A 72,089-nucleotide genomic window follows, 5' to 3' on the forward strand; every position below is an offset into this window, starting at 1 on the left:
GGTGAACAATTACATGTTCTAGATTTTTCACCAAGGAATTAACAAATGTCCTCTTTCATGGTCTGTACCAATAAATCTCTTTTTCTTTTGTGAGATCTTAATGAGATGTTCTAGCCCTAAGACGTTTCTTCCCAATAGATCTAGTTTTATTTTTCTTGAGATTTCTATATTTATCCTAGTCACTTACAATAATTCCAAAGCATACTTGTATTATGGTTGCATTGGTTAAACAAGTACTTCATACGAACATTCAGACTTATGTTGAGTTTCAGATTTAGTTGAGGGAGAAGCCACCACATTCTCCTTATTAAAGAAGCATTTCACTATTTCTCCGCAAATAGATGATCGTAATTCAAAGGGACACCACACAAGCACTTCAAAGTCTCTCTTGACTACAAAAGAAGAGATCGTTGCCTGAGATCCATCAGTTTTATGTCTTATATGACATCACTAGAATCCCTATGAAAAATCGCTTTATTTCTTTGTGTTTGGCACACTCTTGCACAGAGATCTTCATGATTTTCAAAATTCTGGTTCGTTTTCCTGATGGTTACTTTCAAGTTCAGAGTACTATAAATGGTGATCAGTTGCGAATGTATGAGCATGCGAAAGTTAGAAATTGAAAGGACGATTCTCAAGGATAAGATTTGAAATTAGGTGCGTGCAATTTGAAACGACTCCTGAGATGACGCCAACTTTACCGCCGCCTGAAACACGTAATAGTTGTTAGTCATGCTTTTTTAGACACTTTTATAGACTGTTGAAGCGCCAAATGCTGGATTTTCTCTCCCTTACTACACTACTAAAAAGATTTCAATGATTCAATTATCATTACCGCTTTCAAAGAAATCAAATAATCTAGAAAATTCTCTCTATACTGTTCATCTTCCTCTCCAAGCTTCCATGGCTACTTTGTCAGAAACCCCTTCTGCAACCGAATAGATGGCGCAATCCTCGATCCTCAACCTCAAGAAAAATTAAAACATGTTTCTCGATCTTGACCCAACAAAATACGATAGATTTCTTTAACCAATCTTCGAATGTTTGAGGTATTGTCCTCTGGTTATTGCTCTTACCAAGTCTGAAATTGTTCAATTGGTGCATCTGTCAAAATCTTATTACATAACAAGTTATCAAAAAGTAGATGAGTTCATCACGTTCGACATCTTCAACTAGAAAACTCAAATCACCAAGTCGAGGTTCTATAACCTCCTAAGGCTTCCACATGGTCGTGAGTTAATTCATCCTTAGACTATCTCCAATTAAGCAATTCAAGAGATGTTCTACCAGATGTGCTACAAGGAAATGTTGACTGCTATTTCTAAATTCAAGAAGTCCAACTTCCTACCGATGTGGAATGTTATTTTCACACTTCTTTTCAAGAGCTTCTCGGAGAGGATTACAGGCTCTGACTGTGCAATCAAGTTCTTCATGACTCTGATGCACGGTATCTACTCCGACATTAATCTAGATTATGGTTCAGTTCTTTGGGCCCAATGCGTCCAAAGCACTCTTTCTACCACATAACAGAGTGAAATCTCATGTGCTCGTTTCTGGACCATCACCGTTCAAAGGGCGATTAAGAAGATGAATATCCTAATGTTGGAAGGTTCGTGTATGGATTTAAACCAGATCTTTCACACCACGAACATTATACTCACTGATAATTATAAGTTCAACTTCATCAGCTCCATTCCTGAAGTTATGCTTCGTGATGTTCCGGCTGCGAGCGAAGTACTGCGAGCCTATCATAGTCTACCAGTCTCAGGCTTTCGCTCAATGACTGATGAATTCTAATAGATTCTTGTAGAGGTTGACAAACCGAATAAAGGAAGCAATAAGAGGGCTGTGAAAGTTGGTTTATCCGAACCTCCTTAACCACCTAAAAATAAGAAGATTAAGAAAGTGGCTCGCAGGCCAAGATCTATAACTCCGAATGAACATAAAGCTTCCCAATTGAAAACGGTTTTGAAGACTCCTGTTCAGGAAGAGATTCACAAAGAGGATGATACTGAAGCTTCATCTCAACCAAAGGTTTCAGAGCCTGCAACTACGAACCCTCAGGTAACGTTTGAAATCCCAACCTCTGTTCCAATTATTGAAGATCTATTTCAAGATTTTTCCATCCCTTCACCTACATCTACCATCTCTACTCCTATCACAATCGCTCCTTGCATGCCGATATCTTTAGGTGTTTCGCAAACACAAACCCCACTCTTCATAGATTCAACCACCATAACAACTACCACCGGTGAACCTACAGTATCTGTCAACACATTTGATGTAGGATCAAATACTTTAGGTTTCGCTTTTGGCCATTCTACACCACCAGTTTATCCTCTTTGACAAGATGACCCGAATACCATTTTTGGTGGTGATGTTAATTTTGGAGATTTTACCTTCAGCCCCTTCTACGTTCTTGATGAAAGTGATGATGATGCACCAGTTACTCAAAGGCAATCCAATGTCATTAATGAGAAACTCGATTCGTTAATTCAATCTACAAATGCTTCATCAAGAAATGCCCATTCTCAAGAAGCAATTAAAGCTTTAATCGAAACAACTCTAAAGGAACATGCTGCGAATCTGGAGAAAGTGAGCAAATCCGTGGAGGATTCGGGACCACATGCAAAGAAGCTATCGAAAAGGTCGATAAACTAATTACTGATGCCCAAGCCTTCATGAGCACTTTTCAAAGCTCCTTTGAGTCTAACACCGCGCAAGCCAATGGAGCTATATCAAGCCTGAGTGTTTCCATTCGCATAGAGAAGGAGGCTATAAAGAAGGTTCGCACTGGAATCAAATCTGACAACTCCGAGATCAACACCTCCATCACATTCAAAATTGTAAAGCTTCAGGAGGACTTGGGTGTTGAGAGTAAAATAATGGATGCTCTTGCACGCAATACAAAAAAAGTGAAGGTGTTAACTGTGAAGCTTAAGACTACTGAGAAGAAAGTCGATGAGCTCTTATTTGAGAGAGCTGTTGAAAAAAGTTGTGCTTTGGATGTGAACTCACTGCTATCTAACATCATTGAGGCTTGTGATCCATTGATCCCTATCACTGTTAGGAAACAAATGTCAGTTAAGCTCCAGTCTGGGTTCGCAATGTTAAATCGACTTGAGGGTGTTTCAGAGGGATCTAAATATGAATTGAAGGGTAATGTATCTTCGGGTTCAAGAGGAAAGGAGAGCGTGTTAAAAGAAGAAGAGGAAGAAGAAGATGAAAATGAGAAACTAAAACGCAGGGCTTGTGATGCAATTCTTGATGAAAATATACGCATTGTGAAAGAAGCAGAGGAAAAAGAAATGGCTGAACGTGAATCACAAACTACTTTAATTGTAAAGAAACTGTTATTTCCTCCTTGGTCCTTGGAGCGAATTTTGAAGGAAGCAGTTGACAATCCGAGCCTTCACTTGTTGGAGCCTGTTACTTTATTCAAACTGGAGAACACTCTTGATTCGGAAATCAATTTCCCCGTCACTTTGAAAGCATTCATCTTTCATTGTATTGATGTGATTGCTAATGCTCCAGATTTTGATACGAACGTTGCTAAGTCTCTGATCACTTTTTATTTGAAGTTTGGCAAACCTCAGTACCAGACCTGGAGTTGGCAGAAGATAAATGTCATCTAAGTTATTGGACCTATTCAAACCGAGAGTTTTGTTAATGTTAAATTCAAAACCACTCGAGGTTCTAAAATTCAATGTTTAAATTCTTGCTTGCGGATCTTTCATTCTTGAATCCTTATGACTGGATAATCCTGTTGAATTTCCTGATGCAAGACAAGAAGAAATACGAACCTGTTGTTGCTCACATCAGAAGGATGTTGGTTTCATATATATATATATATATATATATATATATATATATATATATATATATATATATATACACACACATACACACACACACACACACACATATATATATATATATATATGAACTCGAGAAATTTGATGTTGAAATCGCTTCTGTACTACGAAGGAAGCCAACAGTCCTTCCCCAAGTCTCAACAAGTGATATTGAGAAGACGAAAATGGGGAAAATTGAAACTAATAACTGGACCGTTATGTTTCAGAGAGGTTCCAGAGAAAGAGGAGATATGCAGAAATGTCTGTTTGCACTACCAAATAAGCATCTTTTTCTATTGTTTGCTTAAATTACATCTAGGACATCACAAGCAGTTGCAATGCAAACAATGATGTTGTGAAGAAGTGTTATTCCATCATGATTCATTGGTATATTGCCTTTTGCAGCACTCTTCTCAGTGTTATGCCAAAGCTTTTCAAGACTCAGAAGCAAACATAACAATGAAGAGCCTCCAGCCTAAATCAACACAAAGGGGGAGATTGTTGGGTATTTTATGTTGCGTCTTTATGGGATTTTGTTTAGTCTATTTTGTATCTAGGTTTGGCCTGTCCACCCGTATCTTATTACTTAGGTTTTAGCTATTTAAGGTGCATGCATCCACCATATCTTGTAATCGGCTAATTTCATTGTAAACCCTACACAGCCTCTAGAGTAGAAGTTTTTAGTCAAGCTCTTTTGAGGTGGTTGTATGATCACATAGGATTGTAGATATGCTCATAATCCATCAGAAACATACTCCAATTTCATAGTAGCACGGAGGAAATGCATCTTGTTTTGCCATATACAAAACTCCTACCCTTCAAACTTGACCAACTTATAAAATTTTCTTGTCACATCCATCATAAAATCTCTAGTTGTCTTTATCACAAAACATTTTAATCTTTGTTAGAAAATTGGTGTTAAGAATGCTTGGATTACTTAGAGTTTCAAATGACACTTTCAGATTAAAGCATTTCAAAGGTACACTCGAAAATCTTTAATCGAATAAAATTAAGTATTCAATAATAGAGAATGAAGAAGATGTTATGTCTTGGTGTACCATAATTCAAAAATGACCAATAAGAAAAGATAACTCCCATTTCTGAAAAATGCCAAAATACTATATATGGCAGTTTCATAACCATCTTAAATTGTCACTAAACCATCATAAAAATCGAGTTCAAGATAAGGGATAAAACCGGGTCTATTTTTTCTATTTCAGATTTTTATGTATATTGTACAAAGCAATATTAAACTGAATTTTATGTTATTGGAAAATTAGAATGAAAGAATAGCTATTAGATAATTTTAAAAGGATAGTTTCTCTAATTTTCTCAAACATTGGTATAATACTTGTTAAATAAATGGTCAAAACGACATCACCTTTGTAACACTGTAAATTTTCAAACAAAATTTTCATTCTAAAATAACAAAATCCACAATTGTTTGATTAATAACCTAGGATCCTCAAAACATAAGTCTTTCTCCTGTGTGTACAAACAAACCAGTGCCTTCCCGTGATCCTGTGAAGAACCTGAAACACATAACACATAACAGGGTAAGCACAAAGCTTAGTGAGTTCTCCAAAACAACACATGCAAAATAATAAGCCTCCCATGGCTATAACTCGGCATGGAACCTCCGCTCTCATGCGTCTCAGTGAGGACCCTCTAGTCTCACGACTCGGTATGGACCCTCCGGTCCTATGTCTTAGTGGAGACCCTCCAGTCTCACAACTCGGGTGGACCCTCCAGTCCTAACTCAGTAAAAACTAAGATTAATATACAACAAAAATCACAAAGACATAATGCAGGATATCACAATACTCAATATAAGCATATAAGACCCTCCGGTCACACAATGATTACCGCTCTAGGTTCCCATTCTCCCTGCCTTGACCAAACCCTAAAGTTAACACTCGATTCAACCGCTCATGTTGACCTAACTCGCCGAGTGCATCTATGTGACTCGTTGAGTCCCACATGTTCCTTCAGAACATCACGAAAACACAACTCAACTCGTCGAGTTGTCCCGTTAACTCGCTAAGTTACCCATGTGAAAACTCATTAGGGAAATCCCTAACCGACTCGTCGAGTCAACTCATTGACTCGGTGACTCCCTTCAGTAGGAATTCTCATTCAGAGGTTTTAAGGCAGATCTACCACTCCAAACTCTAGATCTAGGCTCCCAAGGCTCGAATGTCAAGTAAAGCTTTGATCATTACGTTCATGCATGGCACATTTTGCTCCAACATGATGATACAACTCTAACAAAGGTGTTTAAGAACAATAACTCTTATATGGCTGAATAAAGTTGGGACCTTTGGACTCTATGGACCTCATAAGGTTCAGATCTGAAGTCTAAACCTCCTGATAGACTCAATGCATTCAATATCCTAATAAAAAGGTGGTAAAAGCCCTAACTTCCATAATCATAATATCTAACCAATAAGATGAAAAGGTGTAGGCTTTTTACATTCCATAGAAGCTCTGGACAATATAGCACTAGATCCAACTGTTTCTCCTCATTCCTTGCCGGAAAATCACCTTCTTCTCCTCAAAGATGCATTAGAATACTCAAAGGTTATCCTTATAACTCTCTTAGCTCACTACACACATTTAGGGTTTCACACAGGGAAGTTGGACAGGTGGTGAGCCATAAATGGGGTCATAAGTTCTCTTAAATAGGCCCCAGCCCTAGAGATTTAGGGTTTCATCTCACAGTACCAACTCGGTGATTCGCCTCTCGGACTCGTCGATTTGGTTATTTACCCTACGTGGTTAGCTCGTCTCTACTCGACGAGTTGAGGCACCAACTCATTGAGTCGCCCAGTCAACTCAATATATAGGATATTTACCTCGAAGTCAGGATGTTACAACCTTACAGTCTTGTCATTATACCCGAACGTACAAGTTGTAATGCAAGTGCTCTCATGCTACATTCTCGTACCTATGCCATGGGCTCTACCCCTTGGACCTTGCTACCGGGAGCGCTGCCCCTGGACCCCCATCAGGGGCTACAATTCTAAATAGCAATATACTTTCAAACTAGATAAACGTAAACAAATGTGCACTCTACAACACCCTAACTTGTTTAACATTTATCAAGGCAACAATGATCATAAAAATAATCTCATTACATTAAAATAAAATTTGTAATAAAATCATCAACATGAAATAATAACACCTTATATCGCTATAAATATGCATGAAAATAAGATTACCAGATAACAATTAAGAGACACCAAATTAGTAATTTATAACAAATAATGCACTCATCCATGGTATGCTTCATCTCCTTTCATTCAACCTACTTCCAAGTTCCAACCCATAATAGAAATTACTCCTCATCACACCCTCCACCAATGACAGAAACACCAAGATGTGCGACATTGCCATGGATCACAGTTAATTTCTTACATAAAAATATAAAATAACATAACTTAATATATAACATGATAGGAAATGCTAGCAACACAATAAAAACTATAATAATTTGATAGATAAACAGAGTTCTCATGATTGTTCCAAGTGTGTGTGACGTCCAACTTCTTAATTTCTTGAGAATACATGTGTTTTGAAACATACATCAACATAAAGTTGGTGAGTTTACAGGTTTTACTCGAAATACTTTTATACCAAAAAGTATATTTTTATTGTATATAAGTGGTTCTAACTTATGTACACATATAAATATAAATATATATATATATATATATATATATATATATATATATATATATATATATATATATATATATATATATATGGTTTTCCCCATCTTATATATAAATTCATATAGAATGTTCTCAATGCTAAAATGAGTCCCTATGATCGAGCTCTTTGACGAGTGGTTGCCCCTCACAGTGCTTTATCAGACATCGTAGTGGTGTAAATAATTATCACCCGTGACTTCGGCATCGAGGTTGTAGTTAGCAAGTAGCAACCATGTGTGGGGGTGTCAACATGTATAGATCGACAGATAAATCTCCTACTCACTTACAAATTAACATTTATAAGTTAGGGTTATTTGTTAAGTATTACACTTAGGTGATGAAATGTCTCATGTGAACCATCAAGTGAGTAGATCTAAATATGTATGTGCCTTAGGTTTAACGGTCAAGGATACTAGGCAAAAGTTTGACAAAGTATAACTACTATAAATAGTTTATAACCATATTTTGACTACACAGCAACTATAAATGTTTATAACCAGATTTTCATAGCATTACGATAGTAAATGTTTATACACACATTTTGACAGCATAAGCATTGTAAAATTTATAACAAGATTTTGATAGCATAGCCACTACAACTGTTTTATAACCAAATTATAAGCAACTATTCTCTCCCGAAACATAAAACAGTTTAAAAATGGGGCCATGAATACTCACTTTCTTAACATGCTTTATCGTCGGTTTTTCGTTGAATTTGTCGGATCTCATCGAGAAATAAATCGGGCAGTGTTTTTTTACGATGGGTTGAAAAACAGCTCGAGTGGGGTTGGATCAAATCCGGAAGTTGTTTTAAAAACAATCGCAAGAAAATTTTTCGGTCGCTTGAAAACCTTGTCGGAGCAGCACCGATGATGGCAGTTCTCGGCTGTTTCTCTGTCAGAAAGCAACAATGGAGCTAGATTAGAGGGTTTTTTTGGGGAAGTTTGGACATGGATCGTCGGCAAGAGGCATTAAAGGTGGTTGCTGGTGAGCGGAGGCTACGGCGCCGGTGGTGGCCAATGGTGTTTCACTACAAGAAATACGGATATTAGCGGCGACAGCTGTCGCCGCAAAAAAGTAGGTTTGTCGCCGCTAAAAGTATTAGCGGCGACTCGTCGCCGCAAATACGTCGTCGCTGATGCTTCGTCGCTAATGCCCTACTTGTCGCCGCTAATACTTACCTGTCGCTGCTAAAAATCCGTCGCTGCTAATACATACCTGTCGCTGCTAATACTTACCCGTCGCTGCTAAAAGCGTCGCTGCAAAAGACTCTTTTCATTTTTTTTTTGTTACAATTTTATGGAAAATAAATCTACAATTTTATAAAATCAGCTATATTTAACCCATACACAACCAAAAACAATATAACAATTATAAAATATTAATCCACAATAAAAAATATTAGTCCATACAACCTAATTAAAGTATTCTTCTAAACAAACATTTCATAAAATCCTAAAATTTCTACTCCTCGCCGTCACTCTCATCATTTTCGTCATTATTTGGTGATGACAATGAACGAAACCACTCTTTTAATGCCGCAGAACATGCCGGGTCCTTCAGTATCGTTTGCAACATTTCCACCTACAAAGAAATCAAAATATATTATAGCATTATAGCATTATACTTTTCAACTTAAACAAACAATTACCTGTGATTTTGGTGGTTCTTGTGTCATCGGTTGTTCTTGATCATACATGGACACAATGGTAGGGGGTTTACGCCCGATGCCTCTAATTTGTCCGCGTCGAACACCCAATATTTTTTCAAAACATTTTCTTGTATCACTTGGCGTTAGACCGCTTGCTGAAGAAGAAGCTTGGGTTTGTTGATTGATCTCCTGAAGTAAAGCATTCTGTATTTTCAAAAAATGATAAACATCATAAAAATATATTACTAAATACCCATGACGATATAAAAACGTATATGAAAATACAAATTAACCACTTACGTATTGATGCTCGACTGCAGGACTATAAAACACCCCTTGGCGATTGGAATTAGCCTTACGGAATGCTTCGATTCGAGTGATATCCTATTTAACAAAAAAAAATATTATACTTTAAATAAACATTTAAATATATCATAACTTACTTCTTTGAAGCATGCATTACTGTACGAGCTCGACCCCCCTCTGTTTACAACTAGTTGTTTTGCAAGGACTTCTTTGTTTGACGCTAAACGACTTAAAAATTCGGGCGATTGAAAATGTTCGATTGCCTTCGCCCAATTTTCTGGTGACATACCATTGGGGGGGGGGGGGGGGGTTCTTTAGTGCCATTGGGATATCTGCAGGCCCCCCGATATCCTTAAAATAAGAATGAACTTTACTTTTTCGGCCTCTGTAAACTTTTGCAAGACTCGAATTAATACTCCGCAACAATTGTGCACGCTCCGGATCCAAGTTAACCTTATCCAAATCAAACTTATTCTACAAATACAAAAAAGTTAGTTAATTAAATAACAATCACAAAGAAACTTAAAATATTATTCTAATAAAATATTATTCTAATAAAATATTATTCAAGTTACTTTTAGATGCATAACTGTCGCATTCCTTAACGCGGGGGAAACATTGTCCCAACCAGATACGTTTAAAGGGACGTTGTTCCACAAATACCTCCCAATTTCATGTGTGAACCAATTAGCAGGCTTCCCGACAGGGGAATATGTGATCTCCCTGTCAAAATTCAAATCCTCAGTCTTTCCCTTGTTTGCCCTTATCCACTTTCCTAGCTCTATATTCTTTGACAAGCCCCTTCTTTTCTTTGGAAGCTCGACTGAAAAAATACAATTAAAAATATTAGTCACGATAACTTATAATAAATTAATTAAAATAGCTATTAAATATATCATAACAAAACTTACCATCCTGTTCATGTTGCCTGCGACCAAAGCCTCCCGGAGATGGTGGATCCCCAGCTCCATCACCACCGTGACCAAGGCCCATAATATCGGCCATCACCTCCGTTACACATTACATACATAGATATAAAAATTTGATTTGAAAATTACTCTTTTGTAATATACACACTTTATTTTTCACACATTACATACATAGATACACACACTATACATAGAAATACATATAAACATTTTCTTACACATATTCATTATAGCATCGTACTTCTTTTTCTATTATAGCAACCTAATTCCAAATAATAATCATACAAAAAACACACAAAAACATAAAAATACCACATAAATATTGAATTTGATTTGAAAATTACTCTTTGTAATATACACACTTTGTTTTTCATACATTACATACATAGATACACAAAAACATAAATATACGTATTTTTCTATTATAGCAACCTAATTCCAAATAATAACTTTACAAAAAACACACAAAAACATACAAATAACACATAAAAAATTCCGCGACAATTCATTGCAAATTCCAAATAATAACAATATAAATAACATACAAAAACATACAAATCAAATATATAATCTCAAAATTCATGAAAAGGAACCTATGGTAATATCGGCCATCACCTCCGTTACACATTACATACATAGATATAAAAATTTGATTTGAAAATTACTCTTTTGTAATATACACACTTTATTTTTCATACATTACATACATAGATACACACACTATACATACAAATACATATAAACATTTTCTTACACATATTCATTATAGCATCGTACTTCTTTTTCTATTATAACAACCTAATTCCAAATAATAATCATACAAAAAACACACAAAAACATAAAAATACCACATAAATATTGAATTTGATTTGAAAATTACTCTTTGTAATATACACACTTTGTTTTTCATACATTACATACATAGATACACAAAAACATAAATATACGTATTTTTCTATTATAGCAACCTAATTCCAAATAATAACTTTACAAAAAACACACAAAAACATACAAATAACACATAAAAAATTTCGCGACAATTCATTGCAAATTCCAAATAATAACAATACAAATAACATACAAAAACATACAAATCAAATATATAATCTCAAAATTCATGAAAAGGAACCTGTGGTAGTGTAATTTAGCGATTTTCCGGTAAGAAATCCAGTTTTCCGGCAACAATTCCGGCAATAGATGCGGCAAAAAACATTAAATTAAACACTTAAACTAGTAAAGAAAACTTCAAAACAGAAGTTGAATAGAAAATACGGAAGAAATCAGACCTTAAATCGAACTTTTGTCGCCGGAAATGAGTGTGGTCGCCGGAAATGAGTGTGGTCGCCGGTAATAATGGAGCTCCACTAGTGGCCGGCGGTAATGGTTGCCGGAGACGAGTCCTATGGCGCAAACGAGGTGGTCGGAGGTGCAGTCGCCGGTTACTTTGGAGGAGTGAAAGGAAGCAGAATGAACACGAAAGTGACGCAGTTGGGGGGTTATCTGCGATGAGTATTAGCGGCGACGCTAGGGTTTTAGCGGCGACAATAGGGTATTAGCGGCGACACCCCTGGAGGGAAAACACAGCGCCATTTTTCCTCAATTTCCCACCGTTGGATTAAAAGAAGATCGAACGGACAGGGTTGATTTGACGCGGATTGACACTGTAGCATCATTAGCGGCGACGCCTTTAGCGGCGACACCGATTATTAGCGGCGACATGTAACGCGTCAATCACATGTCGCCGCTAATAATCGGTGTCGCCGCTAAAGGCGTCGCCGCTAATACTGATATTTCTTGTTGTAGTGTTTCATGACGGCAAGATGGAGAGAAAGTAGGAGAGATTGGGAAAGCGGGAGAGAGATTGATGATAAGTGAACCTCTCCCATATATATAGTAAAACATAAACATATGTACGACTTGGAATGCATTTAGTGGCACATTCTCAAAGCACATGTGACAGCTCGACAAATTTGAACATCCCGAAAATTTTTTGTAAGCACTAGTTCGATGTCTATGATATTACAGTTGATAATATGTATATATATTTTTCAAATAGGACCCATAACTAGGTGAACAAAACGTTGAAAATGTGTTAACGGAGGATTCCCAGTTGCTGCGACTTGGAGTTTTCATGAATGTATCAAGACTTTGTGATAATGGAAATTCCGTGAATTTTATCAAATACTAGACCTTCACCTAGTCCGTAAAATGTTATCATATTCGACGAACATATTTTATAGCTATATGAATGGACGTTTGAAGATTCATGAACAGGAAAGATGATATTGCACGGTCTGATCCTTAAGGATTTTCTGGGAAAATGAGTTAAGTCTAAAAATAAATACTAGATCGTAGTGTGATCGACGAAAAGTTTTTCAGGGATGACAATTCATCCTCTAAGGCACCTAACAAAGTGTTTTAAGTTTCACTAATTGCATCTATTAAGGTGCAAAGTTATCCATTTATGACTTTGTAATTGTTTGACTCATGTAGACCCACTTGCATGTCGTCTTGTAGCCTTGTGACATGATATATATATATATATATATATATATATATATATATAGAGAGAGAGAGAGAGAGAGAGAGAAAGAGATAGAGAAAGATTTAAACACCTCTATATAAGATGGTTTCCATACCATTTGTAGAGGTGTGTTTGAGAGATATAATATTGAGAGTGTTAGTTTGAGCTATTTATTTGTCTAGATCGAATACATATCTTAGATGGAATACTTTTTTTAACACCTTTCACGATCGAATACATATCTTAGACACCAGAATCACTATGTTCTTTGTGTATTCTTTAATTCCGCATGTCAGATCAATGCTCATAATTTACATCAATTGGTAACAGAGCGGGTCTTCGTAGGTTAAAGTGATTTCTTGAAGAAATGGTTCTCGGTTTGGCTACATTCAACACAATTGGAACGTTTATCGTGAATCTCTTGATGATCTCTCTAAATCTCTTTGATTCGTGCTTATATTCTAGAATTCTTTTTTTATCATTTTGACTCATTTGGTCTTTTTTTTAACAACCCACTTGTTATGATCCAATAATTTTTTCATTGATCAAGCCCCGATCTATTCCTATTCTTTTGTTCGATATGATTCTCAATTGAAATTGTTTGTTTAAATCAAGATTTTATCAAAAGAATCATTTTGATTCATTTTTAGAATTTGATATTCGTCATATTAGAATTCAACGAAAATCTTTTGATTCGACTGATCCATATCTTTAGCCCAAATATCATTCGATCTTACTATTCATGACCACTCATTGATCCCAAAACATTTTCGAATATTTTTATGTCCACGAATTATTTGAGTCGAATCATTTATAAAACTCATTCAATTGAAGTTACTATTACTAAATGTTTCTCATCTGCACACGCTTTATCAGATTCTACCTTTTGAAAAAGCATATCTCGAAAAAAAAATTTCAACAAGTTCATGAGTTTCGTTTGCGTTTCATTATCTCTAAAAATCGATTGATTATGATTGTTGTTGATTGTTAATCCAAAATTGGGAATTGATTTTATATCATTTGTTATAGGGTAAATAGCATAAAAAACACTCAGTTTACACCAAAATTCTAATTTCACACTGGGTTTTTTTATCTCAAATTTGACACTTTGTTTTCCAATTTGTTACAATTCTGACCATTTGACCGGTCAACTAGGTTACATGCTGATGTGGCATGATGACGTGTCAGTTTTGATGACGTGACATGCTGATATGATATGCTGACGTGCCAAAACTGAATTTTTTTCCAGAAAAAAACACTAAGTTTTTTTTTTCGATTTTAACACTAAGTTTTTTTTTTCTTTCAATTTTGAAACTATGTTTTTGTGTTCCAAATCGAACATCATTTTTTTCAATTTTGTTCAATGTTGACAATTTTCCATTTGAAACCATACAAATATTATTTTTAATACATTTAAACCGTATAAATACGTTTTTTTCAATTAGAAACCATAGTTTTGTATAAATAAAAGGTTTTTTACGTTCAAACCATAATTTTATGTATAAATATGTATTAGGTATATAAAAACCGTATTTTATATTAAATAAATTGTATCTTGTATTAAATAAACCGTATGTTATATTAAATACGCAATTTTAAAATAAGTTTGGAGGTTTAGAGGCGTGTACTCAATCAAAACCCAGATGTCAAGTTTGCAACCACTGAAATTTTTACATCTTATTAGAATTTTATGGTTAGTTTGATTCTCATGATATAACTAATGCATATTTATACATTATGCTTTGAATGTTAAAAAAATTAAAAAAAATAAGATATTGTATTTAAATAAAAATATGGTTTTTAAACGAAAATAATTATATTTATACGGTTTAAAATATAATAAAAAATATATTTATACGGTTTCAAATGAAAAATGTTCAAAATTTAAAAAAATTCTATAAATAATGTTCGTTTTGGAACAAAAAAACACAGTGTCAAAATTGAAAGAAAAAATTTAATTTTGTGTTTTTTGTGGAAAAAAATCAATTTTGACACGTCAGCATATCATGTCAGCATGCCACATCATCAAAACTAACACATCATCATGCCATGTCAGCATATAACCTGATTGACCAGTCAAGTGGTCAGAATTGTAACAAATTGGAAAACACAGAGTCAAATTTGAGAAAAAAAAAATTGTGTCAAATTAGAATTTTGGTGTAAACTAAGTGTCTTTTGTACTATTTACCCATTGTTATATAATGAAATCGATTTTGTGTATGTCATAGCTTAGAAATCGACAATTGAATCTTTGATTTTAAACACTTAGATAAAGAACACTTGAAGGAGATGAAGAACAATTGGTTGAACTTGTTTTGATCTGAAATTTGATGTTAGAATCATCAATTTCATGTTTGTTGACTTTTGATTTCGAGAAGTCAAACATTGTAAAAGTCAAAGGTGATTTTCAAGTGATGATTATATAAATTGAAGGCTGAAATCGATAGATACAAGTTGAAATTGGGTTGTGGATGTTGAAATCAAGTCTGATTTGGGGTGTAATTTCGAAATGGATTTGTTCTTGTTCTTGACATCAAAGGCTGAGAGGTGAATGATGTTCGATACTTAATGTTGATTTGGAAATTAAACATGGATTAGTGAATGCAACGTCGAACTAAAAAGGGTCGAGATTTCCATTTCGAATGGTTGAAGGTCAAGTTTTGAGATTTTGATTTCGAATGGTTAAAGGTCAAGTGTTGAGATTTCGATTTCGAATGGTTAAAAGTCTGTGATTTTTAAATCGACTTGGGAATGACGATATTGGTTTTTGGAAGTCAAAATCGAATAGCACATAAGGTCATTATTTGGTGCTTCGCTTTTGGACATCGACTGGAATGGGAAGTATTGATGTCGATTTTGGAATCAAAGAACGAAGGCTTGGTTGATTAATCAAATGGGAATTGAATGGGAATAAAATAGGTTTGAGTCAATGGTCGATAGGTTTGTTTTCGATGGGTAGCCTAGATTCATTGTCGAGGACCTGTACACACTTTGTTATCGATAACCTGTACACAGTTCGTTGTCTAGGGATACTACACGAGGAGTCGAGAGTCGATGTTGAGTAGCAAATACTTGACTTTGAAATCAGAAGATTAATGTGTTATCGACATGAGTAACTGGCGGTCCATGAACGAATTCTAAAATTAACGATTTTTTTGATTTTCTAAATTTAAGAAAAATGTTTATGTCATGTGTTAAGCGGGAGATTTGGATAGAAACATTATAATTTCGGGCGCTTTCCTAATACTTTTTTGTTATATAATCATTTTTTGTTATAAAAAAGAGGAGATATTTAAATATAAGAATTCGAAAATTGAATTTTTCATATTACGAGTACTTGAAGACCGAAGTGATCATGAGCAACAATGTTTATGAAGTGATTTGATTGGAGATTCGGAAGTGATTTGCATTTTCCCGATTCATGATGGGCTTGGATTTATTGAAGATTTTTGAAGTGTGCTTTGATGCTCAAAATTGGGTAAGTTGTTTTGGTGATTTGGATACTCCTAATTTCCTTTTGATGGTCATTTTGTATGGTCTCAAACTCTAGAACCCGGATTGGAAAGTCAATGTAGAATTCAAGATTTTAAGTTCATTTCTACATGTTTCACACTTGAGGCTCCGTTCGTGAAGTTGCTCAATTTTGGAAGATTTGAAACAGGCCATCCATTCCTAACTTTGATGGGGAGATTGTTGGGGTTCAAAGTTATCCATGTATAATTGTTTGACTCATGTAGAGCCACTTGCATGTGGTAGTATAGCCTTGTGACATGAGAGATAGAGAAAGAGAGACATGTAAACACCTCTATATAAGGTGGGTTCCATACCACTTGTAGAGGTGTGCTTGAGAGATGTAACATTGAGAGTGTTAGTGGGAGCGATTTATTTGTCTAGATACAGATTATACTTTTTTGTAACACCTTTCATCATTGAATACATCTCTTAAACACCCAAATCACCATGTTCTTTATCTGTTCTTTAATTATGCATGCCAAATCAGTGCCCATAATTCACATCAGTGTCGTTAAACGCTGATGTGTGCGTTTTCTTGAAAAGCTCGTAACTTTTGCATACAGACTCTATTTTTGACGTTTATTTATATCCACCGAATCATACTAACACTTACTCTATGATGGGTAGTATTTGTACAAAATAGTACTTAATATATATATATATATATATATATATATATATATATATATATATATTTCAAATATGTGTATTAATTCACTTTTTGTGTATTACGATGAGTGTTCTTTCATTTAAATTTTCACAATTTGATGACTTAATTGATATTTCTCATGTATTTCAAGCTATAATATTGTATTTACGTAAAAAATCATAGAATGTCATACATTCAGACTATTACATAATGTGGTTACTATGTTTTCGATTAACGACTGTTGACTTATTTTTATTGTTGTCACATTCTCTTCCTGTCGAAAGTATTTTATCTTGAAATTTTGCTTCTAGTCGGGGTATAACTGAATAGTTGGGGTTATTTGTGTTTTGATTTTATCCTTACGTTCCCAATTAAATTCTAGTCCATGTATAGAGTTTCATTGAACATTTACTATGGGAATGAGACTTTGTTTTAATCTTTTTACCTCTCGATCCATGATTTCCACTAGTTCTTCAAGAAAGTGGAGCTTGGTGTTGACTTAGATTTCATCGATATGGATGACAAGAGTTTCATCAGACAAACACTTCTTGAGGTTGGATACATGGAAGATATCTGTAACATCCGGACTCCCAGGTATATTCTTTATATATTTATGTTTTAGATCTATTGATCAACTCAACGAGTTGGTTCCTCAACTCGTCGAGTAGAAACGAGTTGACCACGTGGGTTTAATAACCAACTCGACAAGTCAAAGAGCCAACTTGCCGAGTCAGCACTATAAGATGAAACCCTAAATCCCCGGGGTTGGGTCCTATTTAAAGGAACTTATGTCCTCATTTTTTGCCTCACCAGCTACCCAACTCCATCTGTGTGAAACCCTAATAGTTTGTAGTGAGTTAAAAGAGATATAGAGTTAATCCTTGACTATTTTAGTGCATCATTTGAGGAGAAGAGAAGATTATCAAGAAAAGAATGAGAAGGGACTATTGGATCTAGTGCTATTTTGTCTAGAGCTTCCGTGGAAGGTAAAAAGCCTACACTTTTTCTCATTATGTTGGTTAGATCTCATGCTTATGGAGTTTAGGGCTTTTTCCACCTTTTGAATGGGACTTTGAGTGCGTTGAGCTTATCAAGAGGTCTAGACTTCAGATCTGGACCTTGTGAGGTCCCTAGAGTCCAAAAGTCCCAACTTTATCCAGCCATAGAAGAGATTTTGTGATTAATACCATTGCTTGAGCTTGTATTGGCATTTTGGAGCAAATATGCCATGTACCAATGTAAAGATCGAAGCTTTACATGACATTCATACCTTGGAAGGCTAGATTTCGAGTTTGGAGTGGTAGATTTTCCTTAAAACATCTGAATGAGAATTTAGACTGAAAGGATTCGTCGAGTCAACAAGCTGACTCGACGAGTCGGCTAGGGTTTTCCCCGATGAGTCTGGACATGGGTAACTCGGCGAGTCGATAAGACAACTCGATGAGATGAGTTAGATTTTCATGATATTTTAGAGAAAACGAGGAGACTCTACACGTCACATAGATACACTCACCGAGTCGGGTCACCATGGACTGTTGACTCGAATGTTGACTTCTGTTGACTTTAGGGTTTGGAAAAGACGGGGTTTAGGGGAACATGGAGGGGTAAAATGGTCTTTTACCCATTCCAAGAGTTAGAGAGAGAGAGAGAGAGAGAGAGAGAGAGTAACCTATGGTTTATTTATAGATGTGAATGGAGTATTAATTAGAGATAATTATCCTATGTGTTAGGCGGAGGCTAGTTCGAGATTCGTGTACGAGGTTATTACTTGCTTGCTTGCGAGGTAAGTCTTATCACTGTACTTTACCTAGAGTGCTAATCATTGTGTGATTGGAGGGTCTTATGTGTTATATTGTGTATTGTGCTATTGTTTGGTCTAAAACTGTTGGATTAGTGTTTAAGTCCATAACTATAGTTGGTATGTACTTGACCCGACTCGGTATGGTCCATTTGGGTTGCATGGCATCAGAACATTTGGATAGACCATTTGTGAGAAGAGGACATTTGTGACATATTAATATATTATAAGCTCTAAAATATTAGTACGAAATCATGTTATTTAATTAATATTGATCAAGAATTAATTTGGACTTAATTTGGTGATCAAAAGAGACTAATTAAATATATGGGGATTGATTGTGTAAATCATTAATTCTTTTATATGCGGGCTTATAATCCAAGATTCCTTATGTTGGGTTTAACCCATATGGTGACCCATGGATACTCCATGGAGGTTAAAACCCATGAATCATAAGGAATGGGTAAAGTCATGAATTACATGGTGTAACCCTAAAAGCCACACTATATAAATACCCCTTTAGCTCAAGAAATTTGCACTAGTGGATGTACATAAGAGGGCTAGCCGATTTGAGCATGAAGTGTCTTCTTCTCATGGTTATTCCAAGTGTTGATGATGTTGTGTGAACCATTTGAGCTGTCATACTTGGGGCACTAGGCTCTCGAGCATCATGGAGTCAACCTACATTAACAAGGTATGTATTCAAACTTTTTATATTACCCAAGTATGAAAAGATTGTATGCTAGATAGGTTAATACCTTGGGATATTCATATTTGCATGTATAATAGTGAAAACATAGATCCAAGGTATTTAGGGTTGCATGTACACTTAAGAGTGTTAGAATGCTCAAAAACCGAATAGTGGCAGAGCCATGGGTTGTTTTCTGTTATATTGATGCAAATGTTGTATTTTCAAAGTTGAAAAAAAAGGGAAAAAAACATGACGTTTGTCAAATTTTAGGATAATTACTTGTTTGTGTGAAAAACTAACTATTTGTAAAATTTGAATCATTTGCTATATGAGTTGAATTAGGTCAAATTTAGTAAAAAAATAAAATTATATGATTATTTTATTAGTTTTAAAATTTTGATCTAAAGAGTGATTTTTTTAACCTCCATAAGTTATGGATATGAAAACGTTTTAAAAAAACTGATTAAAAGTTTTTATGGAGTTACAAACTTTGGTGTTAATGTTTATAAGAATTCCATAACTTATTCTTAAGTTATGGAACATGAAAAGTTTCATCATAAAACAAGCATTTAACTCCATAAGTTATGGATTACCAAAAGTTTTATGTTTACTTGATTTATGAGTTAGTTTAGATTAATGAAAAAATTGTGTTTTAGTTGTTTTCAATCCTAATTAATCTAGAGGTAGTTCATAAAATGTGTCTTTGTAACTTGTCATCAAGTTACATAAAAGGTCACATTTATGAATCTTAAAACTCATAAAAGTGCCATAGGTTACATAAAAATGAAGAGTTTTTTTTCATTAAATAGTATTATGACTCCACAACTTGTCCTCAAGTTATGGATGTTTAAGAGTCACTTCTTTAAAAGTGTTATTAAAGAATAAGAGGTTACATAAAAAATGAAGAGTTTTCATTTTAATGAACCATTAAACTCATAAGTTATGAAATGAAAAGTTTTGAATAGTTTCAAAACTTGCCCTCAAGTTTTGGAATTTGTAAAGTTTTCCCATGAAAACTTTAATTCCAAGTTAATCCCTTAGAATTTTAAAAGTTAAAACTCAACCCTTATACTTTATAATATTATAAGTTAATAATATATATATATATATATATATATATATATATATATATATATATATATATATATATATATATATATATATAAGAGCAAGTCGTCTTACCATTAGTAGGCCTCATTCACGAAGTCGGTCTATAAGGGGGGTATAAGGTTACTGCCTATAAAATGGCAGTTTAATGGGTGTCCACTCTCACCCACCGCGTCCTTGATTGATGGAGGGTCGTTAGCCGAACGGGTCAAACAAGGCTTATAATTCTCCCTTCATTAAAAGTATTAATGATAAATATAAAGTAACTAAATGTTTTTTATAATTCCCAATCTTATTTACTTTAGGAAAATATGAATAAGGTGCTAATCCATGAAATTACACTTTGCACTTTGTTTAAGTCGGTTAGTGGAGCGTGTGTGGTTAACCAGCACACTAACTGATATTAAACAAGGTAGGCAAAGGGTAACTTAATGTTTATCGTAGTATCGATGGAGCGTGTGTGGTTAACTGGCACATCGTTTGAGGGGTAAACACTTAAGAGTACCAAGTAATTTGCATGGTTACTTCACAACTTGTTTTGTGATCCTCGACATCCCATTCACAAAACCTGAAGGGCACACTCGAGATTGAAACATGCCATTGAACAGTTCAATGAATCTCAATAGATCTAGGAGTTTCAAATAAAAACCTAATAAATTATTTCATTTTTCATGGTGGAAATTGGTGAATCGTCATTCACCTACCTTCAAATATTCTATAGCTTGGATTACGACATCCCTCTTCCAAGTTATAAAATATTGCGTTGGGTCCTAGCCTTAATATTTTATATTGGATGTTATATTAAAGACTTTAAATCAACTATCTTGAATATCTCCCAAAAGATGTCTAATTTAGACATCTATGATCTTCCCAAATCTATTGGAACTTCACTTCCTCCATCTCCTCCAAGTATTCTCCCTAACCCACAAGTGCAAGGTCACTCAAGACCTATTGGCAAGAAAAGTCTATGTGTGCTCACATCTTGGAGATAAAGTCACATATTGACAAGCCGGGAAAGTTGGGTGTCAAAGTTTTGAGAAAGTTGGATGTTCAATCACTTTCTATGTCACATAGTGAGCTCCTTTGGGACTACTATGGAAAAAACTATGACATGACCCTTAATGATCTTATCTAATTTGTTAGGTGCTTCTAAATCAGCAATGATTAGGAGGACTAGTAAAGCAAATTTTATTACAATATCAACTTCCCAAACTTCCATGGACATTGACAATGGTACATGGTAATGTTGGAATAGTGTCTAAGGCTATAACTATATTCGGTGGTGCATGGTCCTTTTGGGTTGCCTTCACCATAGCAACTTGAAGGATGATTTGTTAAGAGAGAGTAAATATTATAAGGAATAATATTTAGCTATTTGATTAATATAAGTCATAAATTAATTGGTATTAATTTGGTGACTTAAAGAGATTAATTAAATAAGAGGGTATAAACTGTCAATTGTTTGATAGTTAGACTTTGGACTGTAAATCCATTAGGATGGACCTTGGACGGATTCTAAGAGCTTTAGGATAGCTCAAAATCGTCCATAGGGTTATCTATGGAATGGATTTGGATAGCCTTAAGAGAAGATTATCCAATTAGGGTTTAGGGTGAAACCCTTAAGGAGTCTAAAGGTATAAATAGGCCCTTGGGATGTGGAATTCGTGGACAACCTTACAGAACCTAAAGCAAGGAACCTCTGGTCGAATTCCATCCCCTCTCCTCTCTCCTAAATCATCTTGCTTGCTATTGGTGTTTGTAAGCCATTAGAGGAGTGATAATTGTGACTCTAGAAGCTCCAAGACAACCAAGATCAACAAGGGATTCAAAGGTATGATTCTAGATCTGTTTTAATATTGTTGTTTAACCTAATTAGCCATTAGAAGTCTTGGATTCAAAAGCATGTTTATTAGAAAGCCTAGATCCAAGCAATAGGGTTTTGCATGCGCACATAGGAAAGTTCTTATGGCTAAAACCCAACAGTGGTATCAGAGCCTAGATTGGTTTTCTTTAAATTGTTGCTTGAATAACTGAAACAATCCTGCAAAATTCGAATTTTTGGGTTTTGAGTCACTGACTCGTCGAGTTCCAAGGTGGACTCGTCGAGTAGGCCTGACTCGTCGAGTCCCCTTGTGCACTCGGCGAGTCCAAGCGTCAGGAATGGCCAGATTCGGGATTTTTTCATAATTATCTTATGGAAACTTACCTTAATCATATTAGATCAATGTAAATCCGATTTTTTGATAAATATGACTGTTATCTTGATCTAATTAAAGATATTTATCATCTAATAAAATATCTAATTTCCTTATATGATAATAATTAATTATTTTGGTAATTATCTTCAAAGAAATCAAGATAAATCAAATAAAGATAATTAGAATATTAATTGTTAATTGGAATTATTTGTTATTTGATCCTCTATGTTTTTAAATGTTTAAAACCTACCCTAAAATTTTGAAATTTATATTTGTGATTAAAGTTTTAATTTAGACAACTAAAATTTCAAAACCCTAGATTTTGAAAAGTTTAAAATGCAACCCTATACTTATATAATATTATTAGAATAATATATATATGTACAACTAAATGCTAGTCTTACCGCTAGTAGGCCTCATTCACGAAGCCGATCTATAAGGTGGGTATAAGGTTGCGGCCTATAAAATGGCGCTTAATGGGTGTACACTCACACCCACCGCTTGCTTGATTGGTGGAGGGTCGTTAGCCGAACGGGTAGGATAGGGCAACCTCATCCTCTCATTAAAAGTATAATAAGAAATACGAAGTAACTAAACTTTCTTTTTAAAAATTTCCCAATCTTAGTTACTTTAGAAAAAAGTGAATTGATGCAATCCCATGAAATTACACTTTGCACCTTGCTAAGATGTTAGTGGAGCGTGTGTGGTTTACCGGCACACTAATTGGTTCTAAGCGAAGGTGGCAAAGGGTGATTCATTGTTTATCATAGTTCGATGGGGCGTGTGTGGTTTACCGGCACATCGAATAGGTGATCGTAACAATGAAGGCACCATGTGAATTTGCATTGTAATTCACACCCGCTTTGTGATCCTCGGCATCCCAGTCACAAACGAGAGGGGCATATCGAGATTTAAACATGCCATTGAATAGTTCAATGAATCTCATCCGAACCTAGGAATTCTCAAAAACACTTAGGACTAAAAGTTTAAGTTTTGTGATGGAGAATTAGTGAATCGTCATTCACTTACCTTCAATTTATTTGCATGTTGGATTACGACATCCCTTTTCTAGTATGTAAATGTTATTGTTGGATCCTAGCCCTAATTTTTCTTATTGGGTGATAATTAGGGATTCTTGTTCTAATCTATCTTTGTCCTTTCTATAGATGTCAAACGCAAACAACGCTGCTGCTAGTTCTTTCACGTTGATGAGCCTTTGCCAAAAGGTCACCTTCGATGGAACGAACTTTGGCGAATGGATAAGATACATTCGCACCATTGCTCGCTATGAGGATAAAGAGTATGTCCTCGACGAGAAGCTCGAGAAAATCAACCCCGAAGTTGCTACTCCCGCTGAAATCACCGCCTTTGAAACCCATGAGCGAGATGCAATGAAAGTACATTGCATCATGATCGCCACCATGAACTCCGAATTCCAAAAGTCCTACGGGGACATGTATCCATACGAGATGCATCAAGACTTGTTGGAGAGGTACCACCAAAACGCGAGACAAGAGCGTTACGAGATTTTCACTAACATGATTTCCGCTAAGATGGGTCATGGAGAATCTCTTACCGTGCACTTGCAAAAGATGCAAAGGTATGTCGACCGCCTTCGCAAGTTAAATGTTGACTTCGGCGAAGACTTGGCGATCGACATGGTGCTTCACTCTTTGCCTCCGATGTACAACCAATTTAGGATGACCTACCACATGAACAAAGAGGAGGTCACTCTAAGTAAACTCCAAGGTCTCTTGAGGGTTGCTGAGAGCAATTTCAAGGACAAGTCTGTTGCACCAACTCCCAATCCATCTGCTGCTCCTGTCTTGGCAATTGGTCAAGGGAAGGGAAAGAAGAGGAAAGCTTCTTCAAATAACTATCGAAAGGTGAAAGCCCGAGATGGTTCCTCTTCTAGTGGGACCAAAGTTGATCCCTCTAAGCCCTGTTCTAACCCGAAGGAGGCAGAGTGCCACCACTGCCACAAGATAGGACATTGGAAGAGAAGTTGCCCGGATTACCTGCAAGCCATCAAGGAAGGAAAGATCAAGCCATCTTTCGCAGGTATATATGCAATAAAATCTAACGATTCTAATCATGCTATTTCTTGGGTTCTTGACACCGGTTGTGGTTATCACATTTGTTCTAATGTGCAGGGACTAAGAAGAAGTAGGGATGTGGAGCAAGGAAGGATCAATCTAATCATGGGGAACAGAAGATCGTCGCCTGTGACCAAGATTGGAGTGTATTCTTTAGTGCTTAAGAATAGTCTAGTTTTATATTTGAACAATTGTTGCTATTCGCCAGAAATGGCTAGAAACATCATTTCATTTCATGGTTTATATAGACAAGGATTTAGATTTTCTTTTAATAATGAGAATGGTTCTATTTTGGCTTATCTAAATGGTGTCTTTTACTTTGAAGCTATACCATGTAATGGAATATATGAAATTGTTATGATTGTTGATAACTTAGGAAATGATGTTTTGAATATTGATTCTTCCACTAGTATGGATAAAGCATCCTTGTGGCATTGTCGTCTTGGACATGTCAACAAGTAACGCATAGCCCAACTCCAAAAGGATGGAGTGTTGGAGTCATTCGACCTTAGGGAAGATGACACATGCGAGTCTTGTTTACTTGGAAAGATGACTAAGTCACCCTTCACGAGTACTTGTGAAAGGGGTGAGGGACTATTAGACCTAATACACACCGATGTATGTGGACCTTTTAGATCAACCACGAAGGATGGGAACCGCTTCTATGTGACCTTTACCGATGATTATAGTAGATATGGGTATATCTATTTAATCAAGCAAAAGTCAGAAACCTTTGAAAAGTTCAAAGAGTTCAAGAATGAAGTGGAGAATCAATTGGGCAGGAAAATCAAGATGCTTCGATCCGATCGAGGAGGAGAGTACCTAAGTCTTGAATTCTACGATTATCTCAAGGAGTGTGGAATAGTTTCGCAATTAACGCCTCCTAGGACACCGCAGTTGAATGGTGTGGCAGAAAGGCGTAATCGAACCTTATTGGATATGGTTCGCTCAATGATGAGTCGTGCTTCACTACCTATCTTCTTTTGGGGGTATGCCTTAGAGACTGCCGCCCATATCCTTAACCGAGTCCCTACTAAGAAGGTTGCCAAAACACCTCACGAGATGTGGACGGGGAAAGCTCCCTCGTTGGCACATATCAAGGTTTGGGGTTGCGAGGCTTTCGTAAGACGAGATACTCACGACAAGCTTGAACCTCGAAGTGAGCGATGTATTTTCATCGGCTACCCGCAAACTTCCTTTGGATATCTCTTCTATAGACCGAAAGATAATGTTATCTTTGTTGCGAGGAGAGGAGTTTTCCGAGAGCGAGAACTCATAAGCCAAGGAGATAGTGGGAGGCAAATCGAACTTGAAGAGATTCAAGAGTCGATAGATGAAGGAACCTCTACCGCTGGCGTTCAACCCGAGGAGGAAACTCCGGTTGAACCAATTGACGAATCCTTACCTCTTAGACGTTCCGATAGAGTTAGAGTTCAACCCCAGTTTTATGGTTTTCATATTACTACCGAAGGGGACACGTATATTAGTGATGGTACACTAGTAAATCTTGATGAACCTAATAGCTATAAGGAAGCCATGGCAGGCCCGGAGTCTGCGAAATGGAAAGAGGCAATGGATAGCGAGATCCAATCCATGTACGATAACCAAGTTTGGAATTTGGTTGATTACGTGCCCGAACGTAAGACCGTAGGGTGCAAGTGGATCTTCAAGAAGAAGACCGACGTGGATGGGAACGTACCCACATACAAAGTGCGATTGGTTGCGAAGGGCTTTACTCAAACTCCCGGAGTTGACTATGATGAGACCTTCTCACCAGTTGCGAAGATTAAATCTATTAGAGTGATGCTAGCGATTGCTGCATTTCATGATTATGAGATTTGGCAAATGGATGTCAAGACCGCTTTCCTTAACGGAAAGTTGGCTGAGGATGTTTACATGGCTCAGCCAGAGGGGTTTGTGGATCCGAAGCATCCGAATAGAGTGTGTAAGCTTGAGAAGTCCATTTATGGACTTAAGCAAGCGTCTCGCAGATGGAATCTTTGCTTCGATGAGAAAGTCAAAGAGTTTGGATTTGTACGAAGCGAAGACGAATCTTGTGTATATGTCAAAGCCAGTGGGAGTATAGTAAGCTTCCTCGTTCTATATGTCGATGACATATTACTCATAGGAAACGACATCCCGACTCTGCAGGAGGCTAAGTCCTGGCTCGGGAAGTGCTTCGCTATGAAGGACCTCGGAGAGGCTTCTTACATTTTGGAAATAAGGATAGTAAGAGAAAGAAGTAAGAGACTAATTAGACTTAGTCAGAATACTTACTTAGAGAAGGTACTAAAACGTTTTAGTATGGAAAACTCAAAGAAGGGAGAACTGCCGATACAAGGAAATGCCAAGTTGAGTAAGACTCAAAGTCCGAGTACCGAAGCTGAGATAGCAGAAATGAGCCGAGTACCATACGCTTCCGCAGTTGGCTCAATCATGTACGCTATGACTTGTACTCGCCCTGATGTAGCCTTCGCTTTGAGCATGGTTAGCAGATATCAAGGGAACCCTGGCAAAGCACATTGGATTGCGGTGAAGAACATCCTTAAGTACCTTCGGAGGACGAAAGAATGGTTCTTAGTCCTTGGAGGGAGTGATGACTTGAAGGTGCGAGGGTATAGTGACGCCAGCTTTCAAACCGACAGGGACAACTATCGTTCGCAGTCGGGCTGGGTCTTTACCATAAATGGAGGAGCAGTGACATGGAAAAGTTCCAAGCAGGAAACCGTAGCTGATTCAATGTGCGAATCAGAGTACATCGCAGTGAGCGAAGCGTCGAAGGAGGCAATATGGCTGAAGAACTTCATCGGTGATCTTGGAGTTGTGCCGGCCATAAAGGAGCCCATGGAGATTTTCTGTGATAACGAAGGTGCGGTTGCCTTGACCAAGGAACCGAGGGATCATGGTAGATCTCGACATATCGACAGAAAATATCACTTCATTAGACATCGTGTAGAAGAAGGACAACTCGTAGTGAAGAGGATATCATCAGAAGATAACCCAGCAGATCCGCTTACGAAGGGACTGAGTAGGGTTAAGCACTTACAGCATGCTAGGAGTATTGGGCTGAAGGATGATATTAGTATAGATTAGATAGTATTAGAAACATATAATAGATAAATGTAATTGACATTTGATGATTAAATAAAGAAGTTTTATTTATGAGTAAAGTTATTGTCACATGTTAATTGTTTAACTGTTGTTTCACTTTGCATGTTTTGACTTCCAGAATAATTGAGTTATTAAGAATAATCGAATTATTCAAATGGTCCACAATCGTTCATATGTTGGGAGTAGATATGAATGAAGATTGTCATGAATTGGTGTGTAGAATGTCTAAATGGTGTTAGACATAGCAAGGGTTGCTGCAACGTTCATGAGTGCTTATGAACTGGTTTTGAGCATTGGAATAAACCCGCGCTTGCTGGAATCACCTTATGGAATACGATATAAAAGGTGATCGCAAGACGATAATATCATATGGTCTTAAAACCTAGATATATGGTTTATTATTTGTTAATTGATTGTGCATTGATAATGCGAAAACGCATCAGTAACTTGATGTTATAAAACGCATTGTTGTGTATAGTTGGTTAATGAATAAGTAAATGCATATAAGTCGAAGTTTATCTGTAAATTTTATCCTAAGAGGATAGAAGAGATATCTTGGCCACTCGATGATTTGATTTGACTTATGTGCCGGGCCCGGTCAGAACTGAATTGATGTGTTCGATTAAGTTCTATGTCAAATAAATCGAAGATCGAGAAATCTAAATGCTAGACTAACCATTCCATAGGATTGTCAGCATGATATCTAACAGAGGACTGTACGATCCCTTATCTGAAGGACAAGATTGATTAGATCAGAGTTGACAGCGTCTTTGAGAGCTACGATTGCAAACTGTATTGTACTTGTATAGTTATTAGACTTATCCAAGTGGGAGACTGTTGGAATAATGTCTAAGGCTATAACTATATTCGGTGGTGCATGGTCCTTTTGGGTTGCCTTCACCATAGCAACTTGAAGGATGATTTGTTAAGAGAGAGTAAATATTATAAGGAATAATATTTAGCTATTTGATTAATATAAGTCATAAATTAATTGGTATTAATTTGGTGACTTAAAGAGATTAATTAAATAAGAGGGTATAAACTGTCAATTGTTTGATAGTTAGACTTTGGACTGTAAATCCATTAGGATGGACCTTGGACGGATTCTAAGAGCTTTAGGATAGCTCAAAATCGTCCATAGGGTTATCTATGGAATGGATTTGGATAGCCTTAAGAGAAGATTATCCAATTAGGGTTTAGGGTGAAACCCTTAAGGAGTCTAAAGGTATAAATAGGCCCTTGGGATGTGGAATTCGTGGACAACCTTACAGAACCTAAAGCAAGGAACCTCTGGTCGAATTCCATCCCCTCTCCTCTCTCCTAAATCATCTTGCTTGCTATTGGTGTTTGTAAGCCATTAGAGGAGTGATAATTGTGACTCTAGAAGCTCCAAGACAACCAAGATCAACAAGGGATTCAAAGGTATGATTCTAGATCTGTTTTAATATTGTTGTTTAACCTAATTAGCCATTAGAAGTCTTGGATTCAAAAGCATGTTTATTAGAAAGCCTAGATCCAAGCAATAGGGTTTTGCATGCGCACATAGGAAAGTTCTTATGGCTAAAACCCAACAGGTAAGGGGCATTGGTTACGAAGCTTCCAAATTTACCTAAAAGATCTTCAGGTAAAGTCCACTATCAAACTTTGTTAAGTTTCTATTCTGAGGTTCTTATTACATGATGTGACTGGGTCACATATTGATGTTTTAAGAATCAAAGAAAAAGTGAAGAATGAAGTATATGCTGATCCTGATCGCGAAGATGGATTCCGATCGCATGGTTCGGTTATCAAAATTTTGAGCTGTTACATAGGAGTTATGTAATATTGTTTAGGAATAGATAACAACAAGTTTTTCATATGATTTTGCATTGTAAGGATAAGTTTTCCACAATGTTTTAAAATAAAATTTCTGGTTTTAGTTATTGTAAGTATCCTTACAATGGCATTTGTGAAAAATTATTTTTTATATGATTCCATTGCTAGTACTATAGGACAATGGTTTTTGATTCTTTCATTTGTGGTAGTGTCTAAATTTACCAAATAAGGAAAGTTTCTCATCACCCAAGTTTCAATTGGACTGAAACTTGGAATCATGCAAGTTGTATAGTGTGATGAATGAGAACTTTCAAGCATTGGAAAATTAAGACTAATTACTTGTTTACATGGATGTGTAAGTCAAGTAAAGGACTAAGGGATCAAGTACACATTCTTGTGCACTGATCAAGCCCACCAAAAATAATCATTAAGACTATTCGTCATCATTTACTAAATTTTAGTAAATATTGTTATGCTTACAAGCTTAAATATAACTCTAAGACATTGGAAAAGTTCCAATGTATGGCAGAGTGAATAATAAGAATCAATTTAAGCAGAAGGATAAAAGTTTCTCAAATCTGAAAAGATGGGAGAGTACTTTAGTATCTTGTTATATGACCATCTTAATGATTAAGAGACCTTATCACAATTCATCCTTTAAATGCATTCTGATAGCTAAGACGAGGAGCTACGGATTGTTGAAGTGGTCAAATCAAGAAGATGATTCATACCTTGTTCCAAAAACAATTCTTAGATTCATACTCCAAGATTGTAACTTGAGTGACATATCTTGAAGGAAGGTTTATTAACACTACTCAAATGTAAGAGTAAAGTATGTCCTACTCTTGTTTTGGATAAAACAAAGACGAATTAAGGCCAATTGTGTGAAGTGTTTGTCTTAATAAAGAATCTGCACTATCTCTTGAACATTTGGCAAGAGAGTCTTATATGTCAAAGAGGACAGTGGGAGTCTTAAAGATCACGAAAGTATTTCAAGATCTAATCAAGAATAAAAACTTGTAGTTTAACACTAGCACACGATGTGAGGTTTATAAACTATTGTGTTGACATATTTCTATTGCAGTGCCAATTCTAGTTACAATTGGCTTTTCATATGAGTTCTTAGAGTTCTCAATTGGTTGCATAACAACTTGGAAGTAATGGCAGGCCCTTCAGCTGCTAGGTGGCAAGAAATGAAGATTGAGTTTAGTCCATATGAGTTTGGATTTGTCATTACCCTTGTCTTGTGATTATGGTTTTGACAAATTCATGTGGATAAGAACACATACACCATAAAATCTAAGGGTCATAAGGTTTCTCTCTGATTCATGAAAATGATGGTAAGGAAACACTTCCACCAAGTAGATTTGAAGCAGATAGCAAAGATCTAAACCACTGAGACAATGATGAAGGCATCCCTTTTCATAGTTCTAAAATTGTTTAGACACACCTGTGAGCTATCTAAGATAAGGTGTATGATTTTGATAAAGTCTTATCAAGGAAATCTCGTCTCAGAAATTTGAACTTTGGTAAGAAAGTCATGTGACATCCCCAAAATCACGGCCACAAAAGACCGATTTTGTTTATGCTTTATAAAAATCAGAGTTTTTCTTTTAATAAAAATGTTGCGGAATTCGTTCCCAGAAAAACACGATAAATACGTTATTAAAACATTTTCGAAGAAACGTATTTTATTCATTTTAAAACGTTTGGGATGTCATCGTCAATACAGGAACAAAAGCATAAACAGAACTTACATTTATTTACACTAGTGATCTACATCTCTTTGATCTCTCAGTGTAATGTGACTTCATATGAACACCTGTGATATAAATAAACTAAGTGGGTCGGGTTGGGAAACCTGGTGAGTACATAGGGATTTCAATCCCACAATGTTATACCATATATATAGTTTAAAATTCACAAAATATACAATTTCACCATACATATATATAAACAACTCTTATTCCACCCCGTCGATCCTCGCAACGAGGCTATCCATACTCTCGGACCTAAGATTAGTCGTTTTACCTACTCCATACTCCCGGATAAGAAATGAACGAATTTACCATATGCATACTCTCGGATAAGAAATGAACGAATTTACCATATCCATACTCTCGGACTAGGGACGAATGACTAATCCATACTCTCGGATTAATGATGAATGATTATGCCTAATCCATACTCTCGGACTAGGGACAATGACTAATCCATACTCTCGGATTAATGACGAATGATTATGCCTAATCCATATTCTCGGACTAGGGACAATGACTATGTCTAATCCATACTCCCGGATAAGTGACATATACTAACTTCTATTCTCTGAGTTTAACTCACTTGTACTCGTAAGATTATACTACCCAATATTCCTCATATTTAATTTAGGTCTACTCTTTATCCCAAATTATCAAATATAATCAGGTATGTTCTTTAACACGAATTTCAAGCAACATCAATTAACTCGCACATAAACATATAATTAATACTTCAATCAATACTTGTATTAAAATCATGTTCATGAAAGGGACTATGCACTCACTTGAAAGGTGGTGACTCAGCACTCGGACAGTGCTTCGATACTCTCAAAACAATTTCCTTCGATAAAACCTAGTATCAATACCACTAGGGTTTAGTCTAACGATAACCGTGACTAATTAATAGTCTAGCTATTATTATTATTATATAAGCGTTAAATAACACTCAATATAACTCATAATAATAGCCCAAATAATTATTTTAAGGACCTAATATCATTCCTATATTAAAACATAAGCTAAACTAAAGATAGGATAGGTACAGCTCACTTACAGCGGGTTTTTCTCGAAAACCAGGCTTCGCTGGAGCAGCGTTCCCGAGCCGAAAGGCTCTTTTCTCAGGACTCCGGGAGCCTCGGGGCTTCCTTCGGGTGCTAGGGGGTTTACCTAGGCTTTTAGGGGGTTTAGGGGGCTAGAGAGAGAGAGAGTCTAGAGAGAGAAAGAATAGTTTAGGAAGGTGTGAAGAATGAGGGAACCCGACACCTCTATTTATAGGGGTGCTGAATGGCCTACTCGCCGAGTAGTGGGGACCTACTCGCCGAGTTGGGGCATGTGGCAGCCTTCTGGTGGTGCCACGTGTCCAATTCTGGTGGTGCCACGTCACCCCCTATCGCGTATCAGCCTTCAAACTTAGAAAAATCATAACTTTCGCATACGAGCTCCGTTTTCGACGTTCTTTATATCCACGCGTAGGTAAAATCAAGATCTACAACTTTCATTTAGACTCCGTCGGCTAATTCTCGACCAATCTCAAATTTAACAGTAGGAGGCATTTAGACTGTTAAATGACCGCAAAGAGTTCATAACTCCTTCATCCGGACTCCGTTTTCGTCTGTCTTTTTACCGTTGAGTTCCTATTAATGAGACCTTCAACTCTCATTTAGGTCGCGTAAGCCAAAAACCGCTCGAACTAAAATTCGAGTTTTGGGTCGTGCACTGCTAAGCCGAATCTTAAAAAAATCATAACTTCTTCATACGAAGTCAGATTTGGGCGTTCTTTTTATTGATGTTCTTAGTTTAACATATTCTACGACTTTTGTTTAGATTGCTAAGGCTAAAAAGTCTGCTATTGTAAATTCACTATTTACGTCTCCCGGTGCCGTGCAGGTTTTGCCGTAAAACTTCGGTGGGCCATAACTTCTTCGTTATAGCTCGGATTTCGACATTCTTTATATGTACGGAAACCTTGAGACATATTCCAAAAATAATCATTAAGACTATTCGTCATCATTTACTAAATTTTAGTAAATATTGTTATGCTTACAAGCTTAAATATAACTCTAAGACATTGGAAAAGTTCCAATGTATGGCAGAGTGAATAATAAGAATCAATTTAAGCAGAAGGATAAAAGTTTCTCAAATCTGAAAAGATGGGAGAGTACTTTAGTATCTTGTTATATGACCATCTTAATGATTAAGAGACCTTATCACAATTCATCCTTTAAATGCATTCTGATAGCTAAGACGAGGAGCTACGGATTGTTGAAGTGGTCAAATCAAGAAGATGATTCATACCTTGTTCCAAAAACAATTCTTAGATTCATACTCCAAGATTGTAACTTGAGTGACATATCTTGAAGGAAGGTTTATTAACACTACTCAAATGTAAGAGTAAAGTATGTCCTACTCTTGTTTTGGATAAAACAAAGACGAATTAAGGCCAATTGTGTGAAGTGTTTGTCTTAATAAAGAATCTGCACTATCTCTTGAACATTTGGCAAGAGAGTCTTATATGTCAAAGAGGACAGTGGGAGTCTTAAAGATCACGAAAGTATTTCAAGATCTAATCAAGAATAAAAACTTGTAGTTTAACACTAGCACACGATGTGAGGTTTATAAACTATTGTGTTGACATATTTCTATTGCAGTGCCAATTCTAGTTACAATTGGCTTTTCATATGAGTTCTTAGAGTTCTCAATTGGTTGCATAACAACTTGGAAGTAATGGCAGGCCCTTCAGCTGCTAGGTGGCAAGAAATGAAGATTGAGTTTAGTCCATATGAGTTTGGATTTGTCATTACCCTTGTCTTGTGATTATGGTTTTGACAAATTCATGTGGATAAGAACACATACACCATAAAATCTAAGGGTCATAAGGTTTCTCTCTGATTCATGAAAATGATGGTAAGGAAACACTTCCACCAAGTAGATTTGAAGCAGATAGCAAAGATCTAAACCACTGAGACAATGATGAAGGCATCCCTTTTCATAGTTCTAAAATTGTTTAGACACACCTGTGAGCTATCTAAGATAAGGTGTATGATTTTGATAAAGTCTTATCAAGGAAATCTCGTCTCAGAAATTTGAACTTTGGTAAGAAAGTCATGTGACATCCCCAAAATCACGGCCACAAAAGACCGATTTTGTTTATGCTTTATAAAAATCAGAGTTTTTCTTTTAATAAAAATGTTGCGGAATTCGTTCCCAGAAAAACACGATAAATACGTTATTAAAACATTTTCGAAGAAACGTATTTTATTCATTTTAAAACGTTTGGGATGTCATCGTCAATACAGGAACAAAAGCATAAACAGAACTTACATTTATTTACACTAGTGATCTACATCTCTTTGATCTCTCAGTGTAATGTGACTTCATATGAACACCTGTGATATAAATAAACTAAGTGGGTCGGGTTGGGAAACCTGGTGAGTACATAGGGATTTCAATCCCACAATGTTATACCATATATATAGTTTAAAATTCACAAAATATACAATTTCACCATACATATATATAAACAACTCTTATTCCACCCCGTCGATCCTCGCAACGAGGCTATCCATACTCTCGGACCTAAGATTAGTCGTTTTACCTACTCCATACTCCCGGATAAGAAATGAACGAATTTACCATATGCATACTCTCGGATAAGAAATGAACGAATTTACCATATCCATACTCTCGGACTAGGGACGAATGACTAATCCATACTCTCGGATTAATGATGAATGATTATGCCTAATCCATACTCTCGGACTAGGGACAATGACTAATCCATACTCTCGGATTAATGACGAATGATTATGCCTAATCCATATTCTCGGACTAGGGACAATGACTATGTCTAATCCATACTCCCGGATAAGTGACATATACTAACTTCTATTCTCTGAGTTTAACTCACTTGTACTCGTAAGATTATACTACCCAATATTCCTCATATTTAATTTAGGTCTACTCTTTATCCTAAATTATCAAATATAATCAGGTATGTTCTTTAACACGAATTTCAAGCAACATCAATTAACTCGCACATAAACATATAATTAATACTTCAATCAATACTTGTATTAAAATCATGTTCATGAAAGGGACTATGCACTCACTTGAAAGGTGGTGACTCAGCACTCGGACAGTGCTTCGATACTCTCAAAACAATTTCCTTCGATAAAACCTAGTATCAATACCACTAGGGTTTAGTCTAACGATAACCGTGACTAATTAATAGTCTAGCTATTATTATTATTATATAAGCGTTAAATAACACTCAATATAACTCATAATAATAGCCCAAATAGTTATTTTAAGGACCTAATATCATTCCTATATTAAAACATAAGCTAAACTAAAGATAGGATAGGTACAGCTCACTTACAGCGGGTTTTTCTCGAAAACCAGGCTTCGCTGGAGCAGCGTTCCCGAGCCGAAAGGCTCTTTTCTCAGGACTCCGGGAGCCTCGGGGCTTCCTTCGGGTGCTAGGGGGTTTACCTAGGCTTTTAGGGGGTTTAGGGGGCTAGAGAGAGAGAGAGTCTAGAGAGAGAAAGTCTAGAGAGAGAAAGAATAGTTTAGGAAGGTGTGAAGAATGAGGGAACCAGGCACCTCTATTTATAGGGGTGCTGAATGGCCTACTCGCCGAGTTGGGGCATGTGGCAGCCTTCTGGTGGTGCCACGTGTCCAATTCTGGTGGTGCCACGTCACCCCCTATCGCGTATCAGCCTTCAAACTTAGAAAAATCATAACTTTCGCATACGAGCTCCGTTTTCGACGTTCCTTATATCCACGCGTAGGTAAAATCAAGATCTACAACTTTCATTTAGACTCCGTCGGCTAATTCTCGACCGATCTCAAATTTAACAGTAGGAGGCATTTAGACTGTTAAATGACCGCAAAGAGTTCATAACTCCTTCATCCGGACTCCGTTTTCGTCTGTCTTTTTACCGTTGAGTTCCTATTAATGAGACCTTCAACTCTCATTTAGGTCGCGTAAGCCAAAAACCACTCGAACTAAAATTCGAGTTTTGGGTCGTGCACTGCTAAGCCGAATCTTAAAAAAATCATAACTTCTTCATACGAAGTCAGATTTGGGCGTTCTTTTTATTGATGTTCTTAGTTTAACATATTCTACGACTTTTGTTTAGATTGCTAAGGCTAAAAAGTCTTCTATTGTAAATTCACTATTTACGTCTCCCGGTGCCGTGCCGGTTTTGCCGTAAAACTTCGGTGGGCCATAACTTCTTCGTTATAGCTCGGATTTCGACATTCTTTATATGTACGGAAACCTTGAGACATATTCCAAAACTTGGTTAAGATTATTTATTCTAAATAATCTTTTGTCGAAAAGTCATTTTCGACCCCTATTGCCTCTAAATTGACTAGCCCGGATCTACAGGCGTTACAAGTCAGTAAAGTATTGACTTCTAGAAGTCCAACTGATTTCTAAGTACATGTCAAAGCTAGTGGGGGCATATGTGTTATGCTAATAATCATTATGTTAATGGGAGCATTATAATTATTGTTAGTATTGCATGTTAGCAATGTTAATTATAGAAAACAAAAGGTTTCAATTGGTAAAAAGTTGTTTTGCTATAATTAAGGGAGAGGAAATTGTACTTCATGTCAATTCTAAAAAGGCTTAGATTGAGATTTTAATCATCTTAGTCAAGAATATATATATGAATTTTATGTTGGTTTGGTTCAACTTAAGAAAATTCTATATATTGCGTTCTCAAAATTCGATTTTTATTACGGCATCCCTCTTCATAGTCAAATTTTGAAAACATGGCAAATAAAAATATTGTAGCAAAAGACTGGTCTAGAATCATGTCTTTATGTGAGACATCATGAATCGTGTCCCATTTGCTTTGGGTACAGGATCGATTGCATGTGCTATAATATTTATCCTTTCTAAATTTTCCATATGTCTGGGGCATTAAGAGGAAAAGGTCTAGAATTGGATATGACTAAAATGATTAAGCAATTGTCGAGGACAATCTAAGGTTTACCAAAGATTGGTTGCTCAGGGACAGCTGGAAGTATAGTGTTAATGTGTGGAAGGACCATATTGACATATTCTGAATAGAGGCAACTCTTGTTCAGAAGTGATAGTCAAAATAGGAATATGGAAATGATTCCATAGGTTGAAGTTATTCGCTATTTTTGGTAATATTAGAAAAACATAATGCAAGAAGGATGTTTCCCATGGAATTGATCTCCATTGGAATACTCTATAATGTCTTTTGACAAGTCTTTGTGACTTTGTACATAGTCATTACAAGAGGATCTGTGCATATAAGTTTAAAATCTAACAGATTTCGGTAAATGGCATGAATTTGGAATTCCTGCATTTGCGGTAAGGATTTGGGAGTGCGAAATTAGAATCATTGAAATTATGTTCAATTGGTTTATTTCACAAAGTAAGGATCACAGAAAAACATAGAGTGGATACTTAGTGTATGGAAAAGCTATTATATAGAAAAACATAGTGTACATGCTTGGAGCACGGGACAACTAGTGTTTTTAATTCAAGTACAAAGTTGATAAACCGAAACAATGAATAATGAGTAATCAGTATGGTGATAAATAAAAAGTGTTCTATTTATATTCATGGGTTTTTATACCATACTAGATTCAATTCTTCTTGTGTTTCATTTTGCATGTTTTGACTTCCAAAATAAACTAGGTCATTCTTCCCGAATGACTGAGTTATTCAAACCATCCACAGTCGGTCATATGTTGGAAGTAGATATGAATCAAGACTGTCATGGGTTGGATTGTAAAGGTCTAAGATGTTGGACAAAGTGGTGCTACAACACTCATGAGTGCTCATAAGTTTTGAGTATTGGATTCAACCCACACTCATTTGAATCACTTTATGCATTTTATGATGAGTGATCATGAGATGATAATATCTTATATTCTTTAAACCTAAAGATATGAGTTGTTACTATGAGTTGGTTATACATTGATTGCACGAAACCGCATTAGTAACTCGATGTTATAAAACATGCCTTTGTGTATGATTCAACAAGTAGTAGAACAAGCCATATGAGTCAAAGTTTATCCATTCCTTTTACCTTCGGGATAAAAGCGATATCTGTGGGCCCCTCGATGATTTAATGATGATACATGTGAGTGCTAGGCCAAGCTAGGACTGATTTGATTTGTTCAATCTGTCAGTCGTCATAAATCGGAAATCGGGAAACAACAAATGGACAGAGAGAATGATTTAAATCCATGTCTCAGTCCATATGATATCTAGAATTGAGGAATATATGATCCCTTATCTAATGGACAAGTCATTAAGAAAGGTCAGAGTTCATCGACAAGGTCAGAGTTCAACAACAGCTTTTGAGAGCTACGATTGCTAGATAGGTTTGAAGTCATACTCAATAATAGTTTTAGACTTATCTAAGTGGGAGACTGTTGGATGAGTGTCTAAGTCCACAACTATAACTAGTATGTACTTGACCCAACTTGGCATGGTCCTTTTGGGTTGCATGGCATCAGAACATTTGGATAGACCGTTTGTGAGAAGAGGACATTTGTGACATATTAATATATTATAAGTTCTAAAATATTAGTATGAAATCATGTTATTTAATTAATATTGATCAATAATTAATTTGGACTTAATTTAGTGATCAAAAGAGACTAATTAAATATATGGGGATTGATTGTGTAAATCATTAATTCTTTTATATGTGGGCTTATAATCCAAGATTCCTTATGTTGGGTTTAACCCATGTGGTGACCCATGGATACTCCATGGAGGTTAAAACCCATAGAGCATAATGAATGGGTAAAGTCATGAGTTACATGGTGTAACCCTAATAGCCACACTATATAAACAACCCTTTAGCTCAAGAAATTGGCACTAGTAGATGTACACAAGAGAGCTAGCCAATTTGAGCATGAAGTGTCTTCTTTTCATGGTTATTACAAGTGTTGATGATGTTGTGTGAACTATTTGAGGTGTCACACTTGGGGCACTAGGCTCTCGAGCATCATGGAGTCAAGCTACATCAACAAGGTATGAATTATAACTTGTTATATTACCCAAGTATCAAAAGATTGTATGCTAGATAGGGTAATACCTTGGAATATTCATATTTGCATGTATAATAGAGAAAACATAGATCCAAGGTAGTTAGGGTTGCATGTACACTTAGGAATGTTAGAATGCTCAAAAACCCAACAAAAATATGGTTTATACTTTTCTTTTCTATGCTTTTGTAGTTTTCGGTCCAGGACCGAAAACTAACATTGGTTTAATTGTAGCCTTTTACCAAAAACTCATCGGTTTTTGGTCTAGGTATTGGGTTTGGACCTTGGGTTTTCACTCCATATATATACATATATATATATATATATATATATATATATATATATATATATATATATATATATATATTGTCATTAGGAGTCTGGGGGAGGGGTGAGACATTAGTTGGCCATATTGTAAAGAGAGCGTTCATTATCATGTGCTAGAGGGAGAAAGTAGAGAGAAGAAGTTTGTGTGTGTGAATCTTATGTTTGTTTATCATTCTTATCTTGAATACATTGAAGATTCTTCAAGTACTTCTTCTTCTTCTCCATTTCATCTTGCATCATCCACTTGATTGGGATTCTGCACCATCAAGTGGATCAGATTGATATGTTAAGCAATTTTGGGGACAAACAGTTAATATTAGAGCTTGGATTGTATCAATAATTTGGAAAGATCTTGAATTTTTGGATTTTTTTTCTAGAAGGTTTTTGTGTTTTTGATTAGTTTTTGAAGAAATATTGGGGGTTTGTTCTTCGTGTTCTTCATAAAAATGAAAATTTGATCGAGTTTTGGGCTTAAAAAGGTGAAAAAAACGTTTTTTTTTTACATAATCTGCGAGGGAGTGGTTGCCATTTTCGGTATCGGTTAGGGTTTCCTCAGAGTTTTCGGCTAAAATCATATTTGCAGTCACCAAGTTCTTGATCCGAAGCGTTTACAACCGAAAGCGAAGGTTCTCGATGGAGCGCTGCAAGGGCTCTCGGACAAAAACGTATTCTCGGCCGCAATCTAGTTCTTGCCTCGGATTTTTCGGCTTCCGAAGAGTGTTCGGTAATCACGTGTTCGGTTTGCAGGTTTCGTCTCGCACGTGTTCGGTTCCTTCATTTGCGGTCTTCGTTTGTGGTCCTCGCGTGTGGTCTAGTTCTCGGTCAATAGCTTATGTATAAAAATTGAGTGGAACAAGAATCGAACCCAGGTCTCTCATAGACGCAACCCACACCTTTGTCAATCGGTCTACTATGCCACATGTTTAACATTTTCCCTAATTAGTTCAAGTAGCCTTGCAATTTTGAACCTATTTTTGGATTTTTGACATTTTTGGCTGAAAAATCATTTTTGCGAATTTTTAAGTTCCGTTTTCAACATAAAGCTTTGACTTTTAATTTTTGACTTCCTAATTTGACTTTTGACCTTAAAATTTGACTTTGACTTTCAAGGTTGACCTTTGACTTTAAACTTTGACATTTTCATTTAACTTTCAAGTTTTCACAATTGGCTTTTCGGTTTGACTTTTAAGTTTGACTTTTTAAATTTGATGTTTAAGGTTAACTTTCAAGATTTCAATTCAAAGGGAAATTTTTGATAAACAATGAGTTCTTCAAACACTAAGGTCGATGAAACTCCATGTACTCAATCTTGTGAAGCTACTATTAAATTTCTCCATGATCAAATTGATATATTAAAAAGAGAAAATGAGGACCTTAAATATGAAAGCTATACACTTGGGAATGGTCATAAACCCTTAAAAGCACAACTAGAGGCCAAAACCAAGGACTTTAGAAAAGTTCAAAAAGAATATAGCAACAAATGTGCGAATTAAAGAGATGTGGATCACTAGTTTAAATGAATGTAAGTTTTGTTTATGCTTATGTTTCTGTATTGACGATGACATCCCAAAGTTTTATAATAAATAAAATACATTTCTTCGGAAATGATCTAATAACATATTTATCGTGTTTTTCTATTAACAAATTCTGCAACACTTTTCTTTAAAAGGTTACTCCAATTTGAAAATAAAGCATAAACAAATCGGTCTTTCTAGCCATGAAAATGTGGATGTCACACATCGCTCCTTTAGCAGGGTCTAGGAATTTTAGATATGGGAACATAGTGGCAAAATCGAATTCTTGAGGGTAATTAGTGTAAAACTAACAAAATCCGTTAGTTTTGGAAACCCTAAATCATCATCAAAATTCAGATTTCCCTAACTTGCTTCCAAAGCAACCCATGACAACCAACCCTAAAAGGCAAACCCTAATCTCATTTATGTAAATAAATGGTTCTTCTCTTTAAGAAGGGACATATGATCATTAGCACTCTTTTCGTCAAACGAACATAGAATCCTTCTCGCAATTTGGCTTATGATTTCTGTACCTAGATTCGTATGTGTCCTCTTGGATTATCCTAATCTGAATTTCTTACGACCGATGCACAGGGTAGAAATATAAGTTTGGAGAGTGTTCACACGATCCAAGGGATATCCAAATCTCCAACATAAACCCTAATTCCTCCAGCACATACCGCACTAATCATTTCTTTAATATAAAAACTTACAAATCTAAAAAAAATTGAAACTGATTTTGGGCAAACCTAGTTTCAGCGACTCTTTCCAGTTCAAATCAAGGATATTTAGACAAGTAGGTAACGTAGTGGTCCTTTCATGTGTAAAGAAATTGATTTGTGACAAATGTTTGAGTATTGAAGCACGAAAATTTGTTTCAAAACTCAAATTTTTTTTTTTTTTGTGAGAAAGCATAATTTCTGAGAAAATGAAAAAGATTGATTGTGTGCATGTATGATTGTGCTCGAGTCAATTCTCCTAAATTTTACATCAGGGTGTTATCCATCAGCATGAGCATTGAGCATGCCCTAATCGTAATTTTGGGAACCATAATTATGAACTTTTTAGAAGTTTATTAATTTTGGGCGATTTAAAAGGTCTCGTTTAGGTGGGTTTATTTTTTAATTGACTTAACTAACTTAATAACTATAATACTACGCTTGAGTTAGGTGTACCACAGCTAGCAGATAAGTTAGCTTGTTTTTCAAGTTTTTTTTAATGTTGTCATGTTTCGGAAGCCAAAAATTAGCTTATAAGCTAGCTTTTTAAAAAGCTACTTAGGCAAGCTTTTTAGGAATTTTTAAAAATCTTATAGATATATCATTTAAGTAATTTTAGAAACGCATTTTCCTAAATTCCCTTTTATAAATTTCTGCTAACTTTTCAGTTAGTTTTACCAATCATCATTTTTTTATCAGCTAACTTTTCAGCTATCAACAAGCTTCGACTAACAGCTAGCTTTTCAGCTAGTATGCCAAACACAACCTTAATAATGACATATATATATATATATATATATATATATATATATATATATATATATATATATATATATATATATATATATATATATATATAAAGCCATATTTTTTTGAAATTAATTAGTTAATTGTCTCTTAACCGATGAGGGTGTGGTTTCTTTTATTAGTTAACATACTCTATGAAAAAGAAGAATGAATGGGTTCAAATATAGAGAAATGTTATCTTTTATTGAATACATACATAATTACAATACTCTTAGGGGTCGTTTGGTTCGCTGGAATATGTTGGAATCGGAAAGAATTGGAATTTAATTCCATCACTTTCCTATGTTTTGTTCAAGTTTTGAGAAGGAATTTGATTCCTAAATGTGTCCAACTTTCCTTTCATTGAGAGAAAATAAATTTCATCTAAAAGATGAGGAAATTCAAATTCCTTCAAGTGATAGTGTTGAATATTACCATATTACCCTTTTCATTTTTAACATTAAATATGAAAAACCTCTGTCACTACTCGCGACCACCTCCACCACAACCTTCGCCACCACTACCCACCACATCCACTACAACCCACCACCACCACCTCCGCCACCCACCCACCCACCCACCACCACCAACCATCATCACTAATGTCGTCGCCACTGCCACCACCTTCTACACCACCGCCCACTGCTTCCGTTACCACCATCACCATCGCTGACACCACTACTATCACCACCGTCACCACCACCACCACTACCACCACTACCCATAACCTCCGTTACCACCTACACCACAACCCTACCACTACCATATTTACTACTAACTCTATCATCAGCACCATCACATCGATTGCCACCACCACCACCACCACCATCGCCGCCACCTGCACCCACCACCACCGCCACTAACACCCACCGCCACAACCATCACTGTCTCTACCATTAACACTAGTGATGTCACTACTACCACCACCTCCACCTTCATCACCACCACACACTACCGCCATCACCACCACCGTCACTTCTGCGACCATCACCGCCGCCACCACTACCGTTTACTATTTTTATAATTTATATAATATATTTTCACATATAATTATATATAAAAAAAGTTAAAGTAAGAAAAACCAAGAATGGTAGTTTTGTCATTTTACACTATACCAATTTCATTTCCCGTCAACCAAACAAAATATATTATTGAATTCAAATTCCATTTACTGCTAACCAAACAGAATATTGAATTAGATTCAAATTCAAGACAAATTCTAATTCCTCAATAGATTCTAATTCCTTAAAAAATATTCTATTAACCAAACGCCGCCTTAGACCATAGGGAATGACTACGACATGGATGTGATATGGCAACACAGTCATGGTGAACACTGTGTCGGGTCTCGGGTGGCCTAGACCAAGCTTGGCTTCTTAATGTCACAATTTCTCTCTCCTCTTTCAATTCTTTCTTTATTGTTTTTTTTTTGAAAAATCAAAAAGAAGTTATAAATAGAATCTTAAACATCTATATTTACTACACCTAGAATATTTCTTTTATCTCTCTAAAATACTATTTCTATCTCTCTAGAATTCAAATCATGTCTTCTTCAAACAACTAGAAAAACACGCACAAGAAACACCCCCACCCCTTGATTTGACCAGAAAATATATTTGTCGATTGTTTACCACTATGGTGACATCCTACCATATTAGGGGTAATGACTTAGGAGGGTAATAAGGTTTTCAGTTTGTCCGTATTATGTCACTAAGGTTTTTTTGTGCGTATTAGACCAATATGGTTGTTATTACCGTTTAGAAATAGTCCTTTTACCGGTTTTAATGGGTAAAAAGAACTATTTCTAAATGGTAATAACAACCATATTGGCCTAATACGCACAAAAAAAACCTTAGTGACCTAATACGGACAAACTGGAAACCTTATTACCCTCCTAAGTTATTAACCCTAATTTTAAAGAAATTGAGAATATATGACTATCAACAGTAAACTACTTCGTTTAGAACTCGTGTCATCCCATATAACCTGCTACTCCTCTATATGGTGAAGCTCTTCATCTATAGTCGTCCCTTTGGATACATCCGATAAAATTGGAACGATATAAAGAAGATTAGCATGGCCCCTGCGCAAGGATGACACACACAAATCAAGAAATGGTCCAAAAAAAATTCAACCCTTCGTCGTCTTCTCTGGAACCTTAATTCCCTTTTCAAATTCTAATAGAGTTCAATTGCAATTCTTACGTTTCAGTAGTTCATATACTAAAGTCATCATCAGGCAACATGTGGATTCTATGGTTAGATTGATCTTCTTGTTGATGTATTCAACCATTTGTGGCATGTAAGGGTGATTTTTCTTTCTATAAAGTCTCCTTTAAGTTTTTTACTTTTCTTGTCATTAAGTTTCATGTTTTATAAACTTCTGTTTATGTGTTGTATATAGTATGTATGTATTTGTTTATGTGTTGATTTTTTTATTCATTTTGCAACTTCAGTTTCTTAGTTCATGTTGTGGTTTTGCTTTTTATAAAATAATTGATAATAGACATCCTCTGCAAGTTCCTGTTGGTTTTACATTTTCATTCGTTATCAAATGTAGACATTGATGGGAGGTATCAAAGTGAGATTTTTTTGTACATATGGATGTGTTCATGTAAACATTTAAATGACAAAAAAGAAGTTATTGATAAAATGCTGCATATTTATGTAATGAAGATCATCAATCATATGAGTTTTTTGACTTAGAAGTTCTGGAAGGGTTGTGAGATAAGTTTAAATGGAAGCAATTATTTTCAGTCAAACAAATCAGTCACATTGATTAGTAAGCATGTTTTCTAAATACTTAGGGTTAATGACTTAGGAGGGTAATAAGGTTTCCAGTTTGTCCGCATTAGGTCACTAACGTTTTTTTGTGCGTATTAGACCAATATGGTTGTTATTACCGTTTAGAAATAGTCATTTTACCGGTTTTAACCGGTGAAAGGACTATTTCTAAACGGTAATAACAACCATATTGGTCTAATATGCACAAAAAAAACCTTAGTGACCTAATACGGACAAACTGGATACCTTATTACCCTCCTAAGTCATTATCCCACCATATTATCCACAAACATATCCACCACCATTCCTACAACAACACCCACGACCACAACCACAATTTCAATCTGACATTAGATTTTTTTCGTCAAACTTAAGTCGATTCCGAATTTGAGCCCGAATTCGTTCATGAAACTCAACCCACATCAGCACCCAGGAAAAAAGGGAAGGCCCCAAATACTTGGGAACTGGTAGAAGCGGAGACATTGGTATATGCATGGGTTGATGTGTTCGAGGATCCGAAAGTGGGCAAAGATGAAAAAGATGACCATTTTTTGAGGCGCATTCAAAAACGATGCCACAAAATATGAACCAAATAGAATATCATACAAACGACCAAATGTACTCTAAATGAGGGAAGGCAAACAAGGAACACATATTGTTAATGATTTGTATAACAACATGCAACATCAATGGAAAAGTGGAACAAGTGATGTGATTTTATAGAAAGCGTTAAAAGTGTACCAAAAAGAAAACAAGAAAGAATTTCAAATTTGTTGAGTTTTGAAATTTTGTGAAAGATAACAAAAGTGAACAGCGAACAAAACATCCGACGAACATATCACTATTGGTCCAAAACGCTAAAAACGTTTGCATCTAAGTACACTACATCGATGCTCGCATTTGAATCAACCTCAACGGTGATGATATAGTTCAACTTACACCACCTTCCTAACCAATGAGAAAGGACAAAGCAAATTGCAAAGACAAAAGGAAAATATTTAGATTTGGGTGACTTGAAACTGATAGGAGGAGAGATGAATGGTCTAAATGCAAGTATAGACTACAAGAGTATAAAACCGAACAACAAGAAAACTAATAATATAATGTTCTAATCTAAGTCTGAAATAATCCAGTCAAAGACTTAAATATCGACATATTAAATGCAAGAAGTAAATTTCAAATAATAAATAACTAAAAATAATAAATAAGAACAACAATAATGTTTGAGAAAAATATGATTGATTGTATTTTTTTACAATCATATTTAAATGCACATTTGTATATGCTAATATTCAAGGAAATAAAAAATGAAGTACTAAAAAGTTATCTAACCAGAATAGTCCAGAATAATAAAATGACAAAAGATCATGTAGATTTTGTTCTCTAATTACTAACATGCATAAGACAAACCATCTTCTTTATTCTTATTGTAGACTTGCTCCGATAGATATATAAAAAATGAAAACCTTCTTGAATGAAAGATTTCTTCAGATCATACACTAAGCTCGGATGAGCTTCACATTAGATGGCTGGTCACTTTCTTGTTCAATAATGGACAGATTTTTACATGTTGCTACCGAAAGAAAGTATTGGAAACAAAGCGATGGTAACATGAAAAATTCATTACAAAACACAACTCACTACACCAGGTGGGAGTGAGAATTGCCTAGAATTGCCTTTAGCAATCACAATCGGCATTAGGAAAAGATATAACCTTTAGTCTTTTTTTAAGCACTTGTATGTTTTTTTTTTATGGTTTTTTTTTTTATGGTTTTTTTTTTTTTTTTTTTTTTTTTTTTTTTTTATAATTTCAATGTTATGTTTTTAAGTTTTTTTAATTTCAATGTTATGTTTTTAAGTTTTTTTAATTTCATGTTATGTATTTTAATTTAGATTAATGAAATTTAAGTTTTTTTATTTATATTGAATTTTCATAAAATAAATAAATAAATAATGTCATAGTGAACACACCTTATGTGGCAAGAAACCACAAATTTGTGGTAAAAGTGAGGTGGCATTGATGTCACGTTTATGTGATAGGAAAAAAAATATGGTTAAAATAGCGTGACTCCGTACAGCGTATATACCTCCGCTCGACCGCTATCTTTCCACCATTTTCTCTATTACCATTACTTACCTTTATTGTTTTTAATCTGAATTTTCTCTTTCGCGAGGAATTAAATTAGGAAACTACTTCAAATTAGTTTATTTTCAGTGATTCTTATTTTCTTTGTTGTAGCTATGGATTGTTGCAATCAAGTTAATGACATGATTTCAATTTTGCATCGTTGTTCATTTCCCTATTATGACTAACAGGGTTTTGGTTTTGTGTTTTAAAATGATTTATTGACTTATTAGCTTTTTCAAGAAGTCAATAAGCTATGAATTGAATCGCTTAATAACAAATGTTTTGTAACAACTTAATAATAATGTGATTTTGATTTTGCATCGCTTTTCATTTCCCCATTATAATAAGAAGTGATTGGTTTTTGTGTTTCTAAATGACTTATTGATTTTTTAGTTTTCTAAAAAGTCAATAAATTATGGATTGACTACTCATGTATCCGTTAAAACCATATATATATATATATATATATATATATATATATATATATATATATATATATATATATATATATATATATATATATATATATATATATATATATATATATATATATGTTTAGGTTTATATATACCATTCTAATTTTATGAGACCGTGAGATCAAATATAAAAATAATTTTAAAATGCAAAATAAATGGAAAAATCCAAAAATTCTTTTTTTAAATATTATTTTCAAAACATGAATTAACTAAAAAAATAAATAAAATAATAAAAAATCCGTTTTTTTTTGAAAAATAATTGAAATATTCTAATAGAATATTACACTGACATATATTCTAAAAAATAATTTTAAAATGCAGAATAAATGGAAAAATCTAAAAATTCTTTTTTTTAAATATTATTTTCGGAACTTAAATTAACTAAAAAAAATAAATAAATTTCATTTTCTTTGAAAAATACGTGAAATATTCTAATAGAATATTACACTGACATATTCTAAAAAATAATTTTAAATGCAAAATAAATGGAAAATTCCAAAAATTCTTTTTTTAAGTATTATTTTTGGAACTTGAATTAACTAAAAAAAATTAAAACAAAATAAAAGAAAATAAAAAAATGCGTCTCACGGTCTCACAAAATTCGGCCGTCTCACATGAACATATATATATATATATATATATATATATATATATATATATATATATATATATATATATATATATATATATATATATATATATATATATATATATATATATATATATATAGGTTCAGGTTCATTTGAGACCATTCTAATTTTGTGAGACCGTGTGATCAAATCTAAAAATAATTTTAAAATGCAAAATAAATGGAAAAATCCAAAAATTCTTTTTTTAAATATTATTTTCGGAACTTGAATTAACTAAAAAAAATATAAAAAAAATAAAAAAATAACAAAAATTCCGTTTTTTTTTTGAAAAATACGTGAAATATTCTAAATAGAATATTATACTGACATATTTTAAAAAATAATTTTAAAATGCAAAATAAATGGAAAAATCTAAAAATTCTTTTTTTAAATATTATTTTCGGAACTTGAATTAAATAAAAAATAAAAATAAATAAAAAAATTATATTTTTTTTAAAAAATACGTGAAATATTATAAATAGAATATTACACTGTACATATTCTAAAAATAATTTTAAAATGCAAAATAAATGGAAAAATCAAAAAATTCTTTTTTTAAATATTATTTTCGGAACATGAATTAACTAAAAAAAATAAAAATAAATAAAAAAAAAATAAAAAAATGCGTCTCACGGTCTCACAAAAAATTGGTGGTCTCAAATAAACCTAACCCTATATATATATATATATATATATATATATATATATATATATATATATATATATATATATATATATATAACACTTTTCAACAATTGTTCTACCAATTAAACAAATGATCAGGTCGAAATATTTAATATTATATATTTTTAAACAAACTATTATATTATATCATTTTATTTGCGAGGTTATTGTTTGTGAAGGTGAGTCCTTTCACCCACCTAATTTTTCTAATTTTATAGAGATTTATATGACAAAAAAAATAGTGACCTACCTTATGAATTTTGGGCGCATTACCTTACAATTTATATCTCGACATCGGATGATATACCCAATTCCTTTAATATAACCCAATAAACAATGGCCCATTAATAATTAAAAAAATACATTAATTTGTAGGAAATTTAAAACGATAATGAATAGTGATGGACAACCTTAACCAAACGATTTCCATTTGCCTCCCCTGATGACACCACCACCCGTTGGTCATTGCCTAACCGCCCACCGTTGCTCAGACTCACACTCCAATAAGTTTGTGCAATTATGAATTCACATTTGTTCGACTTTGGTATAATGGTGTTTGTTTTAAGTAGGGATGAGCATATGGACCGAGGAACCGGCCGGAACTGGTACCGGAACCGGAACCGGAACCTGATGGAACCGGTCAGGCCGGGACCGGGATGTTATTTTTGTGGATTTTTGGAACCGGGAACCGGTAAAACCGGCAAAAACTGGTAGAACCGGCAAAAACCGGAACCGTATGATGCTATTTTTCGAGGATCGGTTCCAACATTTGAAGACATAACAAGAACCGGTAGGAACCGGGAACCGGTGGAACCGGAACCGGTAGAACCGCCGGGCCGGTTTGGTTCTTAATTTTGGCCGAAGCCGGTTATCGGTTCCGGTCCGGTTCGGGCCGGTTCGGTCCTTTTGCTCATCCCTAGTTTTAAGGTTTTCATAACTTTATGTAATTATGTTTAGTCACTTCCAATGTTCATTATTAATTGTTTTCCAATCCTCGATTCAATAGGAGCGGCAATTTTGTTTATTAGTTACTGTATTTTACAAATGACAATTTTTTTTTTTATTGTTTTCCGAGCTCTAAATGATCAAATTCCAAGACCTTTATTATTTATTTACAGAGGTGATTTTGTTAATATATTTGACAATTTGACAGTTGATTTTTCATCTTTTTGGTCTTTATTTAATATTTTAATTACAATCATTTGATCACTTTCAAATTTTATGCATTTGATTCACTGTGCACTTATTGATCCGACTGAACGACCATGTGTCATATTAATTAACAAGATGAAATTAGAAGAGCATAGTTGCAAAAAAGGATATTTCCAACTACAAAACCGTAAGTTTCTATAACATGCTTTTGGAGATAAGCATCTTAATCAATATGGGTTTATTGAAAATAAATGTTGAATATAGTATACATTCTACTTATGTAAGAACTTTAAATTTTTTTTGGTTATATAAACCGGCCACTACTTGTATTTTTTTTGACATTTTCAGTTCCATATGTTTCACTTAAATAGTGAACCATTTGATTTTATCTTTTAAACTTGCAATTGTATCATTTTGTATCATATACTTTATCTAGGTTATGTTTCTTTAATTATTTTGAAAATTTTCAATAAATAAAAAAACATTTTTTAAAAATTATGGATTTATTCATGGAATATTAGACGTAGTTTTGAAATTTTAGGATATAGTTAGTTTTCTTTCTCTCAGAAGTTTGGAATTTGAATCTAAAATATGATATTTTTTTCTTCAAAAAAAATAATTTTAATGTGTCGTACTTAGTTTGAAATAGTCCAAAAAACTAAATATTTTGCATGGCGTCACCGGAAAAAGTTATTAGTTTCATATATCGTATAAATTATAAATGGTCATTTTGGTAAACCTAAAAAGTTTAGTTATTCATCTATACGTCAGCTTGAGATAGTTTACTCTTTGAACCGACCAAAATCAACCAGTTTCTAGAAAATCCGTTGTAATTCTAATCTGAATTTTCGGTTAGGTTTGGGGAATTGCCCCTTGACCCTTATCATTCGATTTATTTGGTATTATACATGTCTTATGCAAGTGTGCACTCTCCACCATAATATTTGTATTATCACGGTATGAACTCCTTTGGAACTAGTATGCATTCCAGATACGCTAAAATAATTAGGTGACGTTTAAATCGCTAACTCGTTTTGTTAACAAATGTTATAGGGCTAGAAATGATCCTTCATCCACAAGCATGGATATGTATAACGACAAATTTGTGTGAGAATAGTTTTCCTGTTTAAGATACCTTATATGTGATTCATATTATTGTAGGAATATTTTTCCTTTTTAAGATACCTTATATGTGATTCATATTATGATAAAAGGAAAAAAAAAAAAAAAATCTGATTTATGTGATTTAAGATTATATTCCATAAAGGATGAGTCTCTTATTATTACTAGTCATAACTTTAAAACCATAAGAATTTATTCTTCTCTTTTATAGAAAATATATTACGACAAAGCATGATACATCTATCTTTGACCGGTCGTTTTTAAGAATTTAAGTGAATACCTTCTCATGTTATATATGTTATATCGTTGTTCGATATGAGTGATTTAGATTAGAACGCCTACCAAGAAATATTTCACTGCATTTCGACCATTTAATTAGCATATTTATGTTAATATGGATTTATTCTCTTTTTAAGATAGTGAATATGATGACCATTTGGTCCCTACATGTTTGTAGCACATCTAAAAAATAGAGAACCCACTATTGGATGAAATATTATGTTGGAGATCTGGATACTCATTGGATCGTGTAGGGATGAGCAAAATGACCGAACCGGTCGGAACCGGCCCGAACCGGACCGGAACCGGGAACCGGCTTCGGCCAAAATTAAGAACCGAACCGGCCCGGCGGTTCTACCGGTTCCGGTTCCTACCGGTTCTTATTATGTCTTCAAATGTTGAAACCAGTCCTCGAAAAATAGCATCATACGGTTCCGGTTTTTGCCGGTTCTACCGATTTTTACCGGTTTTACCGGTTCCGGTTATATCGGTTCCGGTTCCTACCGGTTCTCGGTTCCAAAAATCCACAAAAATAACATCCCGGTCCCGGCCCGACCGGTTCCATCAAGTTCCGGTTCCGGTGCCGGTTCCGGTTCCGGTACCGGTTCCGGCCGGTTCCTCGGTCCATATGCTCATCCCTAGGATCGTGTGAACACTTTCTGAACTGCTATTCTACACTATGCACGGGTTGCAAGAAATTCACCTTAGGATAATCCAAGAGGACACTTAAAAATCTATGCACAAAAATCATAAGTCAAATTACTAGAAGGATTTTATGTTCGTTTGAAGAAAAGATAGTTAATGATTTTCCATGTGTCTTTTCTCAAAGATAAGAGTCGTTTATCTATAATAAAAGAGATTAGGGTTTGCCTCTTAAAGGGATCCCAGCCAGGGGCTCTACCCCTTGGACCTCGTTGGGGGCTCTGCCCCTTGGACCTCGTTGGGGGCGCTGCCCCTAGACCCCACCAAAGGGATGTTGCCCCTTTGGAAACCTTGGACCCAAGGGCGCTACCCCCGTATCCCTGACTTGTCGTCGAACCAAATTCTAATTTGATCCTATACATGTGTGCACTCCACACAAACTTGTACATATATTATAATACAAAATATGAAACCCCTTAGCTCACATGTTAGTTTCTATTACATCAAATGACATAGTGACACTAAAATCACCAATAATCCTACTCCCCCATTTTAGTGTAACCCTTGAACAAATATTACCTTATCAAACAAACCAAACTAGTGCATAATGAAAATATCGAAATGAATGAATTTCCACATAGTGTCATACACTTGCAAACACTCGAGAATTAGGGTGTTCTAAGAATTGAACCATCAACCTATCTGAATACCAAAAAGTAAAATACATACTAGTTTATTGAATTTCTAGCAAAGTACAACTTGACATTGTTATATAAGCCATGTGTCCCAATCCTCTCATGATCATATCAAGGTCAAGTCAACAATTTCTTGAAATACGACTACACTTCACAATCATGTAGGTAACTCCTTTCAATGTATCTGCACATACGTTTATCAAAAAATTTATTAAGAAGTTTAACTTCAACCTGGCTAACTTGCAGAACCGAACACATGCTTCATGTGTTCCGATCCATAAGTGTGAGCTTTCCATATTGAAGTCAACTCCTAACATTATATTAGAAAGGAATTGGGTGTCTCACCATTACAAAACTAAATGGACTTTAATCACATATCGATTACAGACTTGTGTACTAAGCCTCTTGTCAGACCTTTAGCAAAATGATCTACCAAATTTTGTTGCGATTTCACAAATTCAATCGAAATCACACTGCTCATGATTAGTTCTCTAATCATAATATATGTCAAGCACCTAGGTGTCTAGACTTCCCATTATAAACATGTTGGTGATTTGTGATCATAAATGTTATTTAAGTGTAATGTGATTACTTTGTTGACAAAAAGTGATCCTGATAAATATTAAACAAGTAAGGAAGATGTGGAGTACACACTTAAGTTTGATCAAGTTTCAAAGTATATTGTCATTTATGGGCGAGGCCCCTGAACGAACGGGGGTCCGAGGACAGCGCCACTGGGAGCGGGGTCCAAAGGGCGGCAGACCCTGGCGGAGTCCAAGGGATAAAGCCCCTGGCTAGGGTCGAGCTGTATTAAAAATGGATCAGAAAATTGGTTTTTCAGATAATTGACCATTGGTTTGACCCTTATCCATATATCCGTTTTTATGATAGTTTTTATGATTTTATGATTGTTTAAAATGGCAATATTATAGTTTTCATACAAAGATCTTAAAGTTGGTTTTGGTCTCATTTCTGGTACATATGAAAATATCAACAAACATTCTCTATTCTTGTCTCTCTGAGTCTTATCCAATTAAGGATTTGGGAGTACCACCCAAATACTTTGATTTGAAATTGATAATCACAATTCTCAGAATTTCCAAGCCTTTCTATACCTAAATTTCTAACAAAACCTGGTTGTATACCTTAGCCAAAGCGGATGCACTATCACAAAGGATAGAAATAGGTGCTATCAGTTTAGACTACCAAGGAATCCCATAGACTAACTTCCTTAACCACTCTGCTTCTTTACCAGCAGTTGCTAACACAATAAACATATATTCAATTGTTGAGTTTGTAATGCAAGATTGCTTCGTAGAAGCCCAAGAAATGGCACCTCCCCAAGCAAGAATACACAACCAGAAGTTGAGGAATGGTCTTCCATGTTGGTTATCCAACTTGCATCCGAATGACCATCTAAAACTGAAGGACTCCCCATGTAACTCAAACCGTAATCCATGGTTCGTTTTAGATACTTAAACACTCTATTTACTGCTTGTCAATGTTGAGCACTAGGATTACTAGTGTACCTACTCAACTTGCCCACAACAAAAGCAATATCAAGTGTGGTACTTGTCATAGCATACATCAACCTATCAATAGCCCTAGAGTAATCCAATTGTGAAATGGGAACCTAATTATTTTGGCATTAATTTCACACTTGGATCCATAGGAGTATTCACAGGAGAAATTTGGTAAAATTAAAATGTTTGAGAATTTTCTCAATATAATGAATTTGAATCTTAAACAAACCTTTTTCAACCATTTAATTCTTATTCCAAGAATTACATCACCCTCTCCCAAATCTTTCATGGAAAACTTATATAATGCCCGCAGATTTGGGCTAGTCAATTTAGAGACAATAAACATCAAAAATTACTTTTTAATAAAGTTTATTTAGAATAAATAATATTAACTAAGTTATAGTATATGTCACAAGGGTTCCGTACATATAAAGAACGTTGAAATCCTAGTTATAAAGAAGAAGTTAGGACCTGTCGACGGTTTACGGCTAAATCGACACGACGTTGTGTGACGTAAAAACTAAGTTTGTGATAAAATATTTTTTAGCCTTAGAAATCTAAATGAAAGTCATAGTATACGTTAAATTGAGAGCCTGTATAAAAGGAACGTCCAAATCTAACTTGGTATGAGGAAGTTATGATTTTTATAAGATTCAACATAACAATGCACAATTTGGAATTCAAATTTTAGATTGACCAATTTTTAGCACACAATCTAAAAGAATCGAAGATTTCGTTAATAGGAGCTCAACGATATAAAGACAGATGAAAACGGGAGTCGGATGACAAAGTTATGAATTTTAACAAACTTTATCTGTCTAAGCCTGTTAAAATATAACTTTAAAAATAAAATCAAAATTTGTCGACGGAGTCTAACCAAAAGTTATAGATCTCGTTGATACCTACACATGGATATAAAGAACGTTAAAAACGGAGCTCGTACGCAAAAGTTACAGATTTTAAAAGATAATTAGTTTTTGGAGTAACCAACGAGCGAGCGACACGTGGTGCAATCTAAGCCGCACCTGCTTCCCCACGGCTTTGCACGAGATCGCAACACATGACACATTACGCCTAGCGTAATTTTGATTATGCTTAGTGTAACCCTTAAAAAACCATTACGCTCAGCGTAACTCTTAAGTACACTCAGCGTAGTCGGTGCTGACATCCTATAAATAGAAGGCATTTTCACTCCTTTTCTCAATATCTTCAACCAAATCTTTCCCAAACACACACAAAGACTCATGGATTTTCTTTAGCCTTCCTAGGAGTTAGTGGCGAGTCTCGGAGCGTCATAAGGCTCCGAGAAGAAGAGCTTTTGGCTCAGAAGTTCTGCACGCGCAATGCCCTGTTCTTCGTTAAAACCCTTGTAAGCGAGTTATGTCTACCTTACTTTAAGTATAACTTATATTTAAGTTCATTATCATTATTATGAACCAATAAATAATATATGAGCTAAGTATTAGATATCCAAAGTTTTATTATAATATCTTTTAACTGCTCACAGTACGGAGAATCTGGTTTGAAGGGTTGCATAGGGTTGTTGGATTTCAAAACAACTTTAATGCCAAAATCGTGCTGCCCTCCGGTGTTTCATGTCTGGCCCCTATCTGTACATAGTAGTTAAAATGTGACATCCCCATTTTCATGGTCAGAAAATACTAATTTGTTTATGTTTTATTTGAAAATCAGAGTATCCTTTTAAAGAAAAGTGTTGCGGAATTTGTTCCCAAAAAAACATGATAAATATATTATCAAAGCATTTCCTAAGAAATGTATTTTGTTCACATTAAGAATTTGGGATGTCATCGTGAATACAGAAACATAAGCATAAAAAGACCTTACATTCATTTACACAAGTGATCTATATATCTTTTAATCTCTCAGTGTAATATAGCTTCGTATCGACATAGCTGCCAATATTATCCTTTAAGCGCAGTTTCCAGGATTATGATGTTCTCTGTTAGTGTAACAGCCGGATTTTTATCAGGTATCTTGTTTATTGTATTTTGTTGATTTGTGAGGGGGACTCGCGAGTTGGAGCTCAGACTCGCCGAGTAGGGACGCGGATTTGGACGCGGGATCGCGCCTGGACTCGACGAGTCCAGGATATGGACTCGGCGAGTCAGCGCTGTGTAATGAAACCCTAATTTCTCGGGTTTGAGACTCATTTAAAGGGCCTAATGGCCGTCATTTGTGCTCACCAGCCCCTTGAGTGAAACCCTAATCGAGTGTGAGCATTTGGAGCTAAGTAGGAGGCCATTATTGACCTTGGAGGTGCCATTGTTGCAAGGAAGGAGAAGAGCTAGCCAAGGGAAAGCAAGAAGGAGCCACTTCTGTGGGCTTGGAGTCCAGAGCATCACTTTTGTGGTAATAAATCCGAGTTACCTTCTTGTTTGTTGTTGTTTATCTAGATTTAGGGTTTGTTGAACCCTTTTATGGCAAGATTTAGTGTCCTTTTGGTCCCTTATGAGGTTGGAACCATAGATCTGGACCCTTAGAGGTCCAGAGTGTCCCTTTACCCAAGCTTTTTGGGAATCAATGGAGGCTTTGGATTGGAATCCTCATGCCTTAGGTCAAAAACTCCATTATTAAGCTATAGGGTGTGTTAGGAGGACCGAGATAGGAGCTTTACGTGATGAATCAGTCGAGGGAGGCCAGATCTATAGTTTTTGGAAGCCGATCTGACCTTAGAAGCGAGTTGGAGTGGTTGCATGGCATGGACTCGCCGAGTCTGTTCATCCGACTCGGCGAGTAGCTTGAAGATTGCCTTGGGACTGCTCAGCGAGTGGTCCAATCGAGTCATGGGTTGACTCAGTGAGTCAGGGTGAGTTGGAGGGGGATGACGAGTGGACTGAGTCAAACTTGGACTCGCCGAGTTGTCCTTGAGACTCGGCGAGTTGAGTCGGGGTGGCCCCGCGATTCATTCAGGTGAAACTCATCGAGTAAAGGGGGGGATACTCGACGTGTAGTAAGAGGATTTCAGAGGGTTGGTGAAAACGTCTAGACTCGCCGAGTCGCCTTGGTACTCGTCGAGTCCGGTCAGAGTTGACCGTTGACCGTTGACCGTTGACCTGTGTTGACTTCTTGTAGATAGTCAACCTTAGAGATATAAAGTGTTAATTAGAAACATATAATGTTATAGGAGGATTAGAGCTCGGAGGATCGAGCACGAGGGATTTCCAGGATTCGTGAGATACCGAGATACGCGAGGTGAGTCTTCTCACTATACTATATTACCTTGAGTAGGTAACCAGAGTTATGTGATAGAGTATTTGTATGCTATGTATGTTATGTGTTGTACTGCATTATTTATATGTGATTTATGTAGTGCATGTTTATCAGAGCTAGAACCTGAGGGTTCACAGAGTTTGGGTGCACGGACCCACAGAGTTATAGCCTCGAGTGGCTAATATGTGTTATATGTGGTATTTTGGGGAACTCACTAAGCCTTGTGCTTACAGTGTTTGATGTTATTGTTTCAGGTACTAGTGACGACCGCGGGAAGGCGCCGGCTTGATCCGTACACACACACTCGGAGTTTTTACATTGTGATCTTGGGATTTTGTATTAACCTATATTGGATAATTAATATGGTTGTTTGATGAATATTAATCGAATTATGTTTTATAAGAAAATCGAAAAATTTGTTTTGAAATTTACGGTGTTACAATTTGGTATCAGAGCCTTGGTTTGAGGGATTCGGGTACACCTTCGGGAGTATTTGAACTCAAACTGAGGAATTGGAAAGATATTTTCAAAAGAAAACCTAACTTTTCTAAGAGTAAAAGATTTTCTTGAAAAATAAACAAATTCCAGGAAGAAACGTGTGTACGATCAGTCAGTGCCCGAACGGTGAATTCCCAAAATACCTTTATATTACGTGATATTAATATTGATATGATGTATCTGCATGCTAGAGTAGGCTAGGTATTGCTAATAGGACTAGAGTGGCCTGATTTGTGATGCCTTAGCCTAGGGAGGGGTGAGCTGCTATGAGATGCTGAGAGTGAGTAGGTAGCAGCAAGGGGTTTATGAGAGATCTATTAGAGAGTGGTCTACGCATGATAGAGTACTTGGGAATTGGGATCCGAAGAGGAAGGTTTGGGGTGTGTACTGAGACGGTGTGGACAGTAGTATTGGGCCCGTACTACTGAAAGCACCGAGGCAGTATACAGTCCAAATAAGAATCTTGGGATACCAAGAATCAAGGAGGGGTGGATTGTCGAGTGTAAGAATGTTCGAGTGAATTCTAATTTATCGCATGTTGTATTTCAGAGGTTGATCATGGTGAGGACACGTCATATGCCGGAGGGTGCCGGAGCTAGTGATGAGGAGATTCGACAGATCATTCATGAGGAGGTGGCTGCGGTCATCAGAGCTGAGATACCAGAGATGTTCGGGTCTATTAAGACCGCGCTGATTGAGACATTTGACGAGCGTTATGCCACTCTTTCTGAGGCTGCTGTTGCAGCGGCTACCGCAGCGATCGTTGCGGCGAGACCCCAGGGAGGTGATGCGTCACTGTTTCGGGAGTTCAGCAACACCAAACCACCAGAGTTTGATGGTACACAGGATCCGGTGGCAGCTATGAGGTGGATATCTGATATGGAGGGGTGCTTCTTCACTTGCTCATCCCCTGAGCATCTGAAGGTTCGGTTCGCGCTGAACCAACTTCGCTTGGGAGCGAAGGACTGGTGGAAGTTTGTGACGGTGCATTTCACGCTTGCTGAGCTTTCAGTGACCTGGGAGAGGTTCACTACCATGTTCCGAGATGAGTACGTTCCCCAGGTGGAGAGGGAGCGTTTGGCATAGGAGTTTCTGACCCTCAAGCAGGGTACTGAGTCAGTTACAGCGATCACGAGGATGTTTCATGAGAGGGCGATGCTCTGCCTGAGCACGTGTCCACTGAGCAGGCACGTATGAGCCGCTACCTGAGCATTTTGAGACGGGATATTCGGGAGTTCGCCGCGAACTCCTTGTATCGGACATTTGCTGAGCTTCAGGCAAATGCCCGGAAGAGGGAGATTGAGATTGAGACTCAGGCCAGGGAGGAGGCAGAGTCTCTGGGGAGGGATCGGTGGCCGGCACAGCTCCAGCCAGCAGCCAAGCGGGCCAAGCCCGCTGATCCCAAACCCGGGAGCCAGAAGGGCCGCACTTGCGGGAAGTGCGGAAAGGGTCACGATGGAGTCTGTCGAGCAGGATCTTGCTACAAATGTGGCAAGGACGGGCATATGGCCAAGGACTACCCAAGGGGTTTGCAGTGTGTTTTCACTGCAACCAGACCGGACACCGGAAGGCGGAGTGTCCGCTGCTGCGTGGAGCATCTCAGGGATTTGCTCCCGCCGCCATCAGAGCTACAGAGAGTCGGCCCGTGAAGGCCGAGGCACCGAGAGCTCGAGGGAGAGCCTTTCAGCTGACTGCGGAAAAGGTCCGCGCTGCACCCGACATTGTGGCTGGTACGTTTCCTTTTATATATTTATTTTTGGTGTTGAGATATTATGCTTATATTATGCTATGCATAGGTACCTTCCTTGTGAACTCTGTGCCTGCTTTAGTGTTATTTGACTCGGGTGCGAGTCAGACTTTTGTTTCTTTGGCCTTTAGTCAGCATATCAGTGTTAGTCGTGAGGCATTGAGTCGGCCTCTGCGGGTTTCCATAGCCGTCGACAGAGTGATTTGTGCCACGGAGGTCCTCCGGGGATGTGTGTTAGAGATTTTTGGGGTTGAGTTTCCGATCGATCTGGTTCCAATTGCGATGGGTGATGTCTGTGTCATAGTGGGCATGGACTAGTTGAGCCGATTCGGCGCGGTTATCGACTGCGAGCGTCAGCTGGTGACCATACGAGATCCTAGTGGGGGAGTTCTTTCGGTATACGGTGAGGGTACACGTTCTGGATCAGCCTTTTGTTCGGCCGCTAGGGCGAGGCAGTGTTTACAGCAGGGCTGTAAGGGTTTTGTGGCGTATGTGATGGATACGCGAGTGATCTCCGAGAGACCGAGTTCAGTGGATGAAGTTCCGGTGGTGCGTGAGTTTCCAGATGTTTTTCCCGAAGAATTACTAGGTGTGCCTCCCGTGAGGCAAGTGGAGTTCGGTATCGATTTGGTTCTGGGATCCGCACCTATCGCTAAGGTGCCTTATCGTCTTGCACCTCCAGAGATGCAAGAGTTATCCTCGCAGCTTCAGGAGCTGCTGGGGAAGGGGTTTATTCGGCGAGTAGCTTGCCGTGGGGAGCACCCATTCTGTTTGTGAAGAAGAAGGACGGCTCGCATCGAATGTGTATTGATTACCGAGAATTGAATAAGCTGACGGTCAAGAACCGTTACCCGTTGCCGAGGATCGATGATTTATTCGATCAGTTGCAGGGAGCATCTTGGTTCTCCAAGATCGATTTGAGGTCGGGCTATCATCAGGTGAGAGTGCGGGACGAGGACGTCCAGAAGACAGCATTCAGGACGCGTTATGGGCATTATGAGTTTGTGGTGATGCCTTTTGGGCTCACCAATGCCCCGGCTGTGTTCATGGACCTCATGAACAGGGTATGCAGGCCGATGTTGGATCGGTCGGTGATTGTGTTTATCGATGATATTCTAGTATATTCGAGATCTAGAGAGCAGCATGAGGAGCATTTGAGGGAAGTTCTTGGAGTTTTGAGATCGGAGAAACTTTATGCAAAGTTTTCCAAGTGCGATTTCTGGTTTCGGGAGGTCCAGTTTCTGGGGCACCTCGTTAATCAGAAAGGGATATTGGTCGATCCGGCCAAGGTTGACGCGGTGATGAGATGGGAGGTGCCAAAGTCACCCTCTGAGATCAGGAGCTTCCTTGGGTTGGCAGGGTACTATCGGAGGTTTATCAAGGATTTCTCCAAGATCGCAGTGCCACTCACCAGATTGACCCGGAAGGGTGTTACATTTTTATGGGGTCCCGAGCAGCAGACCTCCTTTGAGACGTTTCGCCAAAGGTTGTGCGAAGCTCCGGTATTAGGTCTTCCAGAAGGGATGGAAGATTTTGTGGTATTCTGTGATGCATCGATTTTAGGGCTGGGAGCGGTGCTGATGCAGAAGGAACATGTGATAGCATATGCATCGAGGCAGTTGAAGCCTCATGAGATGAGATATCCCGCACATGATTTAGAGTTGGGGGCAGTGGTGTTCGCTCTCAAGATTTGGCGGCACTACTTGTATAGGGTTCGTTGTACGATATACACGGACCATAAGAGCTTGAAGTACTTGATGGATCAGCCTAACCTAAATATGCGGCAGAGGAGGTGGTTAGATGTAGTCAAGGATTATGATTGCGAGATCTTGTACCACCCGGGCAAGGCTAATGTGGTAGCCGACGCATTAAGTCGCAGGGCGGAGAGTACTCCACTGCGAAATGTATGTTTGAGATTGACCGTGATAGCTCCAGTTCTGGATGCCATTCGTGGGGCACAGGCCGAGGCTGTGCATCCGGAGATGCAGAAGAGAGAACGGGTCGTTGGTTTGGTTTCTGAGTTTGTGTCGGATAGTCGAGGGCTTATGACTTTTCAGGGCCGGATTTGGGTACCGTTTATGGGCGGTACGCGTACTACATTGATGGAGGAAGCTCATAGATCGAAATTTTCGATCCATCCTGGAGCTACAAAAATGTATTTGGATTTGAGGAAAGAGTATTGGTGGCCTTGTATGAAGAGGGACGTCGCATGGTTTATCGAGAGGTGTTTGACCTGTCGAAGGGTGAAGGCCGAGCACCAGAGACCGCATGGCAAGTTGCAGCCATTGGAGGTTCCCGAGTGGAAGTGGGAACATATCACTATGGATTTCAGCACCAAATTGCCAAGGACTGCCAGAGGAGTTGATGCAATTTGGGTGATTGTGGATAGGTTGACGAAGAGCGCTCACTTTCTTTCCATCAGTGAGAGTTCTTCGGCGGAGAAGTTGGCGGAGGTTTATGTGAGAGAAGTAGTATCTCAGCATGGGGTGCCGATCTCGATTGTTTCGGACCGTGATGTGCGCTTCACTTCCCGATTTTGGAAGAAATTTCATGAGGAGTTGGGTACTAAGCTGCATTTTAGTACCGCATATCACCCCCAGACAGACGGCCAGAGTGAGCGGACGATTCAGACACTTGAGGACATGCTTCGAGCATGTGTATTGGATTTTGGGGGTAGCTGGGATACGTATTTACCCTTGGCAGAGTTTTCCTACAATAACAGCTATCATTCGAGCATCGGTATGCCGCCCTTTAAGCTGTTGTATGGTAGGAGGTGTCGGACTCCCATTTGTTAGGGTGAGGTTGGGCAGAGAGTGATGGGCAGTACAGAGATCATGATTCAGACGACAGAGTAGATACAGCGGGTCAGACAGAGGTTATTGACCGCCCAAAGCCAACAAAAGAGTTATGCGGACAGGCGCCGGTCCGAGCTTGAATTTCAGGTTCGCGACTTCGTTCTCCTGAAGGTTTCTCCTTGGAAAGGGGTGATTCGGTTCAAGAAGAGGGGCAAGTTGGGGCCCCGGTTTATAGGTCCATTTCGTGTGATTGCGAGGGTAGGCCGGGTAGCCTATCGGTTGGAGTTGCCAGCAGAGTTGGGACAGATTCACGACACTTTTCATGTGTCGCAGTTGAGGAAGTGTATAGCCGATGAATCGGCAGTGGTTCCGTTAGAGGATATTCAGGTAGATGCAAGCCTGAATTATGCCGAGAGACCAGTGGCCATCAGGGATCGAAAGATCAAGATTTTGAGAAACAAGGAGGTACCTCTGGTGTTGGTTCAGTGGCAACACCGGAGGGGATCAGAGATGACCTGGGAGCCAGAGCGTATGATGCAGGAGCAGCATCCGGAACTGTTTTTAGAGCGAGACTTCGAGGGCGAAGTCTAGTCCTAGTGGGGGAGAGTTGTAACAACCGGATTTTTATCAGGTATCTTGTTTATTGTATTTTGTTGATTTGTGAGGGGGACTCGGCGAGTTGGAGCTCAGACTCGCCGAGTAGGGACGCGGATTTGGATGCGGGATCGCGCCTGGACTCGACAAGTCCAGGATATGGACTCGGCGAGTCAGCACTGTGTAATGAAACCCTAATTTCTCGGGTTTGAGACTTATTTAAAGGGCCTAATGGCCGTCATTTGTGCTCACCAGCCCCTTGAGTGAAACCCTAATCGAGTGTGAGCATTTGGAGCTAAGTAGAAGGCCATTATTGACCTTGGAGGTGCCATTGTTGCAAGGAAGGAGAAGAGGTAGCCAAGGGAAAGCAAGAAGGGGCCACTTCTGTGGGTTTGGAGTCCAGAGCATCACTTTTGTGGTAATAAATCCGAGTTACCTTCTTGTTTGTTGTTGTTTATCTAGATTTAGGGTTTGTTGAACCCTTTTATGGCAAGATTTAGTGTCCTTTTGGTCCCTTATGAGGTTGGAACCATAGATCTGGACCCTTAGAGGTCCAGAGTGTCCCTTTACCCAAGCTTTTTGGGAATCAATGGAGGCTTTGGATTGGAATCCTCATGCCTTAGGTCAAAAACTCCATTATTGAGCTATAGGGTGTGTTAGGAGCACCAAGATAGGAGCTTTACGTGATGAATCAGTCGAGGGAGGCCAGATCTATAGTTTTTGGAAGCCGATCTGACCTTAGAAGCGAGTTGGAGTAGTTGCATGGCATGGACTCGCCGAGTCTGTTCATCCGACTCGGCGAGTAGCTTGAAGATTGCCTTGGGACTGCTCAGCGAGTGGTCCAATCGAGTCATGGGTTGACTCAGTGAGTTAGGGTGAGTTGGAGGGGGATGACGAGTGGACTGAGTCAAACTTGGACTCGCCGAGTTGTCCTTGAGACTCGCCGAGTTGAGTCGGGGTGGCTCCGCGATTCATTCAGGTGAAACTCGTCGAGTAAAGGGGGGATACTCGACGTGTAGTAAGAGGATTTCAGAGGGTTGGTGAAAACGTCTAGACTCGCCGAGTCGCCTTGGTACTCGCCGAGTCCGGTCAGAGTTGACTGTTGACCGTTGACCTGTGTTGACTTCTTGTAGATAGTCAACCTTAGAGATATAAAGTGTTAATTAGAAACATATAATGTTATAGGAGGATTAGAGCTCGGAGGATCGAGCACGAGGGATTTCCAGGATTCGTGAGATACCGAGATACGCGAGGTGAGTCTTCTCACTATACTATATTACCTTGAGTAGGTAACCAGAGTTATGTGATAGAGTATTTGTAAGCTATGTATGTTATGTGTTGTACTGCATTATTTCTATGTGATTTATGTAGTGCATGTTTATCAGAGCTAGAACCTGAGGGTTCACAGAGTTTGGGTGCACGGACCCACAGAGTTATAGCCTCGAGTGGCTAATATGTGTTATATGTGGTATTTTGGGGAACTCACTAAGCCTTGTGCTTACAGTGTTTGATGTTATTGTTTCAGGTACTAGTGACGACCGCGGGAAGGCGCCGGCTTGATCCGTACACACACACTCGGAGTTTTTACATTGTGATCTTGAGATTTTGTATTAACCTATATTGGATAATTAATATGGTTGTTTGATGAATATTAATCGAATTATGTTTTATAAGAAAATCAAAAAATTTGTTTTGAAATTTACGGTGTTACAGTTAGGCTCAACTGCCGATATTATCCTTTAGGCGCAGCTGCCAGGATATTTAGAGTACATCTGGTGAACATGTAAATCAAAAACACCTACGGGTTATGGCACAGCTACCAATATTCATCTATGTCATCCTTCATCCCTCATTATTTATCTACCCATGTTCTACTCAACATATTCATAAAAATAAAATACATATGTATTTTAAATCATTTAAAATGTGTAAAAATTATTCATCTAGCATTGATATCAAGAACACACATAATATGCACACGTAGCACGTAATTTATATTAACTATTTCATATATATGTGTAAGATGAAAGTTACTACGCACTCACATTAGTAGCGTGATTGGATAGAATCTAACTAGAAACGGTCAGCGGTCCGTGATCGTCTAGCTCGGGAAGGGAAACGACCCTCGGAAAACGAGAGAGAATGAAAGTAGAAGGGGTAAGGAATGAATGAGCCTAGATCGCTATTTATAGGTTGATTTTGGCTCTCTCACGTCATGAGAATCAATGCTCATGTGTTATAACGACCCATATTTTACAAAGAAAATTTTCATTTTAATTAATCAAACTCATTTGAATAAAACAGGAAATCCCAACACAATTGTTTTCAAATCCACATACATAAAATCTTATTTTTAAAACATCAGAGTGTCCCCAGAGCATATAAGTGAAAGAGAGATAGAGTATATGTCGCGCCATCACACCTTGCCTTTGCCCTTGGGCTTAGATGTACCTGAAACAAATCAACAACCTGTAAGCGAAATACTTAGTGAGTCCCCCAGAGCATATTCCACACACAAACCACATACACATATCAAATTATCCATAAGCTACATATATCACATAAGCCATGCATACATAAAATCCTTAAGAATGCCATAGGCTACCCCACATGGTCTTTAACCTAGGACTACCATGGGCTACACCACATGGTCTTACATACAAGTCCATGGGGTACCCCACATGGTCTTTACCTAGGACTTCCATGGGCTACCCCACATGGTCTTACATCTAATGCCACGGGCTTCCCCCGAGGTCTTTTATGCGGAACACACAATCACATATCATATCATATCAAATCACAGAATGACTAATGCATAAATCATAATTACATCATGGTTCGGCCTTGGTGCCTTTGACCCATGGATATCATGATAAGACTCACCTTTGGAATGTTGGACTAGTATGCTGAATTCAGATATATTCCAAGCTGCCTCTTCTCAACTACCTCTAACCAGCAAGTGATTCACTTAACACCATCCCATAAATTCCCTCAGAGTCAACCCTGGACAAAGTCAAAGTCAAGGTCAACAATCAATGTTGACCTCAACTCGTCGAGTGGAACCTACCACTCGTCGAGTTCCTAGCATCACTCATCGACTTGCTGAGTCACTTGAGAGACCAGCCGAGTTCCTTGATGTTCATGGTCATAAACTTCCAACCAAACACCCTTAACCGTGAACCCTTAGCCGTGAACCTTCGACCATAAACCCTTGACCGTGAATAAGAAAACCTTCTTGACTCGCCAAGTCATCTTAGCGACTCGACGAGTCCTCACATATTCGGTCCTTTCCAGTGGGATTTAAGGCCTCAAATTTCATATCCATAATCTCCTAGTGAAGATGTCACGTAAAGTTGCAAAATTTACGTGCATACAAGGCCTCATATGGCCAAAACAACAAAACTAACCTTCAAACAAGGTTTTCATGCATGGAGAGGGGAAAAGCTAAATAAAATGTGCAACTTTATGATATTTGGGACCTAAGGAGTTCTAGATCTGGAATTATATCCTTGTGATAGGTCCATATCTAAGTTTTCTTCCATCTCCTCAAGGTTGACCATAACTTACAAAAAGAAATCAAGACGTAAGGTAGCAAATTAATACCTCAAATAGATGCCCAACACGAAATAGATGCTTGATCTAGCAATTCTCCCTTGATACTTTCTCTTCAAGCTTGGAATCTTCCCAAAAATCTCAAAGACAAGCTCCCAATTGTTCTTACTTTACAAACTAGAGGGTTTGCGGTCGTGAACGTTCTTCTATGGTGGTAAGGGAGGCTACTAGGGAAGATAATGATGTTTATATATGGGGCAATCCCCGAGACTAGGGTTTTGTTTAAACAGCTCTGACTCGCCGAGTCGAGCCTTCCGACTCGCCGAGTTAGTTCCGACCTGCGTCCAAGATGACGCGCTCTACTCGACAAGTTGATCTCCCAACCCACTGAGTCCATGCATAAAACCTTCCTAAATTGGCAACTTTCCAACCAATACCCAAACCAGGTGTTACAAGTCTCCCCCACTTGAACTAGACTTCGTCCTCGAAGTCTACTGACCCAAACAAATCGGGGTAATGCTCTCGCATCTCCTCTTCTGGTTCCCAAGTCCATTCGGAACCCTTTCGATGCTACTGTTGCACTTTCACCAGTCTTACTTCCTTATTCTGAAGAACCTTCGTCTTCCTATCCAAAATGGCAACGGGCTTCTTAATGTAGTTCAAGCTCTCATCCACCTGGATATCACCCAACAAGACAACCGCAGCCTCGTCAGTGACACACTTTCGAAGCTGCGACACATGGAATGTGTTGTGAATCTAAGTAAGCTCCCCTGGCAGATCCAAGCGATATGCCACCTTCCCACCCGGGCAGTGATCCTAAACGAGCCTATATACTGAGGCCCCAGATTTCCCCTCTTCCAAAACCTGATGATCCCTTTCCAGGGAGACACCTTCAACAACAAGAAATCCCCCACCTGAAACTCAAGATCTGATTGTTGTCGGTCAGCATAGCTTTTCTGACAGCTCTGTGCGACCCGTAACCGATTGCACACCTGCTGAATCATCCTAGTAGTCTTGAGCACTACATCAGTTCTTCCCATGACTCGGTGTCCAACCTCATCCCAACAAACCGGGGTTCGGCACCTCCGACCATATAACATCTCGAATGGATCTCGGTCGATACTGGTATCGTAACTTTTATTGTATGAAAACTCTACCAGTGGGAGGTACGTGTCCTAACTTCCTCCAAAATTTAATATGCATGCTCAAAGCATGTCCTCTAGAGTCTAGATTGTCCTCTCACTCTGGCCATCTGTCTAGGGGTGATACGTCGTGCTAAGATATAACTGGGCGCCCAGTTCCTCGTGGAACTTCTTCCATAACCTAGATGCGAATCAAACATCCGTGTCCAAGACTAACGACACTGGCACCCCATTCCTCGCCACCACCTCCCGTACACAAATATCTACCAACTTGTCCATGGATATACTTTCAGCAATCGGAATGAAATGGCCACTCTTCGTTAGTCTATCCATAATCACCCATATGGTATCCACACCCCTCTCCGTCCTTGGCAGCTTTGTTATGAAATCCATCATGATCTCTTCAAACTTCCACATGTGAATGGGTATCGGCTGGACCTTACCATGAGACTGCTGATGCTCGGTCTTGACCTTCCTGCAGGTCAAGCACCGTTCAATAAACCAAGTGATTTCCCGCTTCATGCAGGGCCACCAATAATTCAACCTCAAGTCCTTATAAATTTTCGTAGCTCTAGGTTGTATAGAGAACTTGGATTTATACGCTTCCTTCAATATCTTCTGTCTCACTCCCCCAGTCATCGGTACCCACACTCGGCCACATTGCGTCAAGATGCCACAACCGTCCTTGGCAAACAAAGGATACTATCCTCGGATTCTCTCTATTTTCCAACAATGGAGAGACCACTATCATTCTCAAACACATGTTCCCAATCGAGGAATCCACCATCTTACAGCTCAAATCGTCGGCCACTACATTGGCCTTCCCTGGATGATATAGAATCTCGCAATCATGGTCCTCTAGCATGTTCAACAACTTCCTCTGTCCCATGTTGAGGTTCTGTTGATCCATCAAATACTTTAGACTCTTATGGTTGGTGTAAATGGTACACCACACTCCGTACAAGTGATGCCTCCAAATATTAAGGGAAAACACCACAGCCCCCATTTCTAGATCGTGAGTGGGGTAATTCGCCTCATGTGGCTTTAACTGTCACGAGCCGTACGCTATCATGTGCCCCTCTGCATCAGTACTGCACTCAACCCTGAAATCGAAGCATTGCAATATACTACAAAATCATCTAGCCCCTCGAGTAGTATAAGGATTGGGGTCTCGCACAACCTCTGCCTCAAGGTCTTGAAGGTCAACTATTGCTCCGAGCCCCACCGAAACGCCACATTCTTCTTGGTTAATCGGGTCAATGGCACAACAATCTTGGAGAAGTCTTGAATAAATCTCCGGTAGTACCCTGCTAAACCCAAGAATCTACGAATCTCTGATGTATTCTTCGGTATTTCCCATCACATCATAGCCTCAACCTTGGCTGGATCAACTGAAATACCCTCCTGATTGATGATATGCCCCAAAAATTGTACCTCTCGCAACCAAAAGTCACACTTTGAGAACTTGACATACAACTTTTCTTCCCTTAGAGTCCCTAGCACCCCCATAAAATGTTGCTCATGTTGCTCCCTGATCTTCGAATAGACTAAAATGTCATCAATAAAAACGATCACCCACCGATTGAGACACCCTGTTTATGAGATCCATGAATGATGCTGGGGAATTGGTGAGCCCAAACAGCATCACTACAAACTCATAGTTCCCATACTGAGTCCTGAAAGCCATCTTCGGTATGTCCTCATCTCTGATCCTCATCTGATGATACCCTGACCGAAGATCAATCTTGGAAAACCAAGACGCACACTACAGCTGATCGAACAAAGCATCAATCATTAGCAACGGATAACGGTTCTTCATCGTTAGTTTGTTTAGTTCCCTATAATCGATACACATCTTGTAGGATCCATCATACTTTTTCACGAAAAGGATCGGTGCTCCCCACAGGGAACTGCTCGGATGAATAAACCCTCAGTCAAACAGCTACTGAAGCTGTGTAGATAGCTCCTGCATATTGGGTGGTTCCAACCGATATGGTGCCTTTGCTATCAAAACGACACTCAGCACCAAATCTATGCGAAACTCCACCTACCTCTCCGGAGGCACTCCTGACAACTCTTCGGGGAAAACATCCCGAAAGTCCTGAACAACCGACACACTACCTACATCCTTCGCGGTCTCTACCCTTGTATCCGAGATATAAGCCAGAAATCATGATCAACCCAACTATAGGAACCTCCTAGCCCTTGTAACCAAACAGAGGGTCAGGCCCTGTGATGCCCTATCACCATGTATCACCAGTTCTCCCCCACTTAGGGTTCAAACCCTCACCAACTGATGCTCAAAGTCAATCATGGCCCCTTTGTCCCCCAACCAATCCATTCCAATAATCACTTTCAGCCCTCACAACTGTATCGGGACTAGATCGACACAAAATCTCTCGCCAAGCACATTTAGGACATAGTCCCGATACACCCTTGCAGCACTAACGGTGCGATCATCGGTAATCTCCACCTCGAGCGAGGAATTCAAAGTTCCCGACGCGTCTCGGAATTTATTGTTAAGCGTAAGAGATACGAACGATCGGGTAGCACCCGAATCAAACAAGACATGAGCATATATACCATTGACGAAAAAGGTCGCTATACAAGCATATAGTACACATAAGAAAAACAAATACATAGATGAGAGAAGAATAAATATGTACCAGCCACAACATCTGGTTCTGCACATGCCTCCTCGGTAGTCAGCTGAAATGTGTGGCTCATCACTGCCGGAGCTTCCACCTTAATAGGGCGACCATCGGTAATCCTCATTGTGGTGGGCACGGGCGCCACCACTGCTCCTCCTTATCCCAACAACCTCAGACAGTCGACCTTTTTATGGCCAATTTCGTTGCAGTGGAAACATATCAAGCCCTTCTTGTGGCAATCCATGCTTATGTGGCCAAGCTGACCATAAGAGTAACATCCTGACATCCCAGCTGTCCGACACGCCCCACTATGAAATCTCCCGTACTTGACACATCGGCCCCGGCGCCTGCTGAGTTTTCTGCTTCGTACGGGTATCCAACTCCATATCCATCTCATGTGCCTTCTCCACCATTTTATTCAGGGGTTTTCACCTTATAAAGCTCACAAATTCCCGCATATCATCCCTTAGCATGGAATGGTATCGGGTCCTCCTCAACTCCTTATTGGTAGCATACTGTGGGATCAACAAAGCTCGTTCCTGAAACTTGACAGTGATCTTCACCACAGTCTCGGTGGTCTGTTGTAAGTCATGATACTCTCGCACTATATGTTGCACCTCAATAGGTGGTGCAAACTCTGTATCAAATCTCCGAACAAA

General features: G+C 37.5%; 1 protein-coding gene and 1 non-coding gene across 2 annotated transcripts; one reads left to right on the forward strand and one right to left on the reverse strand.

The window, feature by feature from the left end:
• Positions 1–8,938: 8,938 nt before the first annotated feature.
• LOC145003148 (uncharacterized) lies at positions 8,939–10,529 on the reverse strand. Its single transcript, XM_078962286.1, has 6 exons — positions 10,436–10,529; positions 10,100–10,347; positions 9,846–9,998; positions 9,519–9,602; positions 9,219–9,422; positions 8,939–9,151 (listed from the first exon to the last, which is right to left on the reverse strand). Exons 1-6 carry the CDS (start codon positions 10,527–10,529, stop codon positions 9,032–9,034), a joined length of 903 nt encoding a protein of 300 aa, XP_078818412.1. The 3' UTR covers positions 8,939–9,031.
• Positions 10,530–45,133: 34,604 nt separating this feature from the next.
• LOC145003554 (U6 spliceosomal RNA) lies at positions 45,134–45,236 on the forward strand. Its single transcript, XR_013662010.1, has one exon. It is a non-coding gene; the product is annotated as a U6 spliceosomal RNA (small nuclear RNA).
• Positions 45,237–72,089: the final 26,853 nt, after the last annotated feature.

Source organism: Lactuca saligna, chromosome 6 (assembly GCF_052625555.1).
Source record: "Lactuca saligna cultivar CGN05327 chromosome 6, ASM5262555v1, whole genome shotgun sequence".
Lineage (NCBI taxonomy): Eukaryota > Viridiplantae > Streptophyta > Magnoliopsida > Asterales > Asteraceae > Lactuca > Lactuca saligna.

Coding starts and splice junctions, on each gene's coding strand:
- LOC145003148 (XM_078962286.1), bottom strand. CDS start 10,529: ATGGCCGATATTATGGGCCTTGGTCACGGTGGTGATGGAGCTGGGGAT. Junction 9,603..9,845: donor GGCCTGCAGATATCCCAATG/GCACTAAAGAAC, acceptor TTTGTTAAATAG/GATATCACTCGAATCGAAGC. Junction 9,152..9,218: donor AAGAACCACCAAAATCACAG/GTAATTGTTTGT, acceptor ATTTCTTTGTAG/GTGGAAATGTTGCAAACGAT.